The sequence below is a fragment of the Crocodylus siamensis genome, chromosome 2 (assembly GCF_052110815.1).
Source record: "Crocodylus siamensis isolate JL-2025a chromosome 2, ASM5211081v1, whole genome shotgun sequence".
NCBI lineage: Eukaryota > Metazoa > Chordata > Crocodylia > Crocodylidae > Crocodylus > Crocodylus siamensis.
Window position 1 is genome coordinate 201,762,178 of NC_143396.1, and position 67,818 is coordinate 201,829,995.

General features: G+C 43.0%; 2 protein-coding genes across 2 annotated transcripts; both read left to right on the plus strand.

The window, feature by feature from the left end:
* The first annotated feature begins 17,295 nt into the window (after nucleotides 1-17,295).
* Nucleotides 17,296-23,136, plus strand: LOC149871594 (uncharacterized). Its single transcript, XM_090034947.1, has 3 exons — nucleotides 17,296-17,339; nucleotides 17,839-18,142; nucleotides 22,076-23,136. The coding sequence occupies exons 1-3, from the start codon at nucleotides 17,315-17,317 to the stop codon at nucleotides 22,278-22,280; spliced, it is 534 nt and encodes a 177-aa protein (XP_089891073.1). The 5' UTR covers nucleotides 17,296-17,314; the 3' UTR covers nucleotides 22,281-23,136.
* Nucleotides 23,137-31,511: 8,375 nt separating this feature from the next.
* On the plus strand, nucleotides 31,512-49,659 carry LIN7C (lin-7 cell polarity scaffold C). The gene is made up of 5 exons (XM_090032821.1): nucleotides 31,512-31,650; nucleotides 41,742-41,860; nucleotides 43,001-43,072; nucleotides 43,397-43,606; nucleotides 46,885-49,659. Exons 1-5 carry the CDS (start codon nucleotides 31,611-31,613, stop codon nucleotides 47,038-47,040), a joined length of 597 nt encoding a protein of 198 aa, XP_089888947.1. The 5' UTR covers nucleotides 31,512-31,610; the 3' UTR covers nucleotides 47,041-49,659.
* Nucleotides 49,660-67,818: the final 18,159 nt, after the last annotated feature.

Genomic DNA, 67,818 nt, shown 5'->3' on the forward strand with positions numbered 1-67,818 from the left:
TGATTGCCTAGTTTTTTTTACAATGCAAATGGAACATCAATGTCAAAGGACTCAAGGACTTTATCGAGCAAGACTTGTTCCACCACTGCCTCAATGGAAAACTGGTAAATTCCAATGAACATATATGGGAGAATGTATGCAGCATTTGGGATGCCTTCAAGTCCACCATCATGGACAACTGGGAAGAGACATTTGGATTTTCTACCAGGAAACATGAAGACTGGTTTGATGAGACTAATCAGGAGATCCAGGAGTTGATCAACTGCAAGTGCAAGGCCTTTAGTGCTTGGCAGAATGACATCAACTCCAAGCAAAGGAAACTGGATCTCCAACAAGCCAAGGCAGAGGTCCAAAGAAGGACCCAAGTTATGAAGAACAGGTGGTGGGAAGACAAGGAGAAGGAGATTCAACAACTTGTTGGCATCCTTAATGTGCATGGTTTTTTAAGTGCCAACAAACCCATCTACAGTCTGAGCATTCAGGAACCAACCCCCTTGAGACATAGGGATGGAGGAGACGTGATCGAGGAAAGGGGCACCATCAATGCCTGCTGGAAGGAGCATTTTGAAGACCTTCTTAATTGAAACTCTGTTGTTGACAAGAGTGTTCTCAACTCCATCCCATAATGCCCAGTCAGATGCAATCTTGGAATCCTGCCAACCACTGAGGAGGTGAAGAAAGCCATCAAGCAGATGAAGAATGACAAGGCACCTGGGGCTGATGGAATCCCTGCTGAAATCTTCAAGCAGAAGGGAGAGGAGTTCATATCACAGATTCATGCCCTCATCTTAAGGATGATTTGGAATGATGAGGAAATCCCAGATGACCTCAGGTTTGCCATGACTGTGACAATCTTCAAGAAAAGAGATACATCCAACTATGGAAATTACAGAGGGATCACCTTGCTGTCCACCACAGGAAAGGTCATTGCAAGAACCTTCCTGAACTGTCTACTTCCATTTGCTGCAGAGCTGCTCCTGGAATCTCAGTGTGGGTTTAGGGCATCAAGAGGCACAACCGACATGATCTTCACCGACAGATCATCAGCTGCAGGAAAAATGCCAGGAACAACAGAAACCTCTCTTCATGGGATTCTCTGACCTTATGAAAGCCTTTGACTCTGAACCTGACTCTGTGGAGGATCCTTCTGAAACACGGATGCCTACCAAAATTCATCACCATTCTTTGTCTGCTCCATGATGGTATATGAGCAGTGGTTCTGAGTAATGGATCTGTCACAGATTGCTTTGGGGTTAAGATGGGAGTTAAGCAAGGCTGCATCATCATTCCAATGCTTTTATCAATATTCCTTACCATGATGCTACACCTGACCACCAACAAGCTTCCAGTTAGAGTGGAACTAAACTACCAAATGGGATGACAAGCTGTTTAATATCAGCTGACTCCAAGCCAAAATGAAAACCACCCTGACCTCAATCATTGAGCTCCAATATGCTAATGATGCTGTAGTCTGTGCTCACTTGGAAGCAGACCTTCAGGCAATTGTCAACAACTTTACCGAGGTATACAAGAAAATGAGATTGATGCTTAACATTCAGAAGACTGAGGTCCTCCATCAACAAGCACTTAATGAGCAGTCCCCAGCTCTGGTAATTCAGATTCATGGTGAGACTCTGGAGAACACTAAATATTTCCCATACCTCAGAAGTGATCTCTCGCAGAAGGCTGACATCAACGAAGAAATTCAATATCGCCTCAAATGCGCAAGTGCACCCTTCAGGCTCCTGAGGAAACAAGTATTCAAATATCGCCACATCAAATCCAAAACCAAGTTCATGGTTTATCAAGCAGTTGTGCTCTCCACCTTACTGTAGGGAGCTGAGATATGGACAATTTACAGGAGACATCTCACGCTGTTTGAGAAGTACCATCAATGCTACCTGTGGCAGATCCTTTAAATCCAGTAGGAAGATATATACCTCATCATTAGCATTCTCTCAAGAACAAACACCATGAGCATCGAAGAGATAATCACATGACATCAATTTAACTGGGCTGGCCATGTCACCTGGATATCCAACTCCAAACTCCTGAAGCAGGTTTTATTTTCCCACCTCAGTCAAGAGGAGGGCAAAAAAAGTACTTCAAGGACGTCTTTAAGACCAACTTGAAAAAATGCAACATCAACATCAGTTCATGGGAGGCTATTGCCCAGGACCACCCTAAATGGAAGAAGAGTGGGCTGCAAGGATCTCGATATTTTGAAACGTTACAATGACAACAGGAGACAGAAAAGTGGGAAAGACAGAACAATGTGTTGCAGACTGAATTAAGACTCCAGAGTCAGCCACCCTGCATGGAAACATGTGCCTGAATTGCAACACAGTCTGTTGATCCCAGATCTTTCGGCCCACAGATAAGATAAGACGGACTCACAGATGGAAGACAATTATCCTTGACAGTGAGGAATTGCTGAAGAAGACATCTGGTACCATAAGTTGTTCAGAAATCATTTAGAGCCAAGGAATCTGACAGATGTCTACCTGTATTCTAGAACATGGTACTCAACCCTTTTCCCCAGTGGACTGGATGGGCAGCACCTGGTCCATCCATGGGCTGGGACCAGCCAGTGGCCCTGATCCAGTGCCCAAGGTGGGCAGGGCCCCATGCAGCCATGCACAGGAAGTGGGGGGCAGCCTGGACCCAATCCAACTGCATGGGAGGGAAAGGGACTTGGTGTAGCCCCAACCTGGCCCCATGGAGGAAAGGGGTATGGCCCTTCCTTGATTCAGCCATGTGGGGGGAAAGGGGTGTGGCCCAACCCTAAGGCAGCTGCGTGGAGAGGAGGGGGTGTGGCTCAGGCCCATCTGACTGTACAGGGGAGAGGGTGTGGCCTGGACCAGACTTGACATGTGGGGCTTGGGAATTTGGCAGCAGGGAAGGGTGGTGGTATGAATAGCCACTGTTCCCCTGTTGCTAAATTTCCCAACTCAGGGACTCCCCTGTTGGCCAGATGCCATGGCTTTGCAGGCCAGAGGTTGAGCACCCCTGTTCTATAAGATCAGCACTAGGTAACTTGAGCCCCTTCATTAAACAACTACCAACCAGCTCATGCCAGAGCCTCATAAAACTACAGATCCCTACATCTTACCTCTATACATGTGGAGGGCCAGTTTGGGGAATACATAGATTAGAATGTCAACCCTTTCCCTCTCTATGCCTCCAAAAAGAGAATTTAGATACCTGCTTACCTGAAGATATTAGCAATACCCTCCACACCACAGTCTAGATCAGCTTTCTTAAAACGAGCACAGAGAGACAGCAGAACCAGCCTGGTATTCTGGGACTGTTCTGGGATACAACAGATTGGCTCTGTACTTCAAGCTTCACTGTAGGTTTGTACAAAACCACTGCTGGAATCAGTGATCTTGTTTGCACTAATGCACAGGCAATGTTTTAAATGAAGACAGAGCTTTAGGGCTGAGGTTCCTTCCCCATGCCCCCCACCATTTAGATCACTTTGTTTTTGTTATTTACTTTTTATGTACAGAAAATTCATTTTTAAGTAGCTGATTGCTTCTGTAGATGATTTGGTAAGTGACTCTTATACTCTATCAAATTTTTCCTATGAAACAATCTCTGATGAGTGCAAATTAAATCTGTGCCTTGCATAAAACATAGGACAGTGACCTTTGGATAATAAAAATAAAAATAAAAATAAGTAGAGGTTATTTTGAAATAAAAAAAACAAACAAATGCCTTTAAACATACCAACTACTCTTACTCTTTGTTTCTAGCAAATTATTTTCATATGTAGTTAGGTTATCTAGTCTGTGTCTTTGCAGGTTTCCACAGGATGGCTTCCTATTTTACACTAACTAGGGTTTTGTCCAGCCTAATTTTACTCTGGAACAGATGTTCTTGATTATTTTTGTTTGCAATGACATATTGTGCATCTGAGGAAGTAGGATTCAGAAGACTATGTGGGAGGAGAGAAGAAGCAGACTAGAGAAGGGTAGAAGTTTTCTTTGTATGTGGATCATGTATGTCTCTTTCCCAACCCATGGAAAGAGACTGCAGAAGTCACTTCAGCCACTAAACTACAGAAATCTTCATAAAGTGGTTCCAGAATGGCTCCAAACTTTTGAAAGGATGTTTTCTTTCTCCTTTTCTTTGCATACTTGCTCATTATTTATCTTGTGGCTATGTACAAATCTTCCTCTTAATACTCTGTATTTCTGTTTTCTCTTCTACCAGTATCATGGGGTAGAAACTGAGATGAAATTTTCACATACTATTCCATACACAACATAAGCAAGTTATGCAACTATTCTGGTGAAGAGCCATTATCTTACATGCCTCTTCCCCATGGGTTGATGAATATCAAATAACTTTTTATGGTTGCTAAGGTGGTGCACAGCCTGAGGAAAAGAATAAGAATCTGAGCAAACAGAGCTACACAAATTCTAAGCTGAAATGTCAGTATGTAAATTAAAACTTTGCCTAAGCTGTGAAAGTTCCCTATTAATAATTTGCGTAAAGTACTAGATAATTATTTGAGGCAGGCCTATTTATTACATGATAGAATTAGTATGAAATACACAAAGGTTTCACAATTGTATAAAATGAGAGGGAAAACAAGTTGGTGGGTGGTAGGGAAAGGCATTTAGCCACTGGGTATTTAAGCAAGGTATGATGTGAAACAAGATATGCAAACATTACAGATATGTTTAGAGATGCCACATTAGGCAACTGTTTGTCAGGCATGATGTATCTTCAGAAAGGGGGCCCTCTTATGAAATATGTATGCAGGTGCATACAAATTTTGCCTGTCATTAGTCTTAGAGATGTATTAATCTTAGAGATATCTAAGTATATAGATAGATTCAAGTAAGCAAGAAACAGCAACTCCTCAAAGCCACTGCTTCAAAATGCATCTTAGCAACAACTTATCAATTGCTAGCATTTCTGGAGCACTGAAAAGGTTTATCTGGACACAGTGCTGTAAACGCAATTGGATGTATTAGCAAATTTTGCTCTTCTACACGTACTTTATTAAATAAGATCCATGGCTTTTATTAGACAAAAGTCAGTATTTTCCAGTTTCCCATTATTAGTGGGGTTTTGGGGGTAGTTTTTTTAGGATGGTTAACCTTGATATATTGGCTACATTCCAATTCAGGTACTTATATACTCTCTTTACCATACTTCCGACTGAATCTCTCATTTATATACCTTTAAATAATAGCAGTAAGGGGTTCTGGCACAGAAAAATGCATGTTTTCATGTGACTACATGACAGTAGTAAGTGAAGTGCTACTTTTAGTTTATGAAGACCTTCTGAATTAAAGCTGCTATCTAAATGCAAAATATTACTGTATATCAGGGCTGTCCAAATGGCAGCCCACAGGTCGCATCCAGTCCATGATGTGTTAACGTACCACCCATGGGCTCCCACCTGGTCAGCATTCTCCCTCTTGCTTCTGCTGCTGGGTCTCTAGGTAGAAGGGAGCCTAGCGAGCCTGCCGCCCACATGGCAGTGGCTAAGGCTAACACTGACTGCTGTGGTAGAGGCAGAGGGGAGGAGTTTATACTGCCCATGAAGCATTTGGAGGGAGGAGCAGGCCCATGCTACCCACACAGTGACAGGGGGAAGGGAGCTTATGGTGTCCACAAGGTGAGGAGAACTGCACTGGCTTCATGGTGGAGGTCCTTCAGAGGCCTGGCAAGGTGCAGACCCTGCATGCAGGGTATGGCCTGGGGCCTCCAACAGGTGTTGCATGTGGCCCCCACTGCTTAGAAATTGGACATCCTTGTTATATATTATATTTATTCTACAGCATATATAAATGTATTTGCATAAACTGCTCAAATCCAAACTATCTACTACTGTGGAAGAGGAAATACTGTGCTAAGTTTTAACTATTGGCTAGCATTGCTCATTTGTACTATAGGAGTGTAAAGTTGTAGTCTGTGCATTTATCCCTAGTCTTTCCTGGCTAGTGACAGGTAGCAAAAGAGTGCTGTTTTGCTGAGAATTCCTACCAACATTTATTTGTTCACTGGACAATTTTTTTTTTTTTTACAAACTATAGGAACTACACTGACTGCTTTAGTTGATTAATCTCAGTGGATGAAGATTAAATGGCCATGCTGTTTATTTTAATCCCCAGTCTTTATTATGATTGACTAGGAGGTTTTACTGAGGTGTTTGTATACTTTGGCATAGGTAAATAGTCCTTCTTCAGTTATTCCAGTCTCTTTTAGAAAATGAATACAGCTGTAGTAGATAGACCCCTAGTGTGGATTCAATGTAGGCAACTGAAATTAAGAGAGCTTACCATAGTAAGCCTTGTAATCAATAATGCTTTCAAGGTTGGACCCTAAAAATGATCTACATGAAGGTAAATCGACTATTACTTTGCAGCTCTTGAATTAGTTCCATGGCTTTTTTTTTTAGATCAGTGTTCCATGGAATATCTATTTTGTGATCACGCAGTGATTCATGTCAGTTTATAAACAACTACATTCCACACATTCCACTCATCAGAACTTGTAAGTCCCCCATTTATAGCATAATGTTAATCAACAGAAATCAAAAGAATACCACTCTGTGATCAACCCATCTGCTCTAGCAGCAGTCTTTTATTGCCTGAAAACCAGAGAAGGCAAAAATGTTTGAGAGCTGAGAGAATAATAATTAATAATGATCATTTTATTGCTTGCACTCTTTGCCTGCTAAAGGATTTATTAAGTTATCTGAAGAAAAGAAGGGCTTCTCTCACTGAGCTTGTTCAACACTATCAGAACAGCATGCTCTTCTTATTTATCTACCATTAATGAATCTCATTAATCTGCCATTAGCTGAAAACTGATCACTGATTTTTGGTGTATCTCCAGCAGTCAAGCTTTGCACACTTTCCTGCCGTCAAGCTTTGCACACTTTCCTGAAGTTGCTCCTCTTCAGTCTAGTCATGCTAGGTAATTTAATCCATCAACTCATTATTGTTATTGTTGTTGTTGCCAATGCCACATGTTTAATTTAATTTCTTTTACCACTGCTGCTTATCTGATATGATATAGTATCATCACACATTCAGCTGTTTAAAAAAACAGAGCTGCTTTAATAGAGCTGGTTTTTGGCAAAATGCATCAGTTCCAATGAGACTTTAGTGCCAGAGTTCTTTCTGGTCCAGGATAGAATGTCTGGTCAAAAATGATGGGATGGGAAAAGAACTACACCCCAGGAAAGCCAATAACCTATGGGTAGCTCACTCACCTGGTTTCTGGATGATTCAGGTTCAATTCCTTACCTTGCAGCAGTTATTATGGGTGCCTAGTTCAGAGATTGTTTTTGGGGTGCGGGGGTTCTGTTGGAGCCATTTCACTGTACACATGCTTAAATATTTGCCAGACCAGAATGATTCTATAGACTAATGGTTTATTTTCATGAACAGGTTGCTTTTGGCATTTGCTTTTATTCTGTATTTTGCCAGTTACTCCCCACAAGAGCTAGTAGCTTGGTGGTTAGGATAGGCAACTGGGGTTTAGATGTTACAAGACTTGAACTTGTATCTCTTTACATACCAAATGAGTGCTTGAAAATTGGCTATTCTGGATTCACTCTTACTTGAGTTTTTCACCCCCAAAAAAGTTTCTAAAGCCCTTGGTTTCCATTCTGATATGAAAATAATCAACTGCCAAAACCTCAACATTTTTTGTGTAATTAAGTTCTTTTTTTTCCAGCAGGCCTTACTTTTTCATATTCAGTTCCAAATATCTCAAATTTAGTTGGAGCAGCACCTATAGGAGTTTCTGGTTTTTCTGGTTTTGCTTATTAACCTGAAAACCTTTAAACTCAAAATCACGTGGTACCACAAGCTCTTGTAATCTAACTTGGCATTGGTATCTCCACATGTAAGCAAGAATCAACGAAGGCAGCAATCAGTCTGCACATTACTACTCTCCAGTTCTGAGGATGAAAATTTATCAGGCACCATTGTGGTTGGGAATAACAGCGGTTAAAAAGACATGCAAAAGTCTGTAGATGGCAATAAATTTGAGCTAACACCATCTCACTGGAAAAGGAATTACAGTGGAGGGGAAAATGTAAACAGAGCAAATGCAGATGGAAAAGCTCTCAGTATCTCAGGAGAGAAGACTACAAGGATAGGAACAGGAAGGCAATTTGCTGGAAGACTAAGGACTAGATTACTGCCCTATTCAGGATCTACCTGGATACTGTAGAGAGTTGAAGCTGAGGATAGCTAATTGCTACCTACCCTGATCTAATGTTGCCAAGCTAAAGCACAAGCTGATGAACAGTCTCTAACTTACACCAGTAGTACAAGGTCCTTCAGAACTCTTGGGCTAGGGACAGAGGTTACACATAAACTGGTGTGATGGGCTAGCTGGTAGTGGCCCAGGGGTTTTGAAAGGGTAAAAGACGATTGGAGGGCTTGGGATTCCCTTTCCTCACCAATCTGGTAGTGATTTGACCCAGGGGGGTTTGAAAAGGTAAGAAATGGTTGGAGGGCTTGGGATTCCCTTTCCTCACTAATTGGGCCCCAGAGACTCCCCCTCCATGTCCCCTGATTGGCCCCTTGGGTCATCTGGAGGGGGATAAAAGGGGCAGCACAGCTGACTTGGGGAGACTAGCGAGGGACCACGAGGAAGGAGATTCAAAGAGCTGGCAAGAGCTGGGCCAGCGGGGTGGGAGCAGTTGTCCCAGAAAAGCCTGAAGGAGCAGGACCTGCAGGCAGCAGTTGGACCCTCAGCAGTGCAGTGTGCTGCCGGCAGGAAAGGCTCCCCGCTGGGCTCCAGGATCCCCCTACGAGAGGCTGCGGCCAGCAGGAAAGGCTCTCCAGCTCCAGCAAGGATCTGAGCAGTGACCCGAGAGGTTCCCAGCTCTGCTTCCAGCTCCTCCAGCAAGAGGCAGGGCAGCTTGATGTGAGGCAGGGGCTCCAGGAAGGTCAAAACCCCAGCAGCCTGAAGTAGTCCCAGCACTGGTAGTTGTGTGGTAGAGTTTCTGCCTACCACATAGGGAAATCTGAGGTTTAAGTCCTAGCTAGGTCAAGTAGGGGTGAGTGAAGTGACAGGGAGAAATTCTTGTTGCAGTGGAAGGGGGTCATTGTGTTTTTTCCCTCTTTCCCCACTCCAGGTACCTATGCCCTATATCTCTTTGTTATTTGACGTTTTGTATTTTGTGCATTTTATATTTCACCAACCAGTATTGTTGGTTGTGCTGTTTGTGTTTTATACTTTGTTAAACCTGTTTTTTTGTCAACTGGATGAATATGTCTATGAATGTAAATGCCTAACCTTTATTGAATCCTGCCCCTTGGGGCATTGTAGTGTCTGCTATACCCCCTGGTTTATACATGTTATGTTCCCACAACTGTTTTTCTCATTAAAAGGTATATGGTTAAGTCCCCGTTGGTGATCTGGCTCTGAACTATAGGAGAAGGAGGGTCCCTACACCTCCTATAGCACTTGTGCACCTGCTATGATCCTTTCAATTGGACAGGGGGTATGCCTTGGAGTACCGCCCGGGTTACACTGGTCTATGTCATCAGAAACTGGTTTAAACCTGTAACAGAACAGAAATTCAGTGCACATAAACCAGTTCCAAAATGGCTGAAACTGGTTTAATGTAAACCTGGTTGAATGTAGTATCAGACTTAACTGATTTGGGTCGAACCATTTTATGAAACTTCCCAGATCCTAGATCTGGTACAAGTTAAATAGAGTCCCCCAGCATGCTTTGAAGCCTTGAGTTGGGCTGTCTGCTCCAGGAAAAAAGGGTTGAGTGCAGTGGGGGAGTGGGAGGGAATGTCCTGCCCAGGAAAACCCTGGCTGGGCTCTAGGGCCAGGGAGGAGTGTTAAAATCCCCCTTCCCCTGAGTACAGAGCTGCCCTGCTAAACTTACTAAAAGTTATTCCTGGCTGCAGTTGTGAACTACAAATCCCAGAGGCACCTGGAAGCATAAAGAGGAAGAGATGAACAAACCTGCAGCATCTGCTGCTATAATTCTGGACTGTAAATCCCAGAGAACTCAGGGGCAGCAGGAAGTGCCAGAGAGCTGTGCTCTAGCGCTCCCTGGCTTCCGGCTTGAGCTGCTGTAGACGTGTGGTTGCATTTCCTGAATCAAAGGTAAATATGTGTCCAGTTGTTTCTCAATCTAATCTTTGCAGCTTAGACTAACCTGCAAAGACTGAATTGATTCAGACTTAGGCTTTTTGACTGTCTGTACTTAGCCTTAGAGAATAAATTCCCTACTGACATTTTGGGACAATTTAAATCCACTTAGCACTACTCAAGCAACACAATGCGCCACAGCCCTCAGACTGAAGCCCTGGTGCTCAGTCTTGCAAACACATAACCACCTAGTTAACCTTTTTGGAACCAAGTAGAAAGTTAAGCACTTGTGTAAATGTTTTCAGGGTAAAATTTTCAGAAGTATCTACTTCACTAGGCTGTGTTGATAGAGGGCTTGAGCTCCTCAGTGCCTTTAGCTATTTTTGATTTTTTTTTTAACAACAGTCCTAAAGGTTTACAATTGCATCATGGAAATTTAGTCTGGCAGTCAGTCATATTCAGAAAACAAGTAGTACTTAAGTAGTACCATAACTGGGCATAGGTGAGAACAGCAGCCATCCCAGGCACCAGGTAGGAGGGGCATCCCCTACCCTCAGAGAGTCCACACCCCAGCAGCATACCCATGCTGGGATCTCCAAGACTGCCTGGATGCTACTGCTTTAAAAGCAATAGCAGGTGCAGACAGAGCATGAGGTAGCAGCAGCAGCAGCTCAGCCAGGACCTGTTTAGGACAGCAGTGGGCAAAATACAGCCCAGAAGCTGGATCTGGCCTGCGACATGATTTTGCCCAGCTCACAGCAGGTCCCTTGGCCCCGCTGGCCCAGGTATGGAGGCAGCCCAGGCCATGATGCATGTGGCTGGTCTTGCTCTGCCCCTACAATCTGGACCGGTTTCCATGGAGACTGGTTTCAAGCCCCAAATGCAGCTCCCCACCTGGCCATGCACCCTGCCCATGCAGCTCCTGGCAAGTCTCCATGACTGGCCCCCAGCCCCGGCCCTGGGCGCAAGCACATTCTCAACAAGACAGTGTGTTCTTAAAAAATCCTAGAAAAATGAAAAAGAGTTTGTTATTTTTAAATTGATCTGATTCCAGCTGACTTCCTGCTCCTTCAGCAGGGGCTGGACCTGATGGTCTAATGTCTATGAAAGCTATGAAACTGTACAAACATAAACAAATAGAAATTAGGCATTTCAAATTTTATTCTGAACTTATTACTGAAATACACTTTAGCAAATAAATTATACTGTAAGTCTAATTACTTTTGGCATTTTGGTGGAAAAAAAAACAATTAAAATGTTAAATCAGTGGCAGCACTGTATACTACGTACATGCATAACATTTTTACCACCAAATTACTTAAATATTTTTACTATGTGCGTCACACATCCCATATGTATAATTATAATATATGTAATTACAAAACAAATCAGAAGGAAAGAAAAAGAGACAAAATTAATTAGACAAATAAGGTGGCTTTTAAAAAACAAACTCTGAATGCAGATTTTTCACTAATTAGCTACCACCTACCCTTGAAAAAAAACTCATGAAAATTATTTTATCAGAAAACTCAGGACCCAATCCTGTAAACAGTTAAATCCATGAGTAATATTTTGCACGTGAGTAGACTACTCACATGTGGTTCACAAGATCAGAAATTAGAATATTGGTGTTGCATCATGTAGGAGGAGATATTATTGTGACTATATGTGCTATGCTATCTGGCATCTATGCTGTAATTCTTAGATTGGGGATGTAAAAAATCTGGCCCACGGACCTGACCCAGTCCATGATGCCCTATCAAACAGCCCCCAGTGTTGCCTGTGAACCTCAAATGGACCCACAAGCAGCATGCAGGATGCACTGGATAGCTTCACGTAGCACATGCAGAGCCCACTCTTGGACCATGCTGCATATGATGCTCACTTCAATATACATCTACTCCATGCTGGATCCAGTGCACGTCCCAGAGTGACAAGAGCATCTGCCATGTGCAGTGTGGCCCTAAGTGGCTAGAGTTGGCATCTTGTGCCAGATCAGTCACTCCAGGATATGTGCCAAACATGGCACCTGCTCTGGGACATGCGCTGGATCCAACATAGGGCAGCCTTGAGCTGGAGTGAGTTCCACCTGCAGTGCAGCTCTGGAGTGGCCAGAGCAGGCTGCATGCAATGTGGTTCTGGCACAGCTGGTCCAGGACTGTGCCCCACATGCACCTAGTCGAGCTATTTAGGGCCAGTGCTGCATGCACTGCGTGTTCTGGTCACTCTGGGATGTGTGCTGGCTCTGGCATGGAACAGATGCATGCTGGAGAGGGCATCACCTGCAGAATGGTCCTAATCAGCTGATCCAGGACCTATGTTGGATTTGGCATGCAGAGCCAGTCTGTGGGCCAGATCCAGCACAAGGATTGGCCCTGGTTTGACACCGCTGTCTTAGACAATCTACTTTCTTGAAGTCAACAGACTTGGGAAAAGATAACAGTACTGGACACAATAAGGAGTATTGCCCAAATTGCTTTCAATTTGGTACCTTTAAGAAGTTATTCCAAACTGCAGCACCTTTGGCTTGCCTCTTTTAGTAATACCATCTCATTCTGGAAAGTCAATTTTTCATATATTTTTTATAATATTTCATAAGTGTATTTCCTTCCGGTTGAGGCTTCTTATAATATATAAAGTCTACAGACCATTCAAAATACATAATATATATGAAATTGTAATTTTCCTTCGTATTTCTATTTTGTATTACTATACAGAAAATGTATAAATAACGTATATTCTTATTTTAAGTCTGTCAGGTTTGTGTATATGATCTAACTATACTCAACAAAACACTGGATCAATCTTGCTACTGCTGAAATCAATGGCAAAACTGGAAGCAGAATTGATTCTTCTACGTTACTAGAATAGCTGTAATATATTCAGTAAACCAAACACTTACATGGGTCACTACTGTTAATGGGACTATGTGAAATTACATTAGCTGGAGAGCTGGTTCTACATATTTGTTAAAGGAGCCTATTTTTTTCGAACATATAAAATAGATAGTTCATACTGAAAATATATTTTCATACACTTAAGAATTTTTAATGTTTCTTTTCCATGGATTTTTAAGAAAAGCAACAATCAATTAAAACCCACCTGGGTCTTCTCAAACTTCAACAATACTGCTGAAAGCCAACTAATATCTTTTAAACTTATATCCTTTGTTAATAAATAAGGATTTAGTTACATGGATGGATAGCATCTTCTAGGGACTTTGAACAAGATTTACTTCAGTGCAGGCCTAAGTAGTTTGCTGGTAGTGTCATTTTAATATATCCATTTTTGTAACAATCACACCTTTGAGAAATTGTATTTGCACATTTTATTTTTGGCCAGGAGCTCTAAAAAATTAGGTCTGACTGAAGCCAGAAATGTGTTACCAATCATAGCCAGATGCATCTGTTTTTCTTCAGCCCTGCCCCCTAAAGATAAGCCTTAATTGTGTTAAAGCTGTATCTCCTGCAGGAGAAGGAATTACTTCACTTAAGTTGACTGATCTTTTGGCATCTGATCCAACTCCCACTGAAGTCAACATAATCCTTTCAATAATTTCAGTGGAAACTGGATTGAAACTCTGGTGCATGTAAGACATAGCAGCAGACACAGCACTTCTGTAAGATCTGATGAGTCAAACCATTGCTTTCTACAAAGTTTTCTGATCCAACAGCGATTTTCTGAGATAGCTGCATTTAACATGTACAAGAATAGCAGGGAATACCAGTGCCTGATTTAAAGACCATTGAAATAAATGGAAAGACTAAAAAAATTAGCTTCAGAATGACAGTGTTTTGGGGTTTTTTTAATTCTGGGAGTAAAGTGGAGTGGGAAGAAAGCCAAAAGGTAGAATTAAGTTCTAGTCCACACACATGCAAGACAGATCCTGTTTTGTACAGATGCTAATTCTTTATGATGACCCTTACTGATCATAACAGTTCATCTGCTCAAGCAAAACTATTCTCCATGGATGAGAAATGGTAACAATGAAGTTGTGTAACAGCGGTATACAATGCAGTATTTCATATAATTTCAATGAGCTATTCAGTTTCCTTACTACACCTGTTTTCCTCTGTAAAGAATTCTCTCTTTATTAATCAAAATCTTAAGGATAAGTTGTCTACCCCATTCTTATGTAATAAAGGGCTTAGTCTGTCTGTCTGTCTGTAATGCTCTTTGAGCACTCTGATTGGTTAGTGAAACAACCAATCAGAGTCTGGAGTGCTGCCCCCAAGGAGCATGACCGGGTTGCGGGGGGGGGAGGGGGGCGTGAAGCCAGCAGCACAGCAGGCAGTGGCAGCGTGGGGTGCTGGCAGAGGGGGATGACGGGGATGGTGGGACAAGCTTCTCCTCCTGCTCTCAGGAGGCAGCGGCAGCACAGGGTGGCAGCGCCAGTGGCATACTGATGTTGAAGGGCCCCAGGTGCTGGCCTTGTGGGGGGAACACTGGCTGGGCCCTCCAGGGGGTACTCGGGCCCCTGGTGGCAATTCCGATTTTGCTGCTGGTGTTTCTGGGCTTGGTGATTGGCCACCGGGGACACCACCCCCTCCCACTTGGCGATCGGCCCCTGGGCACCAGAGACCCATGGCACATCACTTCCCCCACTCCTCATCATTCTTGACAGACAATTGGCTAGTGTTATAATAAAATGAAATGACGTTTCATTTAACTACATATTGCTATGACTGAAATAGGAAACTACAGGTTGTTTTACCCAGGATTCCTTTATTAAAAGGATATGAGAATTTTCTTAAATGAAGATTCTTTTTTGCCAATTGCTACATCTTGTACAGAGAGAAAAACACCACTCCGTTGAACCCTTTAGGTAGGCAAGATCTTAAAGGGTTGTTTTAAGAATCTGTTTGATTTGTATATTATACATTTAGAATAAATACCTCTCTCAGTCATGTGGATTATTCCCACATAATAAGTCTATCTTCTATTATTGTTAGCCCCTGGAATTTTTTGGCAAATCCTGGTGGTCCTGTACAGAAAATCCTGAAGGTTCCACTTACTGAATCTGCAAAGTTCTGAGAGCTACACCAGTTGTGAGACAGAAGTAAAAGCAGATCTACTGAAGGTATGGAACTGTCTTTGTGCCAGGCATAGCTTCTGTGGAGTTGACTGTTGCCTCTATAAAGACCACAAGACTCCCTAATTTCCAGCAATTCTCAGAGAGCATGACTCCTCCCTGGAACCTCTGCCTGGGTGGCTCCAAACTGGAGGCAGGAAAAGCAAAGTTGGTGACTATAGACTTAACCCATAACAACTTGAATCAGTTTCCTACCTCTCAGTTTGGTGGGAGAGAATCTAGCAAAAATTTCTGGCATTCTACTCTTCCCAGTCAGCACCTAAATCCCAAGAAGACTCAGCAAGGTTAGAGTGGAATGCAAAGTAGGCCCCAGGAGAAGTATTTCCTCCTTTGATTTCTTTCAGCCAAAAAGGAGTGCATGGACATATCCACCATTCACCTGGGTCAACAATGTCTCGTTCAAGACAAACTTCCTAACACTATACTGAAAAAACTGTTCTATATGCAAATAGTACATAATTAAAGATGGGGACCAGGGTAAGTATGAATTTTCCTACCTTGTTTTTATATGGCATTTTCAATTAAATGACTGGATATTTTTATCTGGTTGTTTTTCTTTCATGAAGGACTAGTTGCTAGACAGCATAGAAAGGAATAGGAAAACTGTTCAGGCAGCAAGATTACTAGCTGCTTCCAGCTGTGCGGCTCTGCCCCAAAATCCCCACTGCTGTTGCCACCATCACAGCAAAAGGAACAATGTGGGGAGTGACAACCGGACAGGAGATTGCAGGTTGCACATTAACCCCTTGCAAGCCAAATGCGACTCACAGGCCAGATGTAGCCTGTGGGCTGCCAGCTGGACAGCCCTGACTTAGGGTATGGACAGGCATTGCATTTGTCATGCTGTTGTCCCTGGGCAACATTTTTATCCAGTGACAAAATGCAAGTATACTGGGAAGAAAATGGTATTACTTTGTTTCAGGAGGTCTCAAAAGGCCATCTGTATATTTGTCAAGCTACAGTGTCCTATGAGAAGTTGGCTCTGTGATATACCAGGTATCCTATAATGCAGCTTTCCCTCCTCCATGGTTCTGGGCACTTAAAGCAACCACTTTGGTACTCAGGACAAAACTCTACTGCTCTGGGGTGACAAGTGACAAATGGTTTTGCCCATCTATTTATTGTCCACTGCGATGACTTGTCAGCGCTGTGCTCCCTAACTATGCTTATACCTATTACCATATCCATTAAAACATGCTCCATCTTTGTGTGCTGACTGCACAAACCAAATAACTCGTGGAATGTAGCCTGTTGTGCTGACACGCACCCAGGGTGCACACAGCACAACTTGCAGTCTCAGGCATGTTTACCTAGTACAACTCTGGTGCAAATTACATTATATTCTTTTCAGCATTTGACACACACAAAATGGGAACAAGTAGGCAGGGCTTATTTTCAAAAAAGTACTACCTAGAATAGTTGTAAGTAGTAAAGACATGGCCCCAGTATATCAGAAAATAAGATAAGGTCCATCTCAATTCAGATGTATTTTCTAAATGCATTGGGTTTTCCTACAGATACTAGAAAGGCATTTATAGATATTTGATAGTAAATTTAAAAGGAACATTTAAAGGATCCAACAGGGAATACATAGTGCTAACCAAAAAATAAACAAATTGAATTATTTTGGTGAATTAATTAGAATTAGCATAAAAATATATCGACTCGCAATTCAGGCTTCACTTCCTGTGTCAGTATTATCATAAATAAATAGCAGCCTCATTTGCATATAGAGGGGAAAATAGCTTATAATGACAAGAATTCTGAACAGCAGAATAACAAGAAGCTCCTTCCATATGTCTGCTGTTCCCACACTTTCCAGAAATGAATACAAAATTTCAGTAAGCGAACCTGAAGCAGTCAGATTTTGTGTGAAAAATTAATCAGTAGAAACATCATGTGTCATATACCAAAATGTTGGATTCTTTTTAAATGCAAATCAATCAGCATGCGGAAGATTAATCATGGTGCATGTTCTGTAATGCATAACAAAGCAAAAATCTGCTCCATAGCACGAGGCTGGGAAAATCTGTGAGCATGTGCATGACAAATCACAGAACACTTCCTGTGACATGTACAAAATTTGGGGCTCCGACAGGGGACAACCAGAGTGTGCAACAGACCATGAAATTCATTCTGGACTCTGCCAGTAAGTTAAGCTATAGATGAAAATTCAGCTGCCCAAATTTTAAGTGATTAATTCTGGTACATTTAAAGAATACAATCCTACCAATATAGGCATACTGAAGCAAAAGGGATGTGTTGGTGTCACTGGGCATAACCCCAGGTAACTCAGAGGGATGGAAGACCACGAGCGTCGAGGAAGTCCTTCTGCTCTGGGCTCAGACGAGCCAGGGCCCCCCCTTGCCCAACCTTTGTAACCCTTTCTATGGCGCCTGTAATCTCCTGTCCTTCTGGAAAACAGGCGAGCTAAAACTGTTATCTGTGGAATGCAAGGGCACCGCTTGGAGAGAGAAGGGAGGAGGGAAACGGGAGGAAGAGGGGGGCCAGCTGGTGGAAAATCACTGTGAATGACCAGGGTATAAAATTCCGCTGTTGCAGGGTTAAATGCACAGGATTTGAGACCATACAGTCTCCCTGTGCCTTTTACTTGAGCTCAAATAAACTCTGTCTGCTTCTCCCCCCAGTGTGTTTATTTGGCGCGACGCACACCGGGCAACGAACCCAATTGTTGCCTCCCTCGGGCACCTTGTGCCAGCAACAGTTTTGGCGCCCAACATGGGGCTTGAGGCTAACATTTCGCCTTGCCCGGATCCCTCCTGGGGTCAACGACTTGCGGCAACAACCAACGCCCAGCACGCACCGGTGGTTTCATCGGGTGCCTCGGCAGAGACGTGGTTTGATCGACCCCGGAGGGCACAACGGTGCAACGCGCTCTAATAGTGCAGAAGCGATTGTGGGCGATGGTGTGGAACCGGTCCCTCGGATAAGGTAGGATAAGCTCAGCAGTCTGAGCATTGCCTGTTAAGACCTGGGGACGCCCAGTGTCTCCCTGTAGGACCTGGGGACGCCCAGTGTCTCCCTGGAGTATGGGCAGGGACAGAGTACAGTTGGCAGGGCACGGTGTACACCCTTAGAATGCATTCTAACTAATTGGAAACTGTTTAAGTCAGATTTAATGACTAAAAATAATCTTAAAAGGTTCTGTACAGTGAAATGGCCTCATATCAACTGGAGGATCAGGAAAGGTGGCCTCCGGAAGGGTCAATTAACTACAATACAATCCTCCAATTACTCCTGTTTTGTCAGTGGACAGGTAAGTGGAATGAACGTTTGTATGCGCAATTGTTTATGGCTTTACGAAATAAGACAGATATTTTGCAGAAGTGTAATTTGACTCCGACAGGATCGGTAGTTGTCAGTGTTAAGTGTCAGCATTCCCCCCCAACCACTGTAATGCTAGAGTTGGCGTCCCCTTCGGCTTTAACACCTCCACCATATAAAGATCAGATGCCCCCGGTTCCAGAGATTCCTCCCTCAGTGGGATTTTATCCTTTACTTACTGAAACTGTAATAGCCCGGCCTAGGGCAGATGGGCGTGCAGCCCAGACCATGCAAGTATACACCCATGTACCTTTTAACCCAGTGGACCTGGCGGCTTTTAAGGCACAGGCTGGAGAATTTTCAACTAGCCCGAGTAAGTTTATCTCTGTCTTTGAGGGATGTTTAGCTAGTCACAAGCCTGATTGGAACGATTGTAATATCCTTATGTGAACCTTATTATCTGAAGTAGAGCGGAATCAAGTTATTTCCAAAGCAAGGGAGGAAGCACAGCGGAGGCATGAAAGGGATCCCATCAATGTTCCTGGTCTGGCAGATGTGGCTCCCCTAGCAGACCCTAGATGGATGGGACCCTAACAACCCTGTGGATCATACCCGTCTTACCTCTTACAAAAAAAAAGGAAGACTTAATGGGTATGTCTGTAGCACAAATCCTGGAGACTGCAAACAGGGCGTATACCCTCAGAAAGGAAGAAGAGGAAAGGAGACAAGTTAGAATGCTAGTAGCAGCAATACAGGCTGGAGTCAGAGAAAGGCCACAAGAAGGTGGGAGAGGCAGAGGTATAAGGGGTCGTGGGCGCGGGCACCCTGGCCCACAAGAAAGACGCCTGGGATGAAACCAGTATGCCTTATGCCGGCTAGAGGGACACTGGAAGAATGAATGCCCAGAGAAAGGGAGAGACTGTACTCCTGTACTCCAAAGGAGTAGGGGTGTCAGGGGAAACGGACCACCCCACCCCTGGAACCCCGAGTAAAAATGCGGGTGGGGAATTCAGAAACTGATTTTTCTGGTAGACTCTGGGGCAGCACGGACCGCTGTAAATCAACCTCTTCAACTTCCCGTAGTGGACTCTCTCACCGTGGTGAGTGCCACGGGAAAAAAAGACTCAGTGCCCCGTGTATGCTCCTGCAGAATATGCTCTGGGAGACTGGGCTCTTTCTCAAAAATTGGTCTCAAAAATTGGTCTACCTTCCAGATTGCCCAACACCCCTGCTAGGACGAGACCTGCTTTGTCGATTAGGTGCATCACTGCATTTTACCCAGGATGAAATAACCCTCACATTGCCCCCTGAAAATGCATGGATAATGACCCTCGTGGTTGAACCCTCAGCTATGAACGCTCCCCCGGAGTGGAACCAGTGGGAAGACCAGGTATCCCATTGGTATGGGCAAAGGGGGTCCCCGGAAAGGCTACACATCAAACCCCCATTAATATCCAGCTACTACCAGGAAAAGGTCCAGTACGAATCAAGCAGTACCCAATCAAAAGGGAAGCCAGAGAGGGACTGCAGGAGACTATAGACCATTTCCTAAAGTACAGCATACTGCGAGAGTGTCAGTCAGCCTGGAACACTCCTATCTTGCCTGTACTAAAGCCTGATGGCACATATCGACTGGTGCAGGACCTAAGGGCGGTTAACGAATGGGTTAAAACTATTCATCCCCTTGTCCCAAACCCGTATACCTTGCTGGCCTCCATAGGGGGGCAGTATACTCATTTCTCAGTTCTTGATTTGAAAGACACTTTCTTTACGATTCCAGTTGACCCCCCCCCCCCCCCAGGAGATAGTCTCTTTTGAATGGGAGGACAAAAAAAGGGTTAAGAAACAACTTTGTTGGACAGTATTAGCCCAGGGATTTAAGAACTCTCCTACCCTTTTCGGCCAGTCCTTAGCTAAAGACTTGGAGGAGTGGAATAATGAGCATGAAGTTCTCTTGTTACAATATGTGGATGATTTATTAATTGCTGCCGTAGATTTAAACTCTTGCCTTAACGCCACTGTAAGCCTCCTGAACTTTATTGGACTTCGAGGATATCGGGTGGCTCGAAATAAAGCTCAAATTGCTCTCCCCGAAGTACGATACCTGGGATTTCACATAAGACAGGGAGAGTGCCAGCTTTCAAGTGAACGAAAGGAGGCTATATGCCAGGTTCCCACCCCAAGCAACCGTAAGCAGCTCAGGGCGTTTCTCAGCATGGCAGGTTTTTGCAGAATACGGATCCCTGAATTTGGACTATGGGCAAAACCACTATATGACTGTGTAAAAGGGGCAGACCATGACCCCTTTTATTGGACTTCAGAAGCCGACAAGGCATTTAAAATACTAAAAAGGAAACTAATGGAAGCCCCCGCCCTGGGTTTACTGGACCTTTCTAAACCTTTCCAATTGTATGTGCATGAACGAAAAGGGATGGCTCCGGGAGTGCTTACTCAATTGTTGGGAGTGTGGAAACATCCTGTTGCTTATTTCTCCAAACAGCTTGATCCAGTTGCCAAGGGATGGCCAGCATGTTTACAAGCAGTTGCGGCAACTGCCCTAGTACTTGAGGAAGCTGAAAAGTTAACGCTGGGAGGAGTTGTGCAGGTGTATACCCCTCATATGGTCCAGGCTCTGCTAGACGCGAAGGGGAGTCTCTGGCTCACCCAGGCTCGGGTGGCTCGGTACCAAGCTAAGCTTTTGGAGAACCCTGAAGTGACCCTGCAGCCCTGCCCCTCCCTTAACCCGGCTACTCTCTTACCTGAAACGGAAGAACAAGAGCATGATTGTTTAGACATCGTAGATGCACAGTACTCCAGCTGTGCAGACCTATAGGATCAGCCACTTCTGAATGCTGACTGTGAGTGGTACACTGATGGCAGTAGCATTGTTGTAGAAGGGCAAAGAAGGGCAGGTTATGCTGTTGTGACCCTTTATGATGTTGTTGAGGCCAAGGGTTTGCCTGCCGGAACATCTGCTCAACTGGCTGAACTGGTGGCCCTGACCCGGGCGCTGGAACTGTCAAAAGGGAAATGGGTCAATATCTATACTGACTCTAGGTATGCTTTTGGAGTACTGCATGCCCATGCTGGCCTATGGAAACAAAGGGGACTGCTGACAGCCCAAGGCTCCCCAGTGAAGTATGGACCCCAAATTCTCCAACTCCTGGAAGCTGTTCAACTTCCCTCGGCAGTAGCAGTAATGCACTGTAAGGCGCATCAGAAAGAGGATCAAGACATAGCCAGGGGTAACGCCCGGGCGGACAGAGAAGCTAAAAATGTTGCCACCCTGAGGACGCCGAGACCTGCTGACACCCATATGCATGCCCTCATTCCATCAGTGGGGGAGCTCCCGGATTCCCAGTACTCGTACAAATCAGACCCTCAAGCGTCATCTATCAAAGATCTGCCAGGAGGCCTTTCTGCGATGGCCCGATGCTTTGCCCCTTGCTTTGCTTCGTATCCGTGCCCCTTTAAAATTATGTTTGGAAGGGCATGGCCTATGAACGGCACGCTGGTTCTAGCAGGGGAGTGGGAAATAGGATGTAATATTTTGTCACAGTATATGTGCTCTCTGTCTGCTGTTCTTTCTTCTCTCCATAGGTACACTAGAGACTTGCAGCCTCTTCTGCTGGATGTTCCAGTCCACTCGTTACAGCTGGGAGATTCCATGCTCATTCGTACCTGGAAGGATGAGCCCCTCCAAGAGAAGTGGAAAGGACCTCACACTGTCCTACTAGTTTCCCACACAGCGGCAAAGGTCGATGGACACAAGAATTGGATTCATCACGAGACAGACTTGGCATGATCTTTCTCCCGGCATATGGAGTGGGCCGGTTAGCCAAGCTGTATTGTCAACTTTCTGCGTTTCTTACAAAATTTGCCAGTGACACTTTAACTATTGAAAAGAGCCTTAACTCCGAGATTTATCAACTTCGTTTATTATCTCTTCAAGACCGTCAGGCTCCAGATTATGTTTTAGCATCTCGGGGGGGTATGTGCTCTAATTGGGAACGAATGTTGTACTTATATCCCAGAAAATTCCCAAGATATTAACAAACACATTTTGTCAGCCGAACAGACTTTTGAGCAGTGGAAAAGTCAAGAACGTGAACCCACTGTTTTTGATTCTCTCTGAAGCTGGTTACCCAACCTCGGAGGCCTAGGAACGGGCATCCTTCACCTCCTGGTCACCGGTGTTGTGTTGTGTTTAATTACCCTCCTCTTATTTGCGTGCTGTAATGCCCTCCTGCGCAAAGTCTGTGCATCTCCCTTCCCGAGCGCTTCACTATACCCCTGCATTGAAGATCCCAATCCTCAAACACTCAATCACATTTTATCTTCAGAATATGAGAAAACTCAGCCAAAACTTTGTTGAGTATTCTCAAAGGGGGGAGTTGTTGGTGTCACTGGGCATAACCCCAGGTAACTCAGAGGGATGGAAGACCACGAGCGTCGAGGAAGTCCTTCTGCTCTGGGCTCAGACGAGCCAGGGCCCCCCCTTTCCCAACCTTTGTAACCCTTTCTATGGCGCCTGTAATCTCCTGTCCTTCTGGAAAACAGGCGAGCTAAAACTGTTATCTGTGGAATGCAAGGGCACCGCTCGGAGAGAGAAGGGAGGAGGGAAACGGGAGGAAGAGGGGGGCCAGCTGGTGGAAAATCACTGCGAATGACCAGGGTATAAAATTCTGCTGTTGCAGGGTTAAACACACAGGATTTGAGACCATACAGTCTCCCTGTGCCTTTTACTTGAGCTCAAATAAATTCTGTCTGCTTCTCCCCCTAGTGTGTTTATTTGGCGCGACGCACACCGGGCAACGAACCCAATTGTTGCCTCCCTCGGACACCTTGTGCCGGCAACAGATGTATTAATAGTCTAAGAATTATATTTGGACTATCTTCTCTGCTTGGAATTATAAATAAAGTCCTACCATGGTATAGCAGGGAACTTGGTATTCCTGCTATTTTAAGGGAAGACAGTCTGCAGGAGAAGCAGGGTGCAGGTGAGGCAGAGGACAATCAAGGGAGCCTGCCTGTTCACCAGAGCACCCCAAGGGATGGCAAGATCAAACGGTCACAAACTCTGCTGCGACCAATTCAGGCTGAACATAAGAAAGAACTTCTTCACTGTCTGATCCCCCAGGTTTTGGAATAAACTGCTGCTGGAGGCGGTTCAAGCACCCACTTTGAACGCCTTCAAGACACATTTGGAAGCTTATCTTGCTGGGATCCTATGATCCCTGCTGAATTCCTGTCCCTGGGGCAAGGGGCTGGACTCAATGATCCGGGATCCCTTCCAGCCCAAATGTCTATGAAATCTATGAGCCATATGACCAAAAAGGGGCTGCGTTTGCAGGGAATAAATACAGGGCCTGAGCTGGGCAGATAATTTGACCAGGAAGTCATGGAGAGAAGAGCTTTGGAGCAAAAGGACTGTAGCAAGACTCCTGACTAACACCTGAGCAGGGGCAAGCAAGACCAGTAGTTTAAGGATTTAGACAGTAGATGGAGGTTGCACCTGACCTGGGAGTGGGGCCAGGACCTGTGGGATAGGGGCCAAGGCTGAGGAGTGGTGCCACAGATGTACCCATGAGGGGCAGGAACCAGGGTCAGGGACCCATAGGTGTGAGGGGTGAGAACAAGCAAGGCCAGGGGGGCTGTAGCCCAGGAGGGGGAGAGTTGGTTAGAGATAATGAGGCCTAAACACAAGAGGGACAGGGAGTACAGGCCTAAACCCAGGAAAGGATGAGATGGCTAGAAGAAACAGAGGCCTAAGTCCAGGAGGAGCTGGGATGGTTAAGGGCACCAGAGCTGGAGGCCCCAACAGCAGTGGAGACTGTTCCAGGTTTAGGGTCCTGCGTTGATTGGAGTTGACACTGGGGCTGAAGGTCCATGGATGAAGCTGGCTGAATTGGACAATGAGGCTTAGCACCCAATGATTGCTGACATCTGTGAGGCTTAGGTGTGGCTAAAAGGAGAGATAAGAAGGCCATATAATTAGCCCTTAAGGCCATGAGCAGTGACACTTATGTTCATGAGTATGAGATCTTGCTTGCGGAGCGCTGCAGCAGTCTCCTTTTTCCAAAAGCATAATTATATCAAGGCGTGCAGGTGAGCTGAAGGGGAGATTGCTCAAAATAAAGTAAAGGTGACAAGGGCTGAAAGGATTCTAGGGATGTCACAGCCATCCCTGGGGGTGGGACCCTATTACACATCAGTGCTCAGAAATTCAGCTTTCCAAAGCAGGTTGCTTACTCTGGGTGAACAGTAAAGACGTCTTCTCACTATTCACAGAAAGTATCTTATCTATTTTTGGCCAAAAGTTTGTTTTCCTTTTCCCATTGTGGTATCCGTGTGCTGAACGGCTCTCATCCTTGGAGGTGGCTGAGTGTGCAACGTGCATGCATGCTACAGTAAAAACTCTATCTAGTCTGTTGCTGTTTTAAGTAAAGACTGAAAAAATTGACTCAGAGTTTGAAAAATGCTTTGAAATCTTTCTAGCTTAGATGCATGTAAAATATAATTAAAAGCTTTGGTTGTGTAATTGGTGCTACGCTTAAGACAAGCTGATTAATGCAGCAGTGCTGCAAATTCTGAAAGGTCTTATTGAGATTATTGAACCTTAGGACTCTATCTGCAGGAATTCTGAAGAGTCTTATGGTACCTTATTGTGATTACTTCAAATTATCAGGAAAAGGAAAAAAAATACGTTCACTGCTTCTCAAATCTGGCCTTTCAAACATAAAGACCGAAAGCCTGTCTATATGGGAAAATATTTTTCCATTTAGCTGAGAATTTTCCAATACAATTAAATTGGCATATCTGCCTAAGCAGATACTTTTTATTTCAGTTTAAAAATGAGTTTTTCCATTTTGCTTATGTCATTTGGAAAAGGGTTAAAGGCAAACCATAACTATACATGCATTGGGATAAGCATTTTTGCATTGGGGTTATACAATTTCCTGTATAACTTTCTTACTATAACTGGTAAAGTTGCTCTCTGTGGGACCTGAAATTGTATCTAGCTCCTGAGAAGTGGCTGAAAGCAGGATGGGAAACAGCTTCTTGAGCCACTCCTACCCTCAACAATCCCACCCTTAACTATAGGGCAGGGGTGTGAGACTTATCTAGGCCTGGAGGCTGGATGAATGGTGCATGGCTGGCCTCGTTGCCTGGATTGAGCCCATGAATGCTGTGTGCCCCTGGAGGCTGGCAGGGGGGCACTGCAAGGTCCCGCAGGCAGTGGCGGCACTGTCAGTGGTGGGAGCGTGGCAGCGGCAAGCGAAGAGCTCCCACAGGCTGCCGCTGGTGGGGGTGGTAAGTGCTGACCAGCAGTCGGCACCACCTGCAGATGTTGTTGGCAGTGGCGGCAGCAGCCACTGGCAGTCGTGGACTGCCTGCAGACACTGTCAGTGGTGTCAGCAGTGAGGGGGATGGGGTGGTAAGTGGCGACTGCCCGCAGCCGCCACCAGCAGTGTCGCCTTTTCACAGGGGGTGACTGCCATGCTCAGGGGGTGCACATGCACCCACGTGCATCTCCTACGTGTTGCCAGTGATTGAGCCTACGAACTTGTGCCCCTCCCATCCCCCTTCCACTGCATGTTCATTAAGTGAAGCCCCATCCAGGATTTCACCACACACAGCACCCATGCAGGGCCTGTCTAGGACATGTGCTGCATGCAGCACACACTCTGGCTGGTCTAGGATCCACACTGCATGCTGTGCCTGCCCCAGAATGGCCAGGGAGCAGGGGGAAGGGGAATGCTATGTGCAGGTCACATCCCAAACCAGCCAGAGTAGGGACATATACAGCACGTGTTCTAGACTGGATGGGGCAGGCACCATGTGCTGTGTGGGTCCTGAGCCAGACAAAGCAGGTGCTATGTGCAGTATATGACCTGAGCCCTGAGTGTGGGGCTGAGTGTGCACAGCATATAACGTGTAGGTCGACTCCAGACCCAAAAGTAGTTCCAGGGGCCGGATGATGGGGCTTTGCAGGCCAGATCCAGGTCACAGGCTGTATGTTTGACATCCTGGCTGTAGGATATGCCTTACAACTTGTTTGTACTATGCATAGCAGAGTGTAAGACCATAACTGGTAGGCTTGTGGGCACTATCTTAGTAAATATTGATGCTAATAAATAATATTTTTCTTGCACATCTAGTCTGCACAGCTAGTCCATACTCATATTAATTCTTCCACCTCACTTGAGTGGCATTTTTACCTCAGGCTAGCAGCAATGGCTTACAGCCTATGATCCATTTTTCACTGAGGCTGATCAGTGATAACCTACTAGGAAGGATGCAGGGTGAATGATAGTCCTTCAGTAAATCCTGCTGTAGCTCAGCTTATTGCAGCACATCAAAACCATGGCATGTGAATCTTGTACACTGGGAACAAAGTATGCACACAACAGATTGCAGCACAAGTGTGGTAAACCCAGTAACCTGGGTATGGCTGCACAGTGTGTTGTACCTAGAGTAATCCTGCAGTGAAGACACACGCAGACATGCTCTGACCAGATTCACAACCTAGATTGATACAGGTAATAGTGTTGAAACGCAAGTATCATACATACCTGTTGCAAACAAAATGGATAGACTGGGGCCTATCTTTCCTAATTTTCCTTGCTTATGCATTTTCCTAGCTTCCCAGCTACTCTTCAGCAAATCCCCACTCCTTAGAAGGGTTGATGCCTCATACTTTAGGAAATACTTTGACCTGCAAGAGATCTCAAAAAAGTTTATTTTTAGCAGTGGAGAAGTTGGAGTAGCTTATTACTACTTAAATTTGGGTCAGAAGTGACGATGTATCAGTAGCAGTCTGCAAGATGATTCACGAGGCTGACAGATGAGGATAACAGATTATTGTTTCTGCTTGTCTCTGCTAATTTTGAATTTGCTACTGTTCACCAAAAACTGTGCTCATCTAGTTCCAAGCACAAAATGTCTCATCCAATGTATTGTATCTTTTGTAATATTCCCAGCAATTCAACCATATCTTTGTTCACATGATACGTTTCTATGCTTTGGCCAATTATAGATACTTATGGTGCTTATTCTAACAGCTATGGACATGTTAGAAATTAAGATTAGTTTTAAATTGCCAGCAAATATACGTTCTACAACACATTAAAAGCCAGGCTTGTCTCATGCCTGCACTAAAGGAGTTAATATTTGTAATTTATATTGTAAACCTTTGGGGACCGGCAACATTAGCATTCATGTATATGTAAAGCACCAAGTTAATTTACATTGCCATCCTAATCATGGATTATTATAACATATATGTAGCGACATCATCTATAGGCACACATTGATTTGAACATAGTACCTTATTAGCTATTTGTACAGCCTGTCTTATTTGTATATGTAATCAAGATAATTGTACATGTGTCTCTTCATACTTTGTGGTCCCCATTCTTAAAAAAGAACTCACAACCTCCTTCTGTTAGTCCTGTTTCTTACATGCACTTGGTGTTAATACAGTAGTTAAAACACTTATCATAGGTACCAAGTTTCTACAGCTCCTATTGATTTCAACAGGGTTCAAGATTGCTCAGTATTTCTAATAATCAGGCCAAATAGTTTCTGGCATGGTAACTACATTTCAAATGTAGCTAAGCAATTCTAACTACATATGTGAGTAAAAAAATGCCTTGGTTTAAGAAAATGTCTTTCCTTTCTCAGCAAGGGAATAATTCCAAAAGAACTAGCTGTAGAAACTCTAGCGATTTTTAGAGATAGAAATGAGGGGGAAACTGGCATATATTGTAGGAAGCTTTAGAAAAAAATTAGCCATGGCAGATGTACATAAGTGCAAGTGTGCCTGATAGAAAAACAGAAGAGATCATCTCAAAAACCCAATCTGTTGCAATGCCTCCCATTAACAATCCTACTAAATCATGTCACTGTAGATTTTCACCTGCTTTTCTTCATTTGATTTTTCTTCAGTCTTTTTCCAGGGTAGTGCTTTGTTAGCAGCCGCCACAAGGTGGCAGGCAGAATGACACACACTGTTCTGGCCCCTAAATTCTGAAGCCCTAAGTCTCATGCTTTCCATATTCCCCAGTGTGCCAGACTACAAACTCAGTAGCTAAACTGATTCTTGGTCTTATGGTAGATCTGTCACGTTTATAAGCTATAAAATTGATTCACTCTGTGGAACAAATATTTTCATTAGTTTCTCACAAAATCTAATTGTAGCCATGACTGTCTAGGAAATTTATGGTACAAAAGTTGTTTTGTTTTTTTGTTTTTTTGTGGGGGGAGGAGGGTTGTAGTTAGGCAAAATTTCAGACATGAACTGCCCTTCCTCAACTCTCAAGAAAACATACTGAATTATTTCTGCTGTACATATTACTATTAGAAATTACTACACAATTACTTTAAGTTGTAGGGCACAGTAAAAACACTGAACTTGTGCAAACATATAGCAAAATGCTCAAAAGCAACCTTCAAAGAGATCACCTTAGCTCTAAAATTATGTTTTTTTTCTTTGGGGCACTACTTTATAAATATCAGGGATCTCAAATCTGGCACTTCCTCATCTTCTGGAAAACATTATAACAGAGGACAAGGAGCCTTCATGCCTTTTTTTTTTGAAATTGCACAACGATTTCCTTTCTTTGATGTGTTATGATATATTTCCAAACCAAGTTTGGAAAGATTTAAATAATCACTTAAATTTCATATCTTTCTATTGTAAGATCAGTGCTCCACCAGTTTTCCTGTCATTCACAGACTTCTCTTTTTTGTAAAAGAACTGAAATCGTAAAGTAAAAAAAAAAAAAAGAGAGAGAAATAAGTAAATTATATCAGAAAACAAAGAGCAGTCTTTTCCAAACTACTTCACATACTATTAAAAACCCAACCAGGGTCACATCTTTTTCCCCATATGGGTCATGTGTAGGGTACCTAAAGATCCCTCTACTTTCCTGGTAGCAAAAGTCTGTTTTCCAATAGCCATGGACATACTGGCTATTAGAAATTCCACACAGAATTATTTTCAGGTTTTATAGATTAATCACATGGCATTTTAGATAAAACTGAATGTACAGTTACTTTGCTCAATACATGGTGGTAGATGAAGGCTAGAACTGCAGTTTTCTGACATGAATCTCTTGTAGCATTTGAGACCCAATGTTTAATGTTTGATTTTCAAATAGATAATAAAAATGTAAATTAAAGGCATTTATTTCTCTTCCCACGTCTGAGGTTTTGATCTGTGCTTTTAGAGATGTTTAAGAAAACCTTCTGTGTTGCATCAGTCCAAATATCAGCTGTTGGTTCCTCAAAATGGGGGTCACTGCTTGGCAATTTCTGGGGCATTGTGAAATATGCACATACATTTTTTCCCCAAATCTATTCATTGGCTTAAGCAGTGTTGGCTACTAAAGATTTCATTTTTCTTTTGTTTTGTTACATGAAAGCTGTAAGGATTTGACTGTATTCGCTTGTGAAACTCAAACCGTTTCCATTCACGTTCCTGTTGTGCTGAAATGCATGCAGGATGAGCCTCTTGCTAGCAAGAGGGCAGATTAAATAGAAGGCACGGTACATTTGCACCTTATAGACCAGTGATTCTCAACGAGGGTGTCCTGGTATCCTAGGGTGCCTTGAGATCCTTCCTGTGGAGCCACACAATATTAGGACTGTGAAGTATGCAAACGTGATTCAAGTAATGAGCCCAGAGATCACAGAGAGGAATCTGCAGCGTCAAAAACATTCTTCCTGTTGTCACTGGCGACATGTAAGGGGTGCACGCGGGTGCACATGTACCCTGAGATTGGTGGTGCAACCCAAGAGAAGCGCCATCGACGCTGCTATCAGCACCTGTGGGCAGTTGCTGCTTGCCACCCCTGCCCCCTCCCTCACTGCTGACACTGCCAACGGTGTCTGCAGGTGATCACAGACGGCTGCTAGCTACTGGCAAGGCCGCAAGCGGCATCTCCAGGTAGTTGCCACTCAGCGCTCACCACCCCTCCCGTCACTACCAACACTGCCCTGGCCACTTGCGGGAGCTCCTTACTCACTGCCACCACGCCCCCGCCGCCAGCACCACTGCCTGTGGATGGTTGCCTTTCCCCGCTCAGCTTCTGGGGGCATGCGTCACTCATGCCTGTTGTGGTCTTCGCTGAACTGCTTGCAACAGAATTGCTCCAATATTTTTCTATAGACCCAAAAAAAAAAAAAAGAAAAGCAGAAATTAAGAGCTGGCATTTTCCAAGTCTACTCAGGGGTGCCTGTGGTCTAAAGAAAGTTGACTATTATAGACTAACAAAAGTAGATATATAGAGGGCACAAGTTTTTGTGAGCTGAACCTCACCTCATGAAAGCTTGTACTACATATGCATACATGTGTATCTGTGTGTGCGTGTATGTATACACGTGTTTCTGTGCGCATGTATACACAGGCAACTCCCACTTAGTTCTTAATTGTTCCACAAAAAATCAAGCGTTAAGCGGAATAGCGTTAAAGATAACCAAAATGTTTTGACAAACCAAGATGGCGACTGTGAGCCTTATTCTGAAACTTGCTGAGCGCTAAGTGGAATCGGTGTCAGTGTCAAATAAGCGTTATCGTGAAACAGCACTAAGCCGAACAGCATTAAGGAAGAGTTGCCTGTATACATGTAATGTGTGTATATGCATGTGTGTGTGTATGTACACTGGTTAGTCTATACAGTAGGGTGTGTATATATATGTGCGTGTGTGTGTATACATAGATATATAATGTAATGAACGACATGTGCCCCCAGAAGTTGGCGGGACACAGCAAGCGCCCATAGGGAGCGGCGGGAGTGCCAGCAACTAGGGCAGCCCAACCTGGGAGCTCCCGCAAACTGCCACAACAGTGTCTGCTGCACAACTTAGGGGGGCGGCCACGTGATCTCGCATTCCGCGCTTTTCATTGGCTACCGTCGGCCCTTCCCGCGCCAGGCTGCAAACCCGAGGGCTGCGCGCCCTCCGACTCTGAACACATGGTCGGGCGGGGAGGCGGTCGGGGCAAGCGCTCGCACATGCGCGGTGGGGAGAGTTAGGCCGGCTCGAACTCACGCACTCTTCCTCCTCCCCCTCAGCTCTCGCGGCCTTTCCCGAGGCGCTGCGTCATTTCCGAGGGGTGCGAGACAGAGGGATGATGGCGGCCCTGGGTGAGCCGGTGCAGCTGGAGCGAGGTGAGGGCGGCTGGGAGCGGCCGTTGGAAGGCGCGGGTGAGGGGGGAGTTACGCACTCCCCTTTCCACACCCCCCCCACCGCGCGGCCAGCGGGCCTCCACGCCGCAGGTTTCCCCCCGCTGGGTGTCACTTCAGATACCTGCCACACGTTGCGTACATTGCGTAGTGAAGCCCGAGCAGAGCAGTCGGCCCGCCAGGAGCGGGTGGTTCCCGCCCTGGTTTTAGGCCGGTCCACCCGCGATAAAAATGACCATCCGGCTACTTGAAAAAGAGGCAACCAGCTCTCCAGTTAGTGGTGGAACATGTGTAATGACTTGAGAGCTGGTTTCTTCATGGCTAGAACTTGGGCGTGTGACAGGGCTAGCTTGTAACACGTGGTGCCCACCTAGGTTGTGATGCTGGAGGAGGTGTTATTTTTGCCACCCCGTGACGTGTAGGTGCAAACCACTGGAGAATTGCGTGCAGGCGCGATACAGAGCATCCAAACCACGTCTTAATTTTCTAAGCGCATGTGCATGTAGGTAGCAAATGTGACTGGTGTGAAGAGTGACTTTTGTGTGGGAGTGGAGACCAAAGAGGATTTGTTTTGGGTGGTGAGAAGAACTAGTTGGGCTCTTGAAAGGGACAACAGATGAGTAGTGAGGGAGGTGGGATCATAGAAAAAGAGGCTCTGTGGGATCATAGAAAAAGAGGGTTGGAAAGGATCTCAGGAGTCACCTAGTCCAACCCCCTGCTTAACCCCCCAAGAGTTGCCTTGCTCCTTGCGGTTTGCTAGTAGGGATGGGGTGGGGGGGGGAGCTGGATGCAGCATTTTAGCTTGGGTCTGGCTGTAAGTGCAGAGCTCTCTTGTTCAGTCCCCTTCAGAATTCTATTCTTGAGACTTTTTGATGGTTCCCCTCCCAATTTCCTTCATCTACCTTCCCATTTTGCGGATAAGCTGCTTGTAGGGTGAGAGAGAAGCTTTGTAAATAGATCCTTGTTGCTGCCAATTCCACAGCCCTGCTGCCCCCCTCACCCAAAGCTTGTTAATTAGAGCAGCTGCTTTGGCAGTGGATTAGCTGTTCTCAGTGGGTTTGCTGTGTAAAACCTCAGGCAGCATCCTGCTCCCCTCATTACCCTGCCACTGTGCTCTGTCCATGAAAACAAACAAATCTCTGCAGAGTTGTTTATGAACTCAAGAACAAAGGAGCTATTTACACTCCTTTGTTGGAGCTTAAATAGCTTCATGTTGGTTCATTTTAAGAATGTGGAAAAGAGTACAGAACAGAGTAGACTTGGTGAAGAAGAATGCTATTTTTCAGAAGTAATTTCTGTTGTGATATTGTTGACTTTAGGTAAGTTTAGGATATTTCAGTATCAGGTCAAAGGAGCGAACATCACAGAAAATTGACATATAACATAGGGAGAGATGGACAGTTTTGTTTAAAAAGCATGTCTGTACTACCAATAGGAGTAAATTACAAATTGGAGGACAAATATAAAAGAATTATGGAATACTAAACTGGGATTGGGGGGGACCCCAGAAGGCATCTTGTCCAACACCTTGCTCAAGGCAAAATCTTCCCTGCCTAAACCATCCTAGATGAATGTTTCTAACCTGCACTAGTGATTTGATTACACTTCCCTTCTAGGTAACATACTTCAGTGCTTAGCAACTCTTCAGAGTTAGGAAGTTTTTCCTAATGCAGTATTCGTTCTTTAAGTCCATAGCTTTGGTACTGAAAAAAGATAAGCTAATCTGGTTTAAATTTGGGTAAGTGCAGTCAATGCTTATTAAGTACATAGTACTTTGTGTGACTGTCAGCCCTGAAACTAACATCACTTTCAAGGTTTCTAAGGCCTCTGACAGGATGTTCATTTAAAGGCATGATCTGATTCATCCCCTTGACTGCCTCATACTGCCCCACCAACACACATGTATGCATGTGCATGGCTGGATGTGTAGTTTTGGAATTGGCCATCATATCCCAATTGCATCATACTTCCATATTTGCCAGTGCAGGCGAAGCTCAGGATCCTGACCCTGGCTCTGCCTGCATTGGCAAGTTGAAGGCAAGATGCCCAAAAATCAGTTCATTGTCAGTTTGGCATGGACTGCATTGGGGCTGCTTCTAGACCATGGCACAGTCTCCAGACCCAGCAAGCTAGTGTTGTTCCATGCAGGTTTTAAAGTCCCCAGCAGGGAGAAGGGGAGCCTCAGTGCCTGGTGCTGGCCTGCCTGGCCAGAGCTGCTTGGTACAGAGTTTAAAGTTCCTTTGGCTTAGCCCGGTTCCCAGCCACATATTGAATTAAGGCATCATACAGAATGAGCCATAAAAATATGCTACATCAAGGGTGTCAAATATATAGCCCACGGGATGGATCTGGTGCATGGAACCATTCCACCTAGCCCACTTAGTAGTCCAGGGGACTATTACAAGTACAGTGGAACAGAATTCAGGTTCCCTGGACCCCAGTGGACATGACTGTTGATGACAGCTTCCCAGATCTGTCCTGCCTGAATTCAGCTCTATGCAGCCACATGCCCCTAGCTTTGTGCCACTTTCCAGCCAGATCTCCATGGTATGGGGCAGTGGCATGGTTCTGGGGGCATGTAATTTGCATAGAGCTACGTTTGGTCAGCAGTGTAGAACTTTGGCCAGTCAGCAGTGCCAGGGTCACATGGCAACACAGAGCTGAGGGCGTACAATGGCACAAAGCCACGGTCGGGCAGAGTGGAGCTGGGGATGTGCACCTGCAAGGAGCCGGGACGTGTGGCAATGCAGAGCCGAGGCTGTGCATCAGCACACAGACATGTTCAAGTAGTGTGGAGCTAGGGGTATGTATGGAAAGGACCCAGGGACATGCAGTGGTACAGAGCTCTAGCCAGGCAGTGGCATAGATTCAGGAGGTTGCTGCTCATAGTTTAGTTTGCCTTCACACCACTGCATGTCCCTGGCTCCAGCTCTATGCTGGTAGTCTTCTGGCTTCAGAATGGAATAGCAGTTGCAAGATTGGATAGTGGGGAGGGAGAATTAAGAATGATGCAGTGTAGGATTCCCATGTCACAGAACTCCTGGTGTTTATGTCTAACAGTGAACTGGTTCAAAATAGTACTTGATTTTTCAGGTATGCCTCTGAACCATTCAACACACCTTTGAAGTGGTTTCACAGGCTTGCAAGTCTGTCTTAGGTTCAAACTACAGTTAAACTGGCCTAAGTATTATGCCTGTCCATGCCCATACCTGTCCTAACAAAACTCTGTAGTGTGATGTAGACCAGAGTTAAACTGGTTTGTCTTCCAGCAGGAAGACTATGAAAGAGATGGGCATGCAAAAGCTTTGTAGTTTATACACAGTAGTTACATTGTATGTTTTAGATCACTAGGAAAAAGCTGGCATAACGATATTATGCTGGTGTGAATATGCCCACGCAAGGGGTTATAACAGAGAAACTATTTTCATTAAAAAAAATCACACCCGCAACTGAAACATTTATGTCATTCATAGCGTAGGCCTGAGTTGGTGTTTCTTTTCCAGGCTCCTTCTGTCATAATATTCTTACATTCTGCCCCTTGCTGTGAGCTTGCATCATAGCCACTGCTGACTCCAGAATTAGCGTTTTATGATAAAAGTCGGCCTTTCATATTAGAATATTGGTGCACTGTATAAACATCAGTTCTCGCAGCTTTCCTGAGAAGCAAGCCAGGATTGTACCCAGCTTAATGATGGCAAGTGAAGTTACATAGGGGTTCTTTAGCAAGTGAATGAATAGACTTCTGGAGTCTTGATTTGTAATATTTGCTAATTTACTAAGCCATACTCCTTTGCACCATACCGATTATTTTCAGGATGGAACATCAGTATCTGGCTCTTAACAGCCAATGTCTGGCCAGCTATATTAGAGTGTTACCTTCCCAACACGGTGGGGCTCTGCACAACATCTGTGAGACTGGGGCCTGGGTTGGTGGCAGAGGCTGGGGGATTTTCCTGCAAGAGAAAAAAGCTGGTACCCTTTGAGAATAAAAAAACAACAAATGAATCTTGTCAGCCAAGGCCTTTCTTGGCCAGCTGCTTTGATTGGGGATGGAGCCATACAGAACTTCACTTTTTCAACTGTGTTGTTATGAAGCAGAAACAGTAACGTTCACTGTTGATAAACAGCTTATTTTTCATTCAGCAGTAAAACCAAGAAGTAAGCAGTCCACAGCAGGAAAAATAGTGCTGTGTTACAGCAAATAGGGTTTGGATGTGTGGGGGAAGCTGCATGTGGTGTTATGAAATGAGGTAGCTAATGTTCAGCATAATCCTTGGAAGTGGGGAGTGCTGTAGCAGCATGCACTGGTGGAATGGTGGGGTTAGAAAGCTCAAAGATGATCTACTCGAGAAGGTGCACCTTTTCTCCTGAAGCATGGTGCAGAGCACCAGTACTGCTTGTTGGTGCCCTCAGTAAGTAGAGTCACCAGAAAGTGGCTACAGGGTAGATGCCCCATCTGTGGCACATGAATGTGCATGCATGTACAGTGGAAAGTGCTGGGTGGGTGGTGACAAGGCTGGAGTTCTTCCTCTATACACTCTCATCTTCAGCCTAAGCCTGTATGCTGGACTTCTAGAGCCACTTGGAAGTTCTCCTGCCACAGCTTGATAGCATTTCTCACCATAGCCATGGCCCCTTTGTTCCCTCATTGATCCATCCTGTTTGAACTAGCAGTCTTTCCAGTCTTTAGTTATGCCTTGCTTCCTTGGTCTGAGCAGCACTCCAGAATGCAACACTACAAGGAGTACCATTCTCACACCAATGTGGCCTTCCTCAGAGGAAGCAGCCAACTCCCTCAGTATCTCCTTTTTTGGTCTTTGTCATTGTCCTCCTCCTCGTTGTGATTGGTATGCGCTGGGCAAGAGTTTGTGTCTGAGACCTTTCAGTCCCTGTGGCCGTAGGTGTCAGCCTTGGAAGAAGAGAAGTTGTTCATTGTTCTAGTCTTTGCTTTAGTGAGAATTTCTAACATTCTCAGTAATTTCCAAAATGTCCTTTCCTGTGAACCTCTGCAGTCTTGGGAAGCTCCAACACTCACAGCAGGGAGAGCCCCACGCTGGAGCCTGCTACCTCCCCCACAGGTCCCCACTCTCTGCTGGGAGTGGAGAGAGCCCTGCCCCCTGCTTCACCACAGAGTCCAGTGCTGGGCTTCCCCGCTGTGAGTGCAATGAATTGGGTCAGCTCCCTTTGCGGGACTAGGAGACATATGACTGGCCTGTTTGGCTTTAACATTGAATACCAGGGGTTTTGTGCTACTTGCCTCAAAGATTTTCTACATAGGCCAGTCTGGTTTGCCCCAGATCAGCTGGGTATGTGAGACCCCTTACCTATGGGCCAAATTTGTGTTCAGAGCTTGTAAATGTGGGTCAGTATCCTCAGTTTAAATAAGTGCATAACAGCTCTACGGTGTTCTTTTTAGTTTGCTTATTGCTTGGTGGTATTGGCACAGTGGGAAGAGCTTGCCAGATTTAAGCACTATTAAACTTGTGAGTACAGTTGGAAGTGTAATGGTATTGAGGCCCTCTGGCTCAGCTGCAGCTGGCCTTTGTTGAAAACACATGGGTTGCTAACAGGCCAGTGACTGTGGCTGGATTTTATTATTCACTTGCTTTGGAGGAAGGGTCAGTGCAGATGTTGCCGTGTGATTTTCTAGTGTGAAGCCCAGGGAGGAGTAGATGAGGTAAGCAAAGATTCCTGACCAGTGGTCCCTTGTGCCTGCATCTCTCCTCGCCTTGGGCTTCCTGCTGCCATCAGATAGATGGGACCTAGTTTCTATCACTGATTGTGCTTGGATGATATTGCTGTGCTTATGGGTGGAGACACTGGGGTTTTGGCTTCCTATCGTGGCATGATGTGGGACAGCTTTAGCTTTGATATAAAAGCTTCTTGGTTCCAAAGAAAGGGGAGGAGAATGACCAAGCATGTGAATGGATCGTGTGCCTTAGTTTTGCCTGGAGGCTGCTGAAGTTGGACATTTTAAGCTGAGGCATCATTGCAGGGGTGCAGAAGTGCTTGTTTGTAGGCCCCTTAAGGAGATGTTCTGTACTGTAGGTAAATCATCACTGAATTGACTCTTGTCTTCCCCAGTGTGGGCAGTGTGCTGGCAGATATCCTTGTGCTTCCACTCAGTTTGGAAGTAGGTGGTCCTCGATGCACTGCTAGGTGAGTGGGCAGGCTGAAGTGTAAAGAAACAAATGGCAGCTTCATTTCTCTGTACCTCATTTATAAAGGACCACATTATGCTGCCAACCTTAGAGAAATTGAGGCTGGAAGGAAGACTTGATTGAACTCCTCATGAGTGACCACAAATCTCCATGGGATTCCTAAAGCCAGTCACCTGAACTGGAAGAAGATGCATATGAAACCTGTACTTATATGTTGTATATCAGGGGTTGGCAGCATTTTCTAGTGGGAGGGCTGGAATGACCCAGCTTGATTTGGAAGCGGGCATTAAGACCTGGCGGCTGCTGCTTCTGCTTCTCTTTGCTGCTCAGCTGTGTCATGATTGAAACCGTGCTCTGCTAGAGTTCATTCCACTTGACTTCCTGGGCAGAGCTCCTTTTCTGCTGAAATTGCAGGCAGCCAACTGTGGTGCAGTGAGACTCCCCTAGGTGCCATCAGAACCAAGTTATTCAACTTCGGTGTAGTGCAGGGAGGAGACCCTAACTGCCAGATGCCATCCAAGAGAGCTTTGCAGGCTGGATCCAAAGGCCTCAGGGGCTGTAGGTTGCCAACCCCTGTTCTTTATCAATATGGATCTAAAACTGGTTTATCTTGTTGGAAGCTTGCCACAGATTGTCTCTCTTATGCTGGTTTAGGTCTGGGTGTTGTGTCAGTGTGTTTTTTTAAATTGGTTTGAGGTCACCTAAGATAGTATAAAACTGCATGTAATCTGCACATCCTTCTGTACTTAATTTTTCTAAAAAAGGGAATTAATATGTTTTATGGACAAATAAGGTGCTGTGGGAGTTGGGGAAAAGCTGACAGCACCCAGCAACAGGAGAAAACTTTTCAGTTCTCCATATGGATAATTGTTTTACTTCTACTTCTGGAGAGTTTTTTCTATGCTGCTTTTCTATGCATAAATATATAGGGTATTTTTCAGACTCCAGGCTATACTTCTTGAGTTCATTCAAGTGCTGCTGACTGTCATGTCTACCAGGAAGGGACAGTACAACTCATAAGTTGGCTTTGAAGATTCCTTTCAAGCAGGTCCCAGAGAGTGGTGAGCTGCTGTTTCTCATGCTTGCATTTCCTCATGTGCAAGTCTCTTGAATCCATCTCTGTTTAGCTTGTGAGGCTTTTGGAAGAGGTTGGTGGTTCTGTTTACGTCAGCAAAAATAAAGAAATGTTATCACACAGATAAGCAACTGTATGAAAAATACTGGAGAAGAGGGGTAGCACTTGAAAGTGGAACGTGGTGAGTTGTTGGGGTCTAAATATCATTTGGCTAGTGTATAGACTTGAGGTATCACCTAAGCTTATGATAGTTTACATCATTAGGTATCTATGCTTATGATCAGTGATCAAGACAAATTAAAGTATCTTCTAAAAGAGCTTTTGGGATCGTGGCTTGGCCCCTGTGTAGAACTAATAATCAGAAGCACATTAGTGCTTCATACATTTCCACATATTGCTTCCTGAGATTAATCTTTAAAACTTCATGTCGGTAAAGGTCCTTCAGCATGTGTTCTCACAAGTCACAGAGGCAGCTATGCCTGTTTCCATATTTCATAGGGATATGAAAATCCATGAATTCCTAGAATTAAATTCCTAAAACTTGTATGCAAGACATTTTCAGTTCCACATCCTGGACCATGGAACACCTTACCAGAGAAGATCAAAATGATCCCTCATTTGTTTTGTGGGTCTTTGGTAAAATTAGTTTTTCAACTCTCATCTATCTCCTATAACAGAAATTGAAGAATAAAGATGAGGTGGTGGGGACCCAAAACTCTTGGTATGGTATCTGTTTGGCCCAAACTTACGATTCAGAAAATGGTGTTTGGCAAACTAGAGAAAGCTTACCTGAGCTGGGTAATTCGTAGTCTTGTTCAGCATAAAATGTAACCAGTATCAGAGAAATATTTCAGCCTGATTAGAAGCTGGGAAAAGTAAATGGAAGGTTGCATTTTAAAACTTTGTATTTTATTTTTGGGTATTTAAGGACTTAGTTTTTAGGAATAAATATTGAGTGTATGACCCCTCCCACCCCCAGTGCTCCTTCCTGCCAATGGCAGGGGGTCGGACTAGATGATCTGTCTAGGTCTCTTCCGACTCATTGATTCTATGTTTCTATGTGAATAACCTGCCTTTCAAGTATTTTTTCTTGTATGACTTTTATGGAAGAGTTGTTTGGAAGAAATGAAGCTATCAAGTTTATCATTAGAACAGAGGTTTGTTCTGTATCGAATCTTTCTACCACTATGCTTCTCTTTTTAAGCTTGTGCTGCAGGTGTTAAAGATTCTATCAAATATTCTCTCATATTCACACCCCCAAATAAAACACACACCTTCCTGTTGGAAGGTAGAATGTAGAATTTTTTTTTTCCAGAGTCATGTCCAGCTGTGTGTTTGTAGAGTGAGTCCTCCTGGCAATGTAGGATGTCCAGGAAGTATGGCACTGGGAAGTTCCCAGTGCCAGCTGCCTCACCGAGACTGTCTTTTGGGATCTCACACTTCTAGGACACTGGTAAGTTTCTAGGAGGACTTTATCATACAAGGTTAGGCTCCAGACTTTTACAAGGGCAGTAGCAAGACTGTTGGTATTTTTTATTGTAAGTAGTTCTTTATATAATTTCATTTAAATGAAAAGTGTTTTCATGTCACAAAGCCCATCAGGATCCTATCTGCAGCTCACTCGGTGCTTTAGGCACAAGCTAGTGTGCTCAGTCAATAGCTATGGCTGTGAGAGGGGTGGCCCAGGACTCTTTTGGTAGCTGCTTGGCATACATTGTTTCAGGTGTGATTCTTTTCAACTTCCCCACTTAAAATATGCCACATGGGACCTCATTTTGGGGGGAAAGGTGTATTTGGTATTTGAGAAAATGTATTTTTTCTAGGGCTGTTAAATTATTTAAAAATTTGATTGCAATGAGTTGCACAATTAAAAAAAAATTAGTCGCAGTTAATCATGATTTTAATTGCACAGCTAAAAACTCAAAATTATATGCAGAAAACTCAAATTATGCGAAAGTATGGAGGTACTTTGTATAGTTGGGATGTGGTTGTGGGGGGGGTGTGTGAATTTGTAGAGATGTGGGGGGCTGTAGGAATATATAGGGGTTTGGGGCCTGGGGAGGGGGTTCTTACATGCCTTGGCAGGATGTGGGGTACTGTGGGTCAGGAGTGAGGGGCAGCAGGAGGGCTGAGGGAATTGTGGCTTGGGAGTGAGGGCCAGATGCACACACAGACACTGCCCAGTAGGGGGAAGGAAGGGGAGCAGATTTGATGCGGGGGCAGGTTGAGTTCCCCATGGTGAGAGAGGGAATGGGTCAGGGGCTGGTGTGAATGGGGTCCTGGGGAAACAAGTTCTAATTTATGGGTCTGTGTATAAACTTGGTATACATGAAAACTTGCGAGTTTGGCTCTTAAATGATATTTGTAAAACTTTATGTAGGGTGCATGCATGTGGTCTATGCAAGTAGACTTCAAAACTTTTACCTTCGCCTTGAACCAAGTTTTAATTTCATCATCTTTTGTGCAACTTTATTTTCTCCCTAAATTGGTAGATTTGGAAACGTTGATATTGATTGTTGCTTACTTTTTTAAAGTAGAATGGTGAGGAAGATAGGGAGGGAGGTTAAAGGGTACACTTAGGCATAACAGGTAGTACAGACAACCAGATATGAGCAGAGATTTCAGAAGATCAGGTGAACTAGTGGACTCCAACACAAGAGAATCTTGTAGGCCAGCATACTTAAGAGATCTTAGTTTCATTAGGTGGTGGTGTCTTTTTGGAATTTTGTGGTTATGTTAGCAGGAAAAGTATTAGTGTGCACACACATGCACAAATGCGCAAAGAAAATTCTCCAAATAGAACTCAGGTGCTCATCATTATCAACACTGTTTTTCTCCAGATATCTCCAGAGCAATTGAGTTGCTGGAAAAATTACAAAGGTGTGGCGAAGTACCACCACAGAAACTACAGGCTTTGCAAAGGGTCCTTCAAAGTGAATTTTGTAATGCTGTGAGGGAGGTAAGCTGCAAAAACAAGAGGCATGTCTAGTAATTTTAGCTAACGTAAAAACTGTTTTACCAGCTTTGCTCCTGCTCAGGAGACATTCACAAGAGTTCATTTTCATTTAGTTTTTAATTTGACTTGTTTGTCTGCAAGCTATAGGGTTTATTTCTTTATAAAACAACATTTGTTTAAAGAGTAGAAACACAGGATTTAAAAAAAAAAATAATTGGTCAAAGTTTATTGGTGAAGACAGAGTAACCTAGATAACCTTTCCTTAGCTCAAGTTAGACCTCCTTCTACTTTTATCAAGTCTTATCAAGAATTATTCAGCATCTTCCTGAAACTCTAGTCCAGGAGCTAGAGTGGAATAGATAGCTATTTTGATTATGATAGGGCTGTTTGATTTTTTTTTTTTTTTTTTTTAATGGCTATAATCATCAACCTTAAATAGCCCATCCTAGAATACAGAAGTGTTGTGCCTTACTATGTCCTGCCTTGGCATGTTTTTGCTACTCAGCTAATCTGTAATTGGCTCTCGAGTTTGAGCACTTTGGTTAGTCTACCTTAGCTGCAAAGTAACCCATAGTTAAGGCCTATGTGTATGGTGAATTCCCACTGTTTCTGCTGTAGCCCATGTCTGGATCTTTGTATTACAGGATTTTTTTGTGCTGAGATGCTAAATACTTTAAACCGGACAGTGGATACAAGAATGTAACTGCCCTTAAAATCACTGGGGGGCTATCAGCCCATGAATTATTTATTTTGGCTTGGATCAGCAGTGGAAATTAAATGGGAGCTTGAATTAATGAAAGGAAAGTCTCTAAAACTCATATCCCTAATCAAATATGGTAGTGTGGCCTTGACATACAAGAACAGAAGTGTTTTGTATAGATGGTAGGCAGGTAGGAACTTAACCCAAAGTAAGAGCCTGGATTAATTGTGCAGTAAAAATGCACTGGCATAAGGGATGTTTTCTAGTAGGACAGGTTCCACTCCTCTCTGAATTAGGAAATCTTTCTTCATGAGGTGGCAGAGGTGGAGATATCATGTAATACGTGAGTTATAAACTATTCATTTGTTACGTTATCTGAGCAGAAAATCTGTGTGTATGTTTTCTTCATTTAATTGTTTACCTAAATTGCTTTGTCCCTAAAGGTTTATGAGCATGTATATGAAACTGTGGACATCTGCAGTAGCCCAGAAGTGAGAGCTAATGCTACAGCGAAGGTAAAGCCTAGCTATAAATAGAATAGAATACAATAGTTACAGAAAGAGTGTTAGTTATCTGGATGTCTACTACTGTTATAACTACTTAGTCTTTGTCAGTTGTATCAAGATATGAAAGGTGTTATTTAAAATAGTGTTTTTGTATTTCATTCAAAATGCCTCTTAGATTTTGCATTTTGTGCTCTATTGTTAGTGTTTTTTCTCCAAGTAGTTAATGGGATCTATTAAAATGCTTACTGCATCTGACCATTGGAGATGATGAAGTCTTTGTGTTTGATGATTATGGACTACTTAAGAAAAATTAAATAATCTTGTCTCTTACAGGCCACTGTAGCTGCATTTGCTGCCAGTGAAGGTCACTCACATCCCAGAGTTGTTGAATTGCCAAAGACAGAAGAAGGTCTCGGATTCAACATTATGGGAGGCAAAGAACAAAACTCTCCCATTTACATCTCTCGGATTATCCCAGGCGGTATAGCCGATAGACATGGGGGACTGAAACGTGGAGACCAGCTTCTTTCTGTAAACGGGGTGGTAAGGATTGGCTTTACCTTTGAGTTGTAGTAATGGCTAATGTCCACTTGAGGGTTTATAGAGAATGTATACTGCATAAGTTTAATGCTATTTTTTGGCATTTTTGAAACTGCAACTTGCAATTTTTGTTGTTTATTCAGAGCTATATAGTTTCTTAGTCTCATTGTCGGACAAAAACCTGAATGTTACAAAAGTTCTTAGACTATGCTTAATTTTTTGTGCATGAGTTGACAAGTGCTATTCTATGAGGCAGTATTCAGATTCTGTGGATAAATGGAACCAAAGGATAAGTACTTTTCTTTAAAAGAGTAACAATAGACTGTTTCAAGTAGTGTTAAATTGCTGTGAGGGAGAGAGTGAGCACACACATATTTTGAGGGGTAAGAGGCAGAGAAGAGAGATGCTGCAGATATTTGATGCAAATTTTTGTTTTTTCTGAGGTAAGCAACAAAACCTTTCAGTCTCTAAGGCAGTACAGTGTGGGGGTCCATTATCATTAATGTCCTAGTAAAAGTGTTGCTGACACTGTAGAAACCTGAAAAAGATGGAGCCTTAAAGTAGTATTATCCTAGAGCAGCAGTTCCCAACCTCAGGTCGAAACCCAGATGAGGGTCTCAGGGGCAATGCCGGCAGCAGCATACACAAAGAACAAGTTGCACCATGTGCCGGGAGCTCCCCTACCCCTGGGCGCTCCTGCCACACTCCGCTTCCGGCAGTGGGTTGCAGCAAAAAAAGGTTGGGAACCAGTGTCCTGGAGCAGTGGTCTCCAACCTTTTTTGATCGCGCACCCTTATCAGTAAAAAATTTTTGAGCTCGCAGCCCCAATATATGTATATTTATATAAATATTAATATAAATAGAAGTTTTAAAATTTTCTTCTTGCACTCCAATGGATTGTCTTGTGCGCACCCCACTTTGGAGACCACTGTCCTAGAGCAATGACATCTGAATGCTTAAAAAAAAATCCCTCCAGTTTCTTATAAAGACAGTTAGGGTAGTTTGACTTCCAGAACTGGGTGTGTGTTTAATTCAGCATCCATTTTGTTTGAAGATCTGCTGCATGCACACAATACTGAGCTGTGTCTTTCTGGATGATGAGAAAAAAGAAGCTGCCAGAATGTTTCTAAACTATTTGGATGTTTTGCTTTTACAGAGCAGTACTTGTTGCTTGGGTACTGTCAGGCTTCTCTGAGAAAATTCTAAGAGCTGCTGATTTAATGTTTTCAGAAAATATTAATTAACATACACTAAACATATTCATGTTCTCAATTACTTCTGTAACCTAACATTTTCTGTAGACACAGGGTCAAAGTCAACCCTGTGGTCTGTAACCAGAGCTACCTGTGCAATATAAAAGGATGGAAGAATTACTGAATGTTACCAAAATGGTTCCCTCCTGGCCACCACCTAGTCCTGAAACTCTTAATGCAAAGAATGGGCAAGGTCATGGTCAAAGTAACACAGCTGTTCTTCAAAGGCATCTTAGTTCCTTGGGATAACCAGTTTAAAGAAACCCCCCACGTTACTCTAAAAAATGCAGGGACTGGTGTAAAGGAGGCCTGGAACCAGACAGCTTAACTTGGCTTTCATCTGTCTTTCTTACTAACTTACCCTCTTTTAAAAATGCATTTAATACTATGGTTAAGGTTTAAAAAAAAAAGGGGGGGGCAGAAATTGGAATTATTGTATACATGCAACAGGCTTCTTTTTAATGATCGTATTCAGAAAGAGCTTTGTGCTTGTTAGTAGTAAGGTACTATTGTGGAGGGTTTTGTGTGTATACCTTTCCAGGAATGTTGTCAGTCTCATTTAAAAAAAAAAATAGTATTTTGAAAAGCAGACTTTAGTCCACTAAAATATTTCAAAGGATAGACTTCCCAAGGAGGTGGTATAGTCGCCAACCTTTGAAGTCTTCAAGATCAAGCTGGACAGACACCTTACTGGAATCATTTGATCTCAGCAGTATTCCCGCCAAAGCAGGGGGGTTGGACTTGATGATCTTTTGAGGTCCCTTCTAGCCCTCGATTTCTATGATAGTTCCAGAATATTTTTTACTGGTTTATCAGTATATTATATTTATATAGGCATAGTTCTGAAACTAAGCAGTCTTGCAGCACTGATTTTACAACTGACATTTCTAAATCTCTTAAATGTTCGAGGTTCTTGTAAAGTAGAAGATAATACTTTGCTAGCTTCTCAACCTCACTTTTAAAAACAAAACCACCTGTATATATCTATCTGTATAACAAAACTGAGAACATTGAAGCATATGGATCATCTAGAGCTGTTTTTTTAACTATTGTCTGTCTTTCTGAAAGTAATTTTATATTAATGGGAAAAACTCCAATCTGCCTTCCAGATTTTTACCACCACCAGTAGGAGAAAGGCTTGGCAAGTCATTTCATTATGTGTTATGACTAGGGACCTACCTAATTCGTGAGGGCTGCCTCCGATTTCACAAGGAGAACACGGGCCTGGGCAGACATTTTTGTGGGTGGAGCACAACAGCCCCAACGCCTTTGGCCAAGTTGCCCCAGTGGCCTTCCCTGCATCACTGATTGACTGTGGAGGCTTCCTGCCATGTGGCTATGTCCTTCACTGCTGATTGGCTCTGGGGGCTGTCTGTCATGCAGCCCTGCCCCTCATCCTCATTGGTGGAAAAGGGCTGGGCCACATGACAAGCAGCCCTTGCAACCAGTCAGCAGCAGAGGGCAGTAGCTATGTTGCTTGCAGCCCTTCAAGCGGGCAGCCCCCCTTCCCTGCCCCACCAGGCTGTTGCAGCACACCGAGGACTGCTCGTTCCCTCTGAGGAGGCAGCATTTTCTTTTCTGTAAGTTCTTTACCCCTCCTCCGTGTTGCAGAATGCCCAAATTTAGCGAAATCATAGATTTGGTATGTCCCTATTGATAACCAAGCAAACTAGGAGAAATACATTTTGGTTGACTGATAATATACGGTGGTCAGGATCTTATTACTGAATGCAGTGGTTGGGAGAGTTTGCTTGGAAGACATTCTTTCATAGTAAATATAGATTTTCATCCTTAAGGATGTTTTAAAATGTTTTCATAATAGTGTATATATATAAATATCCTCATTTTGAAGTGACTTGCTGAGGTTCAAATCTTGAATTGGGTTATAGTGATTTTTGTCAGGCTTCAAGCTCTGTACTTCTAGCTTTTGTGCATAATGGAAACTTTATGAATAACAAACGAAGTACAGTATCTTTTGCAACACTTTTATACTTTGTAATTTGCTATTTGATATTTTTTGCTTTACAGAGTGTTGAAGGAGAACACCATGAAAAAGCAGTGGAACTACTGAAAGCAGCTCAAGGAAAGGTTAAGTTGGTTGTGCGGTACACACCAAAGGTCCTGGAAGAGATGGAGTCCCGATTTGAGAAAATGAGATCAGCAAAACGCAGGCAACAGAACTAATACATACCTTAGAACTCATGGAGAAAATTGCATTCCGTTTTACATGCAATAGTTTTGATTTTGTGACCTAATGGATTCACTGCCTAGGACTATGACAGATATTAAAATCCTAGTCCAATAAAATAATCTATTTGCAGTGTTATAAAGATTTTCACTGTTAACACTGCTCACAGTTTCAAAACACCCTAGTGCTTCCTGGCAAAAGAGTTTACACATGCTTTTTTATCCAATTTATTTTACAGATGTTTTTCAGATCAAGATAATTAACCATTTACAGCCAATTTATACACTTTTTAAAGCATTTTAATGAGATGTATTTATACAGTGGTACCATCATTTTTTCTAACAGTTTTTCATTTGTCAGTTTGTAATATTAAACATGTTCTACTTTTGCCTACTGATAAAAGTTTTTGCCTATGGGGATTTTGGCACTTTCTTAAAACATATTGTACATCAACTACGTAAAGCTAATCATGATCTATTGTGTAGTTGGTAATAAGTACTAGATTTTATAAATTTTTTTGATGAGTGTTTTTACATGTGCTAAGTCATAATCTAGTTTGATAAATGTTGACTTGGAAACTCTTACCTCATCTGTAAATAATTTACGAGGAATATTTTCACCTGCAATGTCTTTTTAATAACTGACATCTAAAAAACTGCAGCAATCATTCATATAATTTATATTTTTTGTACTAATTTTAGACTGAATTGGGAAAAAATAATTGTTTGAATACAGTTCTTTTGGATCACTTTCCTGTCTATATATTTGTATTAAGAAAACCAGAAAATATCTTTAATGCAATGCAGAAAGAATTTCAGATATATCCCTACTTTTTAACTCTTGTTTTAAATGATACTCAACTTGACTGTGCATATCTTCTTAATTGAATTTGTCTAGTTGTACTACCAGTTGGAGATGAGATACACAGGGATCGCATGTAGTTCATACCTGAATTAATGTAGATTGTCACTTTTGTAACAGTGTAAAGTGGTGGAAAGCCATGCTGTTACAGTGATATGTAAAGGTTTATAACATCCAACCTTTTATATAAAGATTCCAAAAGAAGAAAAATATCGAAATGTTGCATTAACGAAATCAGTAGCTGCATCTTTTGGATGTATCATGTTCTTCATCCATTTACTTTAGAGTGGTGCTACTTATTGAGCAGGCATGGAGGTGAGAGATGGGAGTGCTAAAATCAACACATCAGATTCTCCCAGATCTGAAGTGGCTAATGACTCAGAAGTGGTTGTATACAGATTGGTGTTTTAAATCACACATGTCCACACATGTGAACAAAATACATTTTTGAACAGCAGTAAACTACTTGGAATCTACAAAGTTGTGGGTTTTGTTAGTGTGGCTTTTTTATGACTGCCTTTCAGCATACATTTAGAACCTGTTTGTGCATTGGGAGTCTATTAAATTGAAAGGCAGACATAGGTATATCCTAATGGCTGTAAACAAGTTAATTCTAATCAGCTAAAATTAACAAATGAAGTTTTAGATACCTGGTTAATCTTGTTTCTGTTCATGTGGAGCAGCGTGAGGTCAGTTTTAACATTTTAATTTCAATATGTGAAAGACAATAAAGGTTAAAAACCTAAAAATGACAGCATGACACTTATGTTTGTTTAGCTGACCCACATAAGGGGAGAAAAATTGTAGGGTGGCTATAGGCAAGTTAAGAAATGTGAATGCTTTCTGCATGTTTATAAGCATTGCGAGCCCGTGAAGAGAAATCCAGAGATATTGATAGTAGAGTCTGAAACACAGTGTGAATATTTATCAGTTAGATGACACTGAGCACTGAATTGCATGGTTGATTTATCTGTCATTGGCCTGTTTTAGGAGGCTTCTTGTTACTGATAGGACCATGATGTTTACCTGTATATTTTTATGGACAATTAATGTTTAAAGTATTGAGACCAAAATCACTAGTTAGACCAATCATGGAGATGTTTTAATTTAATTGTAAAATAGTAGAAATCTGTTTTTAGAGAGATCCATATGTGTGTGTATAATATAAAGATATATATAGATATATATGAAAGGAATGGGAACAAGTTAAGACGATAATATGTATTAAACCCGTATACCTTGTGTTGCTGTCTAAAGCAATTGTGTTTTGTTACCCTAAAGAAATATTTACTTTAGTGTAACTAGAGCTGCTATAAGTGCAGTAGCATTTCCATTTTAAATTATGACTTTTTGGTTCAGTGTGTCAGCGATTTGGTTCAGCGATTCCAAAACTTACTTGGATTGAAACTTGGCAAATCGGCTACTAAATGTATATGTCAGGGGAGGGTTAAATAATATTTAATTTTTATTGTTGTAAAATGGCAGCATTTACATTAACGATCTGTTCTCTTGAGTGGTATAAAAGCTCTTTGTAATTTTTAAATGTAGGATATGTTTAAAATTTGCCAAGGAATGTCCATGCTTAATTACTACTGAGCAGGTGCAGTAGCTGCACTGTTAGTCCCTACACACAGGCAATTTGATACACTAGCATGAGTTGATGACAGGTCATTTTGGTTGATGGCCCCCTGCACTTGCTGTTAAAGGGTCCTTGATTTTTTGAACACAAAAAATAAAAATGGAATTTCACATTTTTTGTGTGGTTTTTGTACCTTCCCATATGTGTCGTTTAACTCTTCTTGAATAATGGCTTTCTTTACCAGGATGTACATTGCGACTACCTGTTAAGTGTCACTAGGATGGTCCTGAGCATGGTGGATATTTGTGCCATAAAACTTTGCAAGCAACAATGTATTTAGGAGGATAACTGTCTTTTTTTCTCTCTGTGTAGAAATAGATGCTGCTTAACCACAGCAGATCAGTTGTAGTGGGACTTGTCCTGCCTCAGTCACTTTACTGGGCAACACATATGGGACAAGGGGTGATGTGTTTCTTTTGCTTGTGGATTCCATTGATTTCCTTGCTGCCTCCTGTCAGTTCCTGCATTGGGCATGAGGCATGGGTCAGTTAGTACAGTTCATGGCACAGGGCAGCATTGGAGCTGGGGAATCCCTGTGCCTCCATGTGGGGATGTGTGCTGACCTGTGCATCCACCTGAAGCTCCCTTCTACCTGGGGACCTGCACTGATCTGTGTTTGCACCTGAATTATAGGTCAATACAGGTCCTGGCACAGGAGCAGGGCACGGAAGCCCTGGCTCCCAACATGGAGGTACAGGGCACACCCATATTCCGTAGTTCACATACCTTCATAGTGGGAACCTGCACAGGCTTTCTCTGCCTATGTCTCTGTAAGCAGGAGAAGCCGGGCAAGTGCTCCAGGTGCTTGAGGGGCCTGATCCAACCTGGAGCACAGGATCAGGTCCCTTAAACCACGGGAGCACTGGGTTGTCTGCACACTTGCGCCACAGAGCGAATAAATGTCAGCCTCAATAAAGTGGCACAACTTAATGTAGTACATTTTGTCGTGCCACTGATGTGGCTTGACAAGTGGTAGGGATGTCTATTTGTTTGGCATTTGTGCTGCCATAAAAATTGTTACAGCAACACGAATGCGACAGGATGACTTTGGTTTCGGCCCTTTGCTTGTTCTCCCTACAGCTGCTAGCATTGCTGGGAGTATTCCTTTCCAAATATTGCTTTGTCAGAAAGACAGGAGATTTTTTTGCAGTTACAGAAGTGTTGCTGTCTACTGGCATGGGCCACCTGGTTGTTTGATACTTCAGTATAATGAGCAGCACATTCTGCTTTTGGGTTTTTTTACAAAATTCTTTCAAATCAACTTATTTTTATCTTTAAATGTTTTGATTCTGGTATCTCAAAAATGGGTAGCTGGATTTGTGTAAGTAATTTGGATCAAAATATATTTCAATAAAATGTCTGGGTTGAGATAAAGATGGAAAAACATTTCAATGCTGAGTGCATAATTTAAATCAGGTTACTACTGAAATAAGCTGTTTGGCTTATAGTAGGATAACAAGTAGACACTTTTCAGACTGTACCAGGAATAATTCATATGGAGATTACACAGCTTTTGTCTTGTATCTCTGCCAGCAGTTCTACATGTACTTTAGTTCTTGATGTGTTCCATTTTGCATGAAGTGAAAAGTAACATCCAGAATATGAACCATGCTCCTATAAACCTTGAAACTTCTATATGTAACTTCTCCCTCTTCTTACCAAACTAAAAAAGCAATATAAAGCAACTATCAAATTATCAAAGGCCTACTGAGGTTAATACAAATCAGAATTACAAAACCAAAAAGAAATAAGATCGTTCAGTTCTAAATTCTGTAAGGTGACATACCACATGATTTCACTGAAAGAATTCTTTCAACTAGAACCCATCTTCATTCAAAAGGAAAATTCAATCTTTATTTAAAAAATGACAATGTTACACTCTTCCACAACCCATTCATAGTTATTACCCTCATAATTAAAATTTACATGTGATTTCTATCCTGAATTTGTTCAGCTGCAGCTTCCAGCTACTGGCTCTTGCTTCATTTTTGTCTGCTAGAGAGAAGACCCCGCGACCCCACCAAAGTCTTTTCCTTACTTACCACTGCTTCTCTCTAAACTTCAGAAAAATTAGCTGCTTGAGGGCTTGTTTTCCGGTGCTTTAACCATTCTCAAGGCTCTTCTCTGAATCCTTTTCAATTTATCAACTTCCTTCCTGAATTATGAAAATCAGACCTTGATATAGTATTCCAGAGGTAGCTGAAGTAGTCTAAAAGAAGGTAATATTACCGGGGGGGCGGTGTGTGGCAGGGAGTTGGTCTTGTTTCTGCCTCTAAAGAGATGTTAGTCTTTGCAACCACAACGTTGCACTGGGAAGTTCATGTCTAGCTGATTGTCCAACAAGTTCTTTTCAAAGTTGCTGCTTCCCAGGATAGTGTGCTGCCTTGTAAGTGGCCTGAACTGTGTTTCTAAGTGTAGGACTTCAGGTTAAGCTGCACAACAGTTGATATTGTTTGCTTGTCCCTGGCTAACCAAGTGATCCAGGTTGCTCTATATTACCTTTCGAACCCCAGTCTTTATAATATCTGTGAACTTGATGTTTCATTTTTGTTTTCTTCCTGTTATTGATGAAAATGATGATGAACAGTATTGGGCTAAAAAGTAATCATTATGGGACTCAAGTAGAAATTGCAGGTTCCCTATTCATCCTTACAGGCTGAGAGAACTCAATTTGCTTGTAAACCATTTAATATCATGACTTCCGGATATTACATTCTTCTGTTTCATAATGAAATGATGACTTGTAGGTTGCAGTAGATATTAGACTGTGCCTTACTTTCTAAGAGAGAGTCCCACTGCGAAAACGTAAAGGAATGCAAATTTGTTTTAAGGCTATAAACATGAAATACAGTACAGTCTTTAGATTGTAATAGCCTTAACCTGTTGTTAGGCATTCACTTTGCAAAACCAATGAAGATTTGGTCAACTGCCAACATGGAGTTGTTCCTTCATCACTTACCTCAATGAATGAAACCTAAATATCCATATCTGAAGTTCTATTGCTAGTGCACTGGAGTTCAGCTTACAAACATGGAAGCTTTTCAAAAGTACTTTAATATTTTAAAGCTGTACAACTTTGCTTGGTCACTTAGAATGAAATGAAGATCCCCCATTCCACAAAGAATTCCTTAAGTGCAGAATAAATACAATATCTAATTGAAATTTATTATGGCTGTCAGTCATGATTAACACATGCAGTTGATGTGTTAATTGTGCATGTGGTTTTGGAGCCTGCATCCAGGCTCCACTCAACCATCTCCAGGTGTCCCAGCAAGGCAGTAGTGGGAGCGCAGAGGAGCACAGGGCAGCCCAAGTACGGGCTCCAGGCAGCTTCAACGGAGGGGTAGGGACACAAAAAGACATATAGCCGCAGCCTGCAGGGAGCCAGGAACACAGCCCAGTAGCGTGTGGAGCAGCGCCCAGTAGGCAAGTCTGAAGGGAAAAGGGTGTGGAAGTGGAAAGGCAGATCAAAGTCCCCACGGTAAGGGAGGGAGTGGGGCTGGGGCAGGGGAAGAGGTGAATGGGGCCCTGGGGCTGGGGTACATCGGGGATGGAGCTGCGACTTGTCCAGGGGCAATGGCGGGTTCTTGCCACTGCATGCACCTCTGAGGAAGGCATGGGTGGCATGTCCCCACTGGATTTGTGTGTGCGGTGGAGGCGGGCTGCCGCTGTGGGCTGGAGCTCTGCACCCCTCTGCCTTTGCCCTGGGAGCTGCACACTGGCTGTGCCACGTCCCCTGCCTGTCAGGCGGTAGGAGGCACAGCATGGCGTCATGCCTCCCAGGGCAACAGCAGCGGGGCACAGAGTCCAGTGCTCAGCAGCAGCTTACCTCTGCACCACTCACAAATCAGGGGGGCACATGCCCCCCCCACGGTGCATGCAGAAGCAGGAGATGCCCCCCCTTCCCACCTCTGGATAAGCTGCAGCTCCATCCCATGACCCGACATGGCCCCATTCACCCCAGCCTCTGCCTTACTCCCTCCCTCAATCTGCTCCCCTCACCCCTTCCATCCCCCACGTCACCCCTGCACACTTACCTGCTGTGCAGTGTGTGTATGTCTGTCTGCCTCCCTCTCCCCAGCCCTGTTGCTACCCCTTGCTCCTTACCCACAGTACCCCACATCCTGCCAAGGTATGTGGGATTCCCCATCCCCAGGCTCAAAACTCCTCACACACTCGCATCCCCCCACACCTTCACAAATTCCACCCCATCACACCTGCCCCCTAACCATACAAAGTACCCACGTAATTTTGCATAATTTTGAGTTTTTCTGCATACATTTTGAGTTTTTAGCTGTGCAATTAAAATCATGGTTAATAACGACTAATTTTTTAATCGTGTAACTAATTGTGATCAAATTTTTAAATAGTTTGGCAGCCCTAAAATTTTTATTTTCCCTAGAGCTCTCTATAAGACTCGATTAAAAAATGTAAACTAGGCCCAAGTTGTAAATACTTCAAAGCCACCCAGTACCACAACTTAAATGCTGAGGTCAGAAAATGTAGGTGTTTGAATTTTTAGTGACGTCCAATCGCTCTTACCCATAAAGAAACAAACTAATGTGGATTTTGGTAGTCCTTTGTTCCTTGAATATATTAATGTTTAGAGGCGAACTGTTACAAAGCTTTGATCTGGGCTGACACGTATTGGCTTGTAGATTGGTGATGACATTTGGATTGGCGATAAACCTTGAAACTTCTTTATGTAACTTCTCCCTATCCTTACCAAACTAAAAAAGCTATGCAAAACAGTGGGGGCCACCTTTTTTGGCAGGAGACATGCCACAAATGTGTTCCATACCCTCCATGAGTGCCACTTCAGTCCCCTTCTCCTGCCCAATTAGCTGCTGTTCTTTCTGTTCCCTGCCTGCCCGACTTGCTGCTTTGGTTTCTGCTTCAAGCCTTGTGCTCCCTTTCTAATCTGCTCCATTTCCTGTTTTGCCACTATGCTCCCTATTCCTGTCTGGTTTGCTGTGCCCCACACCAAGGTTGCCTGTACCACATGTGGCATGCATGTCTGAGGTTGGCCACCTCTACTGTAATGAATAGATTAGGCAAGGTAATAATGGCTTAAAATGGTCAACCTTTGTGTAGATGAACCTTATTATTTGGTCCGCAGCTTTACCAAACCCATGTAAACATCAAAATACCTAACTATATGCACACACAGTGTGCTATGGGCTAAAAACTCTCCTATCCACTTCTGCTAGTGCTCGCTTGTTTCAGGTACCATTCAAGTTACCAAAAATAAAAATCCATAACATTTAATCATATCACATGCTTGATGTTTTAAATCCGTTATAGGGAAAACTTTCAAATACCAAACTCAATAAAGCAGTATTCCTTTTCATCACTTCAGTCACTTCAGTCTTAACTTCTACAAGTTCAGAAGTTAAGAAATGTACATGACAAAAAAAAAAAATCTCTGAAGGTAAGCAGTATATTTTTTCTAATGAAATTTTAACAGGCTCTTCATAAGCTAGCACTGAAAGAGGACTGCCACTGTACATTTATGCTAATTTAGAAATCCGAGGGAAGTCTGAAGCACTGTATTTCAATTATTTTGTTTTATGCTTGGTTTTTTTTTCCAGTTTTTTTTTTAAGAAGTGACATGAAGAGGAGCATCTCTCCTAAGGTCATGGTGCGCTTTATAGTCCTGTGAACAATTCAGAACTCGGTCTCCTGCTTTCTTCACCTCAGCCTCCATTACTTTCTAAATACAGCACTTGATCAGCACTAAATTAAAGTAAATTCAAGCCCGTGTGTGTGTGTGTGTGAGAGAGAGAGAGAGAGAGAGAGATCGGCCCTACCAGGATACTTTCAAGCCCAGCAAACTTAAGCTATGGATTCCCAGAGTGAAGAGCTGTTACATAGCTATAAACCTTTATTGGGGTATAATCATGCTTTACTGATGCGGGTAAACTTGATCAAAATTTCTGACAGAAACAAGACCTGGATATAAATATGGAAGCAGGAGAGAACTAAATTCTTCCAATCTTTAGTATTCCATTTTGCAAAATCTCATTTTGTAGAGAAATAGCAAAGACTCCCATAGAACACCAAGATTTTTCTTCTGCTTCTACTTTCTTTACTTCCCTAATTTGCAAGTCTGATTTGATAATATAGAGAGCAAAGATATCTGTAAGAAACCATGGGGTTTTTCATTTTTTGTTTGCTTTTGTATTTGGGGGGGGGCTTAAGGTATGTATTGACTCTGAATTGTCAATTATCCTTTTATGTTCTTTCAGCCATAGCTTTTACCATGTCATCTTTCCAGCATCTTCTGCTCCATCATCCTGAATTGGTTTGGCAGGGTAAAAAATTTGTCTTACTGAATGGTACAGAGCTTTGGCTTGCATACGTTAAATGGTAAGCAAAACCACTTGTACGTAGTTCTTATCTAATCTCAAGTTTTTTCTCTGCCTAAGTGATACAGTACTATGGACTGAATAAAATCTAATCTGTGTAGGAGACTGCATGGCTGGAGGCTGGCAGTAAGTAATTGAGCCTTTCACCTAGTTTGCTGACAGTGAATGAAAGGCTAAAGCTAGTGATTTATTATGTTATTAGTTATTTAATGTAGTACCTATAAATCCCTGTTGTGAGCTCACTGTGCCGTCCACTGTACAAACATTAAGCAAAAAGTTGGTTTCCTTTGAAAGCTTAAGTATGCCAACTGAGATGATCGATTCTATGAACTATATTTTAATGAAAAGTATTTGAGGACAACATTAAAAATGAAGATTAGATTGTGCTACTGCAGAGCTTCTCCCTAATAGTTGCACCGTGAACCCATTATTTCTTCTTTCTTCCCAAACAGCCAAAGGTTCTGTGTTTTCTCTTGCCGACATGCATGGGCTACTTAAGCTACAGGCACAAGGCCCATGCTTTTTTTTATTTCCAAGATTTATCCTTACATTTGTAACATGTAGGTTTGGTGGAGCTTTATTAAGTTTCCTTCAGCCACTCCTTTTATAGCTCCTTCTCACAAAGCAATCTATGGTATAGAAGGAAACCTATAAGAGGGGTAATGCACCTTGAGGTTTCTGGAGACATCTAATATGCTTAAAATACATAGACCGTTTCTGACAACAATAATATGGAATGGCATCCAACAAGAGTTTAAGATTAGAAGTGATGAACACCTCTCCAACTGATGTAAGTGGGTAAACTTTAAGTATGTAGAATACAACTAGTCAAGCTAAAATGGAAGAGGATCTAAGATTCTTGTGTGTGTGTGAGAGAGAGAGCGACTGCAAGAGGTGTGGACTAAAGATGATGCCTCCCAGCAGCATAGATAATCATAATGTATTGAAGCATTGGTTCATGACTGATTCAAAAAGATTGTTGTCCTACAATACCACATTCTGAAGACAGATGAAAAGCCTATCAAGTTCTGACTTCATTTAGATTATGATCTCAGTTTCACTGGCTATGTTGACACCCACTAGGTGTGACACTGCAGAGAGACTAAGGACTTGAATGTAAGTAAAGTGATTCTGAACTCTCTTATGTGGTACACCTAGTAATAGGTATGTTTAAGGAAGTTTACAGATTGCTACTGCCCATATCCACTTGCTCCCTGGAGAAACAAGGCTGTAGTACATTGAATATAGTAGTACTTAGGAACACTATTTTCAAGTAATTTATTTCTGCATGGGATCTTTGGAGTTTTCCTGATACATTGTGCATAGTCACTCTATTTAATACCTCCATGAGATTATACATCCAGTGCTTCATCTTGTTTGGCATTCTTGAGATTAGAATCTTGGTATTATGCTGTTGCTGTATGCTGGCCAGTGGATACACGTTTCAAGTTGGTGACTCACCAGTTCCAGAGATTTCAGTGCATTTATTTTCTGTGCCAGAAGCATGTCTTGAAATGTGTCCAAACTCTTCAGAGAATATCAGTTGTTGGTGTCAGCATACATGTCAATTCTTGAATCTGCACCAAGCCCCTCACCAGTATAGAAAGTAGCAGAGGTGTACCATAGCTTTTACCCTTAGCTAAATTGGTGGATCTCAAAATCAAGTAATTGACTTTTACCCCTACTCTATATTAAATTAATATAAATCATCAGAATCTTCCTTGAAAGTAAATAGTCTTTTTATGGGTAGCTATTTCCAAACTAGAAAAATGAGAAACATTAATGATTTACAAAGAAAAAAAAGGACTATTTGTTTAGATTTCACTGCTACAGGCATACGCCCCCTCTATGCAAATGTTGAAACCAAAGTTACACTGACAAGTTCTGCTCGGCTACTGGCTGGCAGAAAAAGTATAATAAGCTGCCTTTAATGGTTCAATGGTATGGGCATTCTTGAGGAAGGAAGGAGACAAAAAACAAGTGATGGCTCAGTGACTCTTGTCATTTGTTGTGTGGCTGCAGTTGGCTGGTGGTCACATTTATTTTGGAACTGATCCCTGTTGCTAACTTATGCTGGAGAGCAAAATTTAAATTTAAAAAATAGAATGAGGTACATTTCCCTCCCGACTCCCAATATAATTTGGAATTCTAAAAAATTAAAGAAGAGAGAAGAATTTCCTAAACAGATTGTTAAATGGATACAATTTGTGGAGGAGGAGGGAATAGCCCTAAACTAAGAAATAAAAATTTAGGCTCTAACTTTCAAAACTATCTTATAGTACTGGACAGCTCAAATTTCTGATGGCCAGTATTAGTGAATTGGTTCCCAGAGAGGCTGATCTCCTGAGCACTTAAAAGAGACTTTAGGACTGGAATTTTTCAGTTGTCTTTGCAATTAGAATCCATTGAAACTCAGTGAGATGGGGCATCAAATCCCCTTATGTACATTTAAACATAGCCCCATAATAACTGCAGCATACAAGATTACTAGCAGTTTTAGAATGTTTGAACTTTAATGATGGGTCAACATTGCCCTGTGTGCGCTCCTTCATTACAGTGTTTGAATACAAAACAAAAGGTGTGTTACTATGTAGATGCTAACAAGAAACTGGATACTTGCAAAAAAGCAAAAATAATGTATTTCCATATATGGAGGGTCAAGATTACTAAAACTTGATTAAATTAGCCCCAGTATAGCAAAATCAAAGTAGCTTTGCCAATGAAAATGTCATTTAATCTAGACATGAGGAGCAAGGATTTATTTGGGAGGGAGGGGCGAGTGATATCTTTTATTGGACAGACTGTGTAGTGGTGATAAAGTTAGACGAGCATTCTTTTTCAGGTCTATTGTTCTTAAAAATTGCTAGGCTTGCTTTCCTTCTCAGATCTGAAGAAGAACGTATTGGGTTGAAAAGCTTGTCTAACTTTATCCCAGCCATACATTTGGTCCAAAAAAAGGTGTCATCCAAAAAAAATGCTTGCCTCCTGTATTTCCTAGACCATCACGGTTACATCACTCTAACACTACCATCATTTAGACAAGTCATGAAAAAACAAGCTTCACATCAGTTCAGCATATTTTGATAAGTTAGTAAATTGTTATATCAATGTGCATTTTAAGCTTATGTGGAGTGTCTTCATTTAGGGCTTTTGCAACAGTTTGACTATAATGATATAATCAGAATTATGAATATCCTTAAATATCACTTAGAAATGAGCCCAACTATTCAAACTGCTCTCACTACAGAACTTAATTTAGTGAAAAAGAGGATATGCCTGTTCATTTACCTGTGAACTACTTTTCCCCAAAGTTTTAAAGTATGATTATGCACATCCTTATCTGATATTAAAATACAAACAATTGTTCCATTCAACACAGAATATCTGCATATCTGTTAATAAGCTTATTAATATTTAACTAAACGGCTGCAGGTCATATGTCATGAATGATTTGAATGTGACTTTTTCTCTGCAATTCTCCATTATTTAGATTCCAATTTCTTTTCTCAAAATAAGGTTTCAATAGGATTTAAGTGTTACATATTTCTTGTACTGACCTCCAGCATAGATGTAGATTTTATCCTTTGAAACATTATCTAGATTTTAAATTGTCAGATTAATATTATAGCCGTAGATCGATCTGTGCTACAGTGTTTCAGCTGTTAGAACAGAGGAGAAAGCCATGGTAGTTAGTATCATAAGTAAGCAAAATCAGTTTTTACTTTTATTTAAGAGAAAAACTGAGAATCTCTTAGGAAGATTACTGGCAGAACAATAGTTTATTTGGGACCACAATATATCTCCAAAGCATGTACAACCTTTTCTATTATTTTTTGCAAGTATATCCACTAGGTGTTGCCAAAGAGCTGTAAACTGTATGATTTCAAGGGCTACTTTGATAATCCAGTTGTTAACAGAGAATTCTTAAGAGTGTTTCTAGAATCTTTCTCTGTGTCACACACCTACCTATACATGCACATGCATACATTGTTGCCCAAACTCCTGCTCTGCCTGCTTTTTTCAAGTAAGATTGTATTTTCCTTTTCTGTGAATTGCTTTATATATCAGATCATATATATAAAAGTACATGAAAGAGATTAATTTCCCCATAGCATTCTGAGAGAAGGACTATATGGCTTTTGTGTTTGATATAGGTACTTGCTTTCCAGTAGTGATAAGAATGATGACAGTCGTTCCAACCCAGTCCATCTGTCTATTATTATTTAGATTTATATCCTGCTCTAATGGCTTCTTGACCTGAATTAGAGCTACTTCTTTCACAACTCCTTCCCTGTTTGAAGGTTTTCACGGACTATGTACAGATCTTATGGTAGCAACTGGAAATTCATTTTACACAAGTCTAGACCTTCTATGTATGATTTTTAGCAAATCTTGTGCCACGGAAGAAAGTAGCAAAGATTTCATTGTCTACAAAAATGTAAACAACTGATAGACAAAATATTACAAAAATGATGTTGTTCTAAAAAGCAAAATTGCATGAAGTGATATAGCAACTACCATTTCTTTTGAAACTTTAGCAAAAGTTTTTGGGGGATCTTATTGATAGCAAAATATAAATCAATGCCCTCAGAAAATAATGGGATTAAAAGAGATGCTCTATTAGAAGATACAGGGCCAATATAGAAACAACTTGTTTCTGTTATGAAGAATAAGTATTTACCATCAAAATGGTTACGCAACAATGGCACTAAACCATAAACAATGCATAAGATTTGAAAAACAACAATACAGAGAACTCTGCTGTCACAAAACCATTAAGTGAACAGTACAGGGGGGACTCCTGGACCCATGTTAAAGTTTTTATGACTGACCAATCAAAGTCACCTTTGTGGAGTAGGAACACTAGGCCAGCACTAGTGTAAACCTAAGCAGCTGGAATCTAGGGGTAGCTTTTGGGGTACCTGATCAATCTAACATGATGAATCTGTTTCTGAAAGATGCAAACCATTGTCCATAATTTACATGATAACTTCATGCTATAGGAATAGCTTTAGAAACACTATAGGGTAGGGAAAACCATGGAAAGTTTGCTAACTCTTTTTACACAAGGGGTTTTCTATAACACAAAATTGTCAATAGGAGAGTGAAGAGATCAGATGGAGGTAGTTAGGATTATAAGGTGAAAGCTGGTTGAAAAAGTTCTAATAATGTTCCATTAGAAATACTGATTTGTCATACAGCAGAAACTTTCTGCAGGGCCTTGTCTATATCAGTAAAATTGTGTTTTGAAAAAAAAAATCCAAATATAGCACCTTGATAGGACTCAAATGGAACCTATCTTTTGGAATATAACATTTTAACTTTTTGTTTTGAAATTAAGAGAAAAATGATTGATTGAATGCATGAAAGTGATTTTATCAAAAAAGAAGCATTGAACTGAAACAATTAAAAATACACGTAGACAGACAGTCAAAAAGCTTGAGGCTAAATTCATTCAATCTTTGCAAGTTTCTGTAAGCTGCTTATATTGAACTGATAAGAAAGTGAACTCACCTTCACTTTACAAAACTGAAAGGGAGCCAGACCCCTGCAGTGGCCCATACCAGGTGGCAGGCGGTGCTAGAACTCACCTCCCAGGCTGCGGGCCAGAGGAGTGATTTCCCCATCCATGCCCCCTCTTTAGCCTCCCGTCAGCTGAGGAGGGGCATGGGGGAACCTGTCCCATCAGAACTCCAGCCGAAGTCTCTCTAGTACTAAGGAAGCGGGAGGAGGGAAGCCACCAGCAGGGTGTTTCTCCCTCTCTCCCTGTGCCCAGAGCTGGTCCCCCTAGCTGTACCCCCTCCTTGGTTTCAGCTGGCTGAGGAATGGGCCTGGGGGGAAACCTGCCCTGCCCTCCTGACCGTAGCCAGGGTCTCCCTCATGAGGGGGGGAGTGGGGAAGCCCCCAGTAGGGTGCCTCTTCCCCTCTCTCCCCATGCCTGGAGCCAGTCCCCCATAGCCATGCCCTCTCCTCAGTCTGGGATGAGAGCACGGAGGCGGAAAGGGATCTTGGAGTCATTATTGACTCCAAGATGAACACGAGCCGCCAATGCCAGACCGCAGCCAGCAAAGCCAACTGCACCTTGTTGTGCATCCAAAGATACCTCTCAAGCCAGTCCAGAGAGGTGATACTTCCCCTCTGCGTGACATTGGTCTGGCCTCAATTGGAGTACTGCGTCCAGTTCTGGGCATCGCACTTTAAGAAGGATGTGGCCCGCCTTGAGAGGGTTCAGAGGAGGGCCACCCGCTTGGTTAGAGGGCAACAGGGTAGGCCCTATGAGGAGAGGCTGTGAGGGACGTGAACCTGTTCAGCTTCAGGAAATGGAGGCTGAGGGAGGATTTGGTGGCTGCCTACAAACTCGTTAGGGGAGATCAGCAGCAAATAGGAAGGGTCCTATTTCCCCCAGCACCACCTGGGGTAGTGAGGAACAATGGCCAGAAGCTGCTGGAGAATAGGTTCAGGTTAGAGATTAGGAGGCACTATTTCACTGTTAGGGTGGCTAGGATCTGGAACCAACTTCTTAGGGAAGCGGTCCTTGCTCTTACCTTGGGTCAATTCAAGAGGAGTTTGGACAAACACCTGTCTGGGGTCGTGTGATCCCAGCGTGTGCTCCAGCCAGTGGCAGGGGGTCAGACTAGATGATCTATTTAGGTCTCTTCTGACCCCTAACTACTATGAAACTATGAAGGCTGGGGTGTGGGGGAAAGCCTTCCCCTCCGTCTGGCACTGGACCCCCACCGGGGGTCTCCCTAGTGTTGGGGAAAGGGGGGCGGCGGAACCGCAGGCAGGGTGGGTCTCCTTCCCCCACCCAGAGCAAGGAGCTGGCCCGATCACCTGGCCGTACTCCTTCCTTAGCCAGCAGGCTGGCTGAAAAGAGTGTGGGGGGTCCATTCCCCCCTGCCAGCTCTGGACCCCCAACTGAACTGTGCTATGTACAGGGGTGGGGGATCCCTCAGTGGGGGCCATTTTCCCCTCATTGCCTCCTCAGCCAGCCTGCAAGCCAAGCAGGGAGTGTGCCTGGGTAATGGGCCCAGATCCCAGCTGCCGGGAAGCCCACAGCTTTACTCCTCTGCCTGAGCCAGGAACCAGCCAGATCACCTGGCCACACACCCTGCTTAGCTAGCAGGCCAGCTGAGGGAGGGGGGAAACAGCTATTCCTTGCCCCGGCTTTGGATCCTCAGCCAGTCCATAATGGGGGCCATTTCCCTCTCACCCCACACTCCCTCTTCAGCTGGTCCCCTGGCCAGAGGGCATGGCCAGGTGATCATCCTGGGTCCCGGCTTAGGTGGGAATGCAGGGTTCTCTGCAGTTAGGAGCTGGGCTGATCATCCAGTGACTTTTGCTCCCCAGCTAGCTGGCTGGCTGGCTGAGAAGAGAGTGGGGAGGCAAAAAGGCTGAGTCCTCTCCCTCCCTCTCCTACCCCCATTCCAGACCCCTGCTGCTGCCCCAGGAGCCACCAAGCAAGCACGGCCCCTGATGCTGCTGTTTCACTGAAGCCAGCTCAGGGGGTCTGAGCACTGGCTGCCCGGCACCTCATGGGCAGAGCTGCAGCCAAGGGCCTCATTCCTGCCCAGGAGCCAGGTCCTGCCAGCTGAGGTGGGAGTGGGAGGGGAAAATGCCTACCCCATGCCCAGCAGAGGAGGGAAGCTGGCAGTGGGGACTTTACTCCCCTGCCCCAGCTGAGAGATGGGTTGATGCCCCAGCTGAGAAGGGCGTGAAGTGGGGAAATCCACCCTGCTCCTGGCTGCTGGGGATGGAAAAGTCCCTGCTGGCAGCTGAGGGCAGGGCCAGCACTGCTCCACTGGAGCAGAGAGCACAGCCCAGGTCTTTAGAGCATGCTGGGATGCTGGGGGACCCTGATTTAACTTAAACCAGGAAGCGGTCTGGGACAGAAGTTCCATAAACTGGTTTGACCCAAATCAGTTAAGTTTGATACTATATTCAACCAGGTTTATCCTTAAACCAATTTTGGCCATTTTGTAACTGGTTTATGTGCACTGAGCTTATGTTCTGTTACAGGTTTAACCCAGTTTCTGTTTAGTTAAACCAGTTTATATGTAACTTCTGTTCCTAGCTGTAATGGAAAGTTTCAGTATCTTGACTTCTTGTCTGAGCTGGAATAAAAAACAAGCAACCCCTCCCCTCCAAAAACAAACAAACAAAAAAACAGACAAACAAAAAGTTGACATTTTGTGCAGATAGAATTTCTGAATTTTCATCAGTTTTAGTGACAGTCTTGCACAAACCCAATTCTTCCTTCCTGCAAGTCATCAGAAGTGTAAAGAGGAATGTGTACACTATTTGTTGCCTTTTTAGAATAGCAATAGTGTTAACTGCTTTTTTCAAACCTCTAAGAAAACATTAAGCTCCAGGAATAAAAAGAATTCAGACATAATATTCAAAAGACTAAAAATTACAGTAATTGAAAGAACAGAAGTTCACTGTGAATAAATAAACTGAAATCTTATAAGGATTTATGCTCATGATGGTTCATACGTTATTCACACCCAGGAAAACAAAATGAAGGTTCATAGGTCTATTGAGAATCATTTGTATGAATAGCAAGCTATTGTTCTAAAATATTGTCTATCCTCCTACAGCCAGTTGAAGGTACAGCATGAAGCAGAACATGGAGTAGCCAGATTTCCTAGAAGTAAACTTGCTGTATGTGGTTTGTACTTTCCCCCCCCATGCTCACTTTCCACATATATAATGCTGTCATGTTCTCAAAGAAATCAGAAGGATCCATGCTGAGGATTAGAAGTGATCTATATTTCTCAAAAAAATGTCTATTTCAATAGGATAGTTGTTCTCAGCCTCTCAAGATTCTGGGTACCCCTTGGTAAATGCCAACTCTAGGTTTTCACTCATTTTTGTACTACGGGGGGGGGGAAGAGAGATTCTTCTGTTTCAGAGGACTCAGACCACAACAGGTCAGAATGATTGTTAACACTATGAAATCACTGGGTTTATCTTGTGAATCAAATTTGCACACCTCAGTGCTTACATTCCATGGTACCCTGTGGCACCCATGAAAGGACCTCAAGGCACCCAGTGTGCCACAGCATCCTGGTTGAGGATCACTGTTATAGGATAACTTGTTTCATAAGTACAGAAACACTGGCTTCCACACCCATTTGACTCTAACAGCCCTCTAGATGTTGTTTGTCGCTATATCATGAAGCAGCCTTGGGACAAAATCTTCTAGATTGTGCTTCTAGCTTTCTGGGTTGCACTTCCTATTTTTGTTGTTCAACAGGCCTCCTTATAGTCCAATATAAAACTCTGCCAAAAATCCAGTACATTTTAACTGGGTTTTTGGTTGTAGCCGTGTTGGTCTAAGGACACAGCCAGGCAAGATTCTTTTATTAGACCAACTGAGTAGTTAGGAAAAAATTCTTAGCAAGCTTTTGGGCACAATCACCTTTCTTCAGGCATAGGGAGTCTCTGCTGTTCTGCTCTTTAAGGAATGACACAGGTTGGACTGGATTGGAAAAGGGATTATAGCAATGTATCTATTAAATTACTGGTTCTTCTAACACAACCCACACCTGAAGTGACCTATCCTCAGTCCAAGTTGAATTCCTCCTGACCTGCTCCAGAGACAGAAATAAGCGTAAAGTTAGCTTAAAATCAGATGTGAGTAGCTGCACCTCAGTTCCATGCACAGAGCTTCCTAAAAGTGAGAGTAGTGGCAGGAATGAATATGACTAGACTATGTTGCCCTTTGACAATTCCCCAGCATAATTAATAGCACTGTTTACGTTCCAAGATAAACCTGGACTATAACAAATGATCCCATCAACTTGTTTCTGTACGAAGACTGTTTGACTTGTGTGAAAAGAATGAATGGTTTTGGAGACACGGATTCACAACGTAAAACTACCAGTGCTGGAAACTTCTGTTGCCAGTTGCTGCATAGAAGCAGTGATTTGTCTAAGCATATAAACGGGAACATTCTTTCACATTCCTCGAGCTGGCTTTTCCAGTTTGGGCTGTGGCATATCACTGGAACAACATGAGGGAGCTGGAACTGTCATTGTCCAAGGCATGTTTATTTCAGTTTTTTGTGAAAGTTTTCAGAGATGTCAATCTAGCACTCTTCAGGACTAGAACAAAAGAAGTGTTTAAAAAATGGCTTAATTTTGACCACAGGAGTTGCATTACTATAACCTTCAATTACATCAACCAGCAGAATGAACAGTAAAAGAAATCCTGAGCATTACATTACTCTGAAGCCTGTATGATGAAGCCATTATATATTCTCTAATGTCTCGTGTTTGAAAACAGCAATTTAAAAACCTTCCACACTGATTGATTAGCTTATTGTACTGTAGGCTCCACAGTGTCACTTGCCCGTCCCAGTCTGTATCGGATCATTTCACTTTTGGAATGTTATGCCTGTCTTGAAGTCCAGGCTGCCACCTTCTTCTCTTTGTTTTAGGACTTGTGTCTGCCTGTCATTTAACATCAGACTCTCGGTAAACACAAATGAGGATGGATTTTTGCAGGAGAATTTTGGCAGAATCTACGAAGTATTTTAGTTGCTGCACTGTTTTATTTTTTTTTTGTAGGTGAAGAAGAAAAATCCTAGGCATTAGCATTTGGAAGCCAGGGAAAATTAAAGGAAGATATAATTATAAAAAAGGTATGTAGGATTTCTCTTCTTCCTGTACAAAAAAACCTGTGTAACAACTAAAAAAAAAATATTTTTTTTGTAGGAAGAAACCCAGATAAAACCAATTAAACCTGAGGAGGAAGGCATATATTTGGTGAAAATTCAATGTTTTTTTTTAACTAGCTTTTTTCACTCCGCAAATTGCTTTATTTCTCTTACCAATAAAAGGTTGCAAAATCTGGCCCTCATTGAATGCACAGCATTCAGAAGTGAACAGCACAGTATTTTATCTGTAATGCACTACCTCCTTTGCAATCCCTGGTAAATAAATCATGCGAAACTTGTCTGAACTATTTCTAGAAAAAGGGAAATTTTAAAAAGCCCACATCCTACTTGTGTTCCTGTCTGAAACTCATTTCCGTTTTCCATGCTTTCATAATTCTTCTTTCTTCCCAGCTATTCCCTCTACATTTTTCTCTCCATCTCAGCAAGAACTTCACTTGTTTCTTCCAACACTATTCCATTCCATGCCTATATTTTTAAGCCTCTTATTCCCAAACCATTTCTGTCTCACTCTCTTTTCTTCAGTTTAGCAATGTCCTAATCCTACTACCCAGAAAAATGGTCCCAGTTCTATTCCTTTCTACTTAGCCAAGCCACTCACCAGGAATTCCCTCCTACATTTTTCAATCAACCCCATTCCCTTCCCACACCCTCTGCTTTCCCCCATCCTCCTGCCTACGGAGGCTACATGTTTAAGTTTGAGACTTTTTTTAAGTCATGAAATATATAGGTGTAGTTTAGTAGTTGGCCTGTAAAATAACTAAAGTATCATAGAATCATAGAAGTAGGGTCGGAAGGGACCTTGTAGATCTTCAAGTCTGACCCCCCGCCTGGGTGGGAGAAAAGACTGAAATGAGTCCAGCCAGGTAGTCATCAAGCCTCTTCTTAAAGATCCCCAGGGTAGGAACCAGCACCACTTCCCTAGGAAGTTGGTTTTAGCTCCTAGCCGCCGTAACTGTGAAGTAGTTCTTGCGGATGTCTAATCTAAATCTACTCTCTAATAATTTGTGTCCATTGTTCCTTGTCATGCCAGGGGGCACTAGGGGAAACAGCGTCTCCCCTAAACCCTTCTGGTCCCCCCTAGTGAGTTTATAGACAGTCACCAGGTCCCCCCTCAGCCTTCTCTTGTGAAGGCTGAACAGGTTCATGTCCCACAGTCTTTCAATGTAGAGTCTGCCCTGTTGTCCCCGGATCATGCAGGTGGCCCTCCTCTGGACCCTTTCAA

Bases quoted from the DNA above. Each gene is read 5' to 3' on its own strand.
- LIN7C (XM_090032821.1), top strand. From the start codon at position 31,611: ATGATGGCGGCCCTGGGTGAGCCGGTGCAGCTGGAGCGAG. The intron at 31,651-41,741 runs GTGAGGGCGGCT...GTTTTTCTCCAG, and splicing joins GCCGGTGCAGCTGGAGCGAG to ATATCTCCAGAGCAATTGAG. The intron at 43,607-46,884 runs GTAAGGATTGGC...TTTGCTTTACAG, and splicing joins TTCTTTCTGTAAACGGGGTG to AGTGTTGAAGGAGAACACCA.
- LOC149871594 (XM_090034947.1), top strand. From the start codon at position 17,315: ATGAAATTCATTCTGGACTCTGCCA. The intron at 17,340-17,838 runs GTAAGTTAAGCT...TTCTCCCCCCAG, and splicing joins ATTCATTCTGGACTCTGCCA to TGTGTTTATTTGGCGCGACG. The intron at 18,143-22,075 runs GTAGGATAAGCT...TTCTCTCCATAG, and splicing joins GAACCGGTCCCTCGGATAAG to GTACACTAGAGACTTGCAGC.